The sequence below is a fragment of the Oncorhynchus mykiss genome, chromosome 5 (assembly GCF_057628025.1).
Source record: "Oncorhynchus mykiss isolate SJ-2025 chromosome 5, ASM5762802v1, whole genome shotgun sequence".
Taxonomy (NCBI): Eukaryota; Metazoa; Chordata; class Actinopteri; order Salmoniformes; family Salmonidae; genus Oncorhynchus; species Oncorhynchus mykiss.
The window spans coordinates 61797806-61869402 of record NC_143026.1 but is presented as its reverse complement, the minus strand read 5'-3'; the positions used below and the strand labels follow the sequence as shown (position 1 = coordinate 61869402).

The 71597-nt window shown below is 41.3% G+C and overlaps 2 protein-coding genes and 1 long non-coding RNA gene across 3 annotated transcripts; all 3 read left to right on the top strand.

Moving 5' to 3' along the window:
• Positions 1 to 41: 41 nt before the first annotated feature.
• LOC149983537 (uncharacterized) lies at positions 42 to 6730 on the top strand. Its single transcript, XR_016496200.1, has 2 exons — positions 42 to 502; positions 6028 to 6730. It is a non-coding gene; the product is annotated as an uncharacterized LOC149983537 (long non-coding RNA).
• Positions 6731 to 44659: 37929 nt separating this feature from the next.
• lpl (lipoprotein lipase) lies at positions 44660 to 53130 on the top strand. Its single transcript, NM_001124604.1, has 10 exons — positions 44660 to 44908; positions 46054 to 46235; positions 46544 to 46723; positions 47504 to 47615; positions 47932 to 48165; positions 48512 to 48757; positions 51740 to 51860; positions 52110 to 52292; positions 52546 to 52653; positions 52764 to 53130. The coding sequence occupies exons 1-10, from the start codon at positions 44815 to 44817 to the stop codon at positions 52813 to 52815; spliced, it is 1512 nt and encodes a 503-aa protein (NP_001118076.1). The 5' UTR covers positions 44660 to 44814; the 3' UTR covers positions 52816 to 53130.
• Positions 53131 to 61760: 8630 nt separating this feature from the next.
• On the top strand, positions 61761 to 68804 carry LOC110524209 (lipoprotein lipase). The gene is given in 10 exon segments (XM_021603652.3): positions 61761 to 62025; positions 64512 to 64708; positions 64824 to 65003; positions 65150 to 65261; positions 65401 to 65634; positions 66215 to 66578; positions 66828 to 66997; positions 67000 to 67046; positions 67198 to 67293; positions 67381 to 68804. Coding segments are annotated over 9 exon segments (1419 nt in total). The 5' UTR covers positions 61761 to 61928; the 3' UTR covers positions 67216 to 67293; positions 67381 to 68804.
• The last annotated feature ends 2793 nt before the right edge of the window (positions 68805 to 71597 follow it).

Genomic DNA, 71597 nt, shown 5'->3' with positions numbered 1-71597 from the left:
ATGATTGTATAGTTGTAGTGGGCAGTAAAATTGTTTGGACATACCTACAGTATCCTCCATTAAGCAATCATTGGGTTCTGACTTTTGGGATATTTAGTGAAAAATCTAAACCAGCATGAGAGATAGGAGGAACGCCTTAAAGTATATTAAACCTCTGTTAAGTAAGAGGTCAGGTCAGCTTTGAGTGGTGGGGACAGCACAATCTCACAGAGAACCGTCCAGTTGAGCCACACATACGCTGTGTATATCTCACTTGGTGGGGATTGTGCTCTACTCTGCCTGGAACAGGAAAGAGACCAGAAGTGAACATGTATTTGTGTGTGAGGGAGTGGCACAGTGGAGGAGCCAGGACTTGCCGCTGGAAAGGGAGGGAGAACCAGAGAGAGAGAGGGATGTAAAGGGGGGGGGGGGGGGGGGCAGGTCAAGTCGCCCAGTTGCACAGGCGGAGCGAGGAAAACCCTCCCACAGGAAACCACAGCTCAACTCGGCATGGCCTTTTAAGGTAAAAAACTCCCTAAAAGCTGTTTGCCTGGGGAATAGGAGTAAGATATAGCTGGATTTAAAGCTACAGAGTCACAGGGAAAAAGAGAGCTTAGTGTATTTCTGAAGGACAAAACAGGGATTTAACTCTCACACTACTTTGAACATGTTAGTCTGAATGTTTATTTAGTGTAGATAAGATACCCTTAAGGACAAAAAACAGAAATTGCCAGTTAAATTCTACAAGAACAGATGATACCAATCGGTAAAGCATTAGCTTAAATTCTCTTATTGTCCTTGGTGAAGATACTATACCTAGTTTAAGGCTGTTTGAGGTGGTTCACGTCACCGTCTCTTACACATGGCACATTTTCATAACATTTCACTATCGAGCATTTATGTACAGAGCATTCATGAACCTCAGGCATATCTATATCTTTATTGCATAATATAAGCCAATGAGCCTTGGCTGACGATATGTTGTAAACATTCCTCACTGTGTCGTCCTCTCCAGACGTTTACAGTACTGAATGACTCACATAGTAAGAAATCCTGTTGTTTTTACAGTAACTTACTGGCAGCCAGTTACATGCAAGTTACTGTTTAAAAAAAGGTACAGTAATGTACTGTTAAACCAAAGTTTATTTTATTTTTTTACAAGTAATTGGTTGCCAGCAAGTTATCGTAAAAACAACATGATTTATTTTTACAGTGCAGTTCTTGACCATAGGAAATGTGTCATAAATTAAATTACAAAGGAAACCTAAATAAGAAATGTGTCCATATCCCAGATGAACACTGTGAAAAAACATCAAATATCACATTTCGCCTACATGACCTCTCATGGCCAGAGATTTGCCTCCAGGAGTCTTTCTCATCAATAACATTTACCCTCTGTGCCCTCCCTATGACTAGGATTACACTGTGTGAGCTGTGTTCATGGAGGTCACAACAACACAGATAACTCAAGTCGGACCCTTTCTTTATTGTTCTCTTCATCAGTGGAGCACGTCATCATGTAGGCACCCTACATGGCAGTAAAAGCTATGGGAAAGAGGACAGTCTTTCTCCACACAAAGACTGTATCAGTCTACACTTTACAGCTGAATCATTATATCCTCTCCAGCCGGCACCGTTATCTGCAGTTACATTTGCCTCCTCCTGCTGTTCATTGAGACAGGGAATAAATAAGGATCCAGGGCTTTGAAGGATTGAAGAATATGATGTGAAGCGAAGTGTACTTACAATGCTTATCATTTCATTACATTCATTCATAAATGGCAGCCACAAGTTGCACAAGGGCTGGGCGTTGAAAGGGAAGGAGAGCAAATACAAGACTTTGTCCAAAGGAAAATGAGAGTAATAGCATGGATGAGACATGAGTGAGACCGGGCCAACATAATGTTTGAATGATTGCTAAATATTAATAGGCTCTAATTCAACATTCTGTGAATTGTTTGCCTCTGTCCTGGGATTACCCACTTTCAAAGACCCCACAGGAAAGTGAAACAGTGTCACGGATCCCCTTAGTACTGCTGCTCATTCTGTTCACCAGCTCCAGAGGTCTACGCCACCGGCCTTCTAGGCGTCACTGAACTGGATTCATGACCACAAACCCCGGACTGTCTTGTCTCATTACACACACCTGGTTCCCATTCCCCCTGATTAGTATGTGTATATGAATATGTTCCCTCTGTTCCCCATATGTGCCCTCTGTTCCCCATGTCCATTGGTCGAGTGAGTACCTGTGCAATTGTATCGGCTTCCATGCTACATGTTATTGTGCACTTGTTTTGTGGGTCTCGTCCTGTATATTATTTAGAGGTTTACACATCGCTCTTTGTTTGGGTGGAGAAAATAAGAAACCAGTCCCTCCAGTGCAGTCCCTCCAGTCTGCAGCACCAGTTCTGGCACCAGCCCCCACACCACTACCTGCCTCCGTTCCATCTGAGCCGGTCCACGGAATACCCTTGTCCCTCCTGAAGCACTTTGACGGTGAGCCAGCGGGATGCAAGGGATTCCTTCTGCAATGCGACCTGTACCTCGCTCGCTACGCCAAGGCTGTCTCTGGGAGAGGCAGGGTTGCCACGTCATCTCTGTACTGACCGGATGGGCCCTGGACTGGGGTGCCGCGGTCTTGGAAAGGGGCGGTCCCGAGGTCGAGTCCTACAAGCGCTTCACCCTCCTCTTTTGCCCAGTGTTTGATCATCCTGTGGAGGGTGGAAAGTTGGGGTGAGCGCCTGCGCCGACTACGCCAGGGAGCTAGGACCGCCTCGGAGTTCGCTCTGAAGTTCTGGACCATTGCGGCCTCCACCGGACGGAACGAGTCGGCTCTGGTCACTGTGTTCCGCAGCGGACTGCGGGAGGAGGTATAGATGGAATTAGCCTGCCGTGATGACAACCTGTCACTCGACCAGCTCAGCATCAGCATCAGCATGGCGATTCGTTTGGACAACCTCCTGCGGTCCCGACGAAGACCTGTGTGGAATCCGGAGCCCATGGCTACACCTGCTCCGTGGCCAGAGCCGATGGAGGTGGGCTCTGCACGTTTGCCCGAGGCAGAGCTTAGGAGAAGGAGAAATCTGAGGCTCTGCTCCTATTGTGGAGAAAGGGGTCATTTCTCCCAGACCTGCCCTCGATCCACTAATAGGCGAGGTGACAAGCCAGGGAATTCTCCTTCTCCAACCCAGGTAGGATGCAAGATCTCCCCTCCTTTTCTGTCAACTCAACAAGTGTGTTTTCTCATTAAATTCCCTGAATACCCTAGCCCTTGACTCCAGTTAGCTCTGATTGATTCCGGAGCTGCCTTTGATTCTCCTACAGTCAGCCATTCCGGTTCGAGCCCTGGTTAATCGTCCAATAGGGACAGGGCTCATACATCACATCACTGTTCCCGTTTTTTTGCTGACCCATGACACTCATTTAGAACAGATCACCTGTTTGATTATAGACACCTTCACGCACCCCGTTGTTTTAGGTCTCCTCTGGTTGAGTTGGCCTAACCCTGTTATTTCCTAGTCCGAGGGGAGACTGCTGTATTAGTTGCAGCAGTGTCAGGGGAGGTGTCTTGCTGTGTCTGTCAACACCACTAAGGTGGAAAGTCCGGACCACACACCTCAAGTGGAGTTACTGGAGGAATACCAGGATCTGCATCGGGTTTTCTCTAAGACCCAGGCTACACGCCTGCCTCCTCATCACCCCTGGGACATTGCCATTGACCTGCTGTCTGACGCAGCCCTCCTGAGAGAACACATCTATCCCCTCTCCTATGCGGAGACCCAGGCCATGGAGACCTACATACAGGAGGGCCTCCAGCAGGGTTTTATCCGCCCCTCTATGTCACCAGCCTCCTGAAGATTATTTTTTGTTAAAAAGAAAGATGGGGGACTGCGCCTCTGCATTGATTATCCAACTCTGAATAAAGCCACTGTTAAGTTCAGCTATCCTATACGCCTCATCCCAACCATCATCGAACAAATGCACGGGGCGCAGTACTTCATGAAATTAGACTTGAGGAGCCCCTACAATCTGGTGCACGTTAGTGCAGGTGATGAATGGAAAACTGCCTTTTTCACGACCACGGGCCATTACGACTATCTTGTGATTCCTTTTGGCCTGTCTAATGCTCCTTCAGTCTTCCAGGCCTTTATTAACTAAGTGATTCAGGACATGCTGGGACAGGGCATAGTGGTTTATATAGACAGCATTTGGTCTATTCTGCTTTTGTGCTACCTCATATCCACGGAAAGAATGGAGATGGAGGAGCAATGCGTCAGGTCATGGCCCATCCCCAACTCCGTGAAAGCAGTCCAGTGATTCCTGGGGTTCGCCAACTATTTCCGGAGGTTCATCTGGGGCTTCAGCATGTGGTCGCGCCTCTTACCTCCCTGCTGAGAGGAGGTCATCGGCAGCTTCGTTGGAGGGCGGAGGAGGAGAGGGCATTTGAGACACTGAAGGCACGCTTCACCACTGCTCCCATGCTGGCACATCTTATCCCCTCACTTCCCTTCATTGTCGAGGTGGATGCCTCCGAAGTAGGAGTCGGGGCAGTGCTGTCCCAGCGCACCAGAACCCCTCCAAAGCTGCGGCCCTGCGCCTTTTACTCCAAGCAGATGAGCCTCACCCATCTAGGACGTAGGGGACCGGGAACTTTTGCCGGTCAGGAAGGCTCTGAAGGCATGGAGGCACTGGCTGGAGGGGTCCAAACACCCTTTCGTGGTGTGGACGGACCACCGCAAACTGGATTACATCAGTGCAGCGAAGAGGCTAAAGCTGAGACAGGCCAGGTGGGCTCTATTCTTCACCACGTTCCAATTCACGCTTTCTTATAGGCCAGGCTCGAAGGATGTGAATGCGGACGCCCTGTCTCACCTCTATGACGCAGAGGAGAAGGAGGAAGAGGAGACCCCCATCATCCCTCTGTCCCGTTTCATTGAGCCAGTGGTGTGGGACGTGAACGCCAACATACGGCAGGCCCTGCATACGGAACCCACATTTGCACAGTGCCCGGAGAACAGTGCCTATGTGCCCACCGGTGTGCGTGACCGCCTCCTTACCTGGCTGCACATGGCACCTGTGTCGGGTCATCCTGGAATAGGCTGTACCATCGCCTGCCTGACTGAGAAGTACTGGTGGCGAGGGACTTTCGAGGTTACGTCTCTTCCTGCTCCATCTGTGCCCAGTCTAAGACACCCAGACACCTCCTTTATGGAAAGCTCCTTCCCCTGCGTGTTCCACAATTCACAATTCACCTCTCGGTGGACTTTGTCACTGACCTTCCCCCCTCACAGGGGAACACCACCATTCTCGTCGTTGTGGATCGATTTTCCAAAGCTTGTTGCCTCCTTCCTCTGCCTGGGCTCCTGTCGGCCAAGCAAACCACGGAGGTTCTTTTTACGCACGTCTTCCGGCACTACGGGATCCCGGAGGACATTGTGTGAGATCGTGGCCCTCAGTTCACCTCACGTGTATGGAAAGCGTTCATGGAACGCCTGGGGGTCACGGTTAGTCTCACATTCGTGTACCGCCCTCAAGCTAATGGGAAGGTGGAGAGGGTCAATCAGGAAGTGGGCAGGTTCCTGAGTTGTTACTGTCAGGACCGGCCATGGGAGTTGGTGGATTTTCTACCTTTGGCTGAGTATGCGCAGAATTCCCTTCCCTACTCCTCCGCTAACCTCACTCCTTTCTAGTGCATGTTGGGGTATCAGCCGGCCCTGGTACCTTGGCGTCCGAGCCAGACCGAGGCCCCTGCAGTAGACGAGTGGTTTCAGCGTGCTGAGGAGACCTGGAGCACTGTGCACACTTGTCTCCAGCGCGTTGGCACAAGGAACAGGCCGACCACCACCACAGTGAGGTGCCTGTCTTCTCTCCAGGTGACCGGGTCTGGCTCTCCACCCAGAACCTGCCCCTCCGCCTGCCCTGCCGGAAGTTGAGCCTGCTGTTTGTGGGGCCATTTAATGTCCTGAGGAGGGTTAATGAGGTAACGTACCATTTGCAACTCCCTGCTGATTACCGCATTAACCCAACTTTTCATGTGTCTCTCCTCAGGCCAGTGGTGCCTGGTCCCCTTGCTGAGGCTGGACCCAGTGACGCTTCGCCTCCTCCTCTGGACATTGAGGGAGATCCGGAATATTCAGTCCGTGAAGTCCTGGATTCGAGGCTTCGGGCGGTGTGTCTCCAGTACCTCATCGACTGGGAGGGGTACAGCCCAGAGGAGCAGTGCTGGGTTCCTGCGGTGGACATCCTGGACGCTTCGCTGACCAGGGACTTTCATCGTCAGCGCTCTGACCGACCCGCACCGCTTCCCGAGGCCGGTGTCGCCCCGTTACTGATGCAGCTTGTCAAGGGGGGGTACTGTCACGGATCCCCCCGGTACTGCTGCTCATTCCGTTCACCAGCTCCGGAGGTCTACGTCACCGGCCTTCTAGGTTTCACTGAACTGGATTCATTACCACCAACCCTGGACTGTCTTGTCTCATTACGCACAACTGGTTCCCATTCCCCCTGATTAGTATGTGTGCCCTCTGTTCCCCATTGTCCTTGTTGGTTATTGTTATCATGTACGTTGGTCGTGTGAGTACATGTGCTATTGTATCGGCTTCAGTGCTAAGTGTTATTGTGCACTTGTTTTGCGGGTCTCGTCCGGTGTGTTATTTAGAGGTTTTCTCTTTCGTTTGGGTGGAGAAAGTAAAACCCCCTATTACGTATTCCTACGCCGGTCTCCAATCTTAATACAACATGACAAACAGTACCTCTGCGTTTGTATTGTTTGCATGACACCTTACAATTGATGACCATACTGACTTGACCATTATTCAAAACTCCACACACAAATGGTAGACATATGAGGAAATACATGAATATAAAAATGATTGCGTGGGAACATCTTAACTACAGCTTCATGACCTGGTTACAGAGAAATGTGTAGCAATCTTCACTGCTACATTTTCCATTGTTGAATGTTTCAATTCCACAGTTGATGACATGCATTGTGCTCATCCATAACCAAAAAAAGGATGAACATTTCCATATTTAGCTGGCTTTAACGTTAGAGCTATTTGTGTTCTGCTCCTTCACATTTATTTCTGACACACACAGGGAGTTGTAGTGCTGAGGTTATCTGGGTATTACACTTAAGAGCACAGGAAGAATGCATGATGTAATCGGGCCTAACATTCCACTGATAAGCCGGCAGCAGCCAGCGTAGCCATGCGAAGTGCCCCGCGAGCTGTTGAAAAGTGGGTAGACTGGGTACATGGACACAGGCCACCCTGTCAGCAATCAACATGCCCACTCAAGAATGCAAAGAGCAGTTAGGAGAGGAAAGGCAGACAGAATGAATCACTGTCCTAAGACATGTAATTCAATCAAACATGCAACGTGGAAACATAAACTGTAGGGAAATAATGTTGCTTCTGTCAATGAAGTGAGAAGGCATGTTTTAGGTAAAGTAATCACACATTTTGATTTCTTTGCTAAGGTGAAATTACAATACACTGTAGCTTTCATTTAATTCAGCCCTGATATCATCGTAGGCATTCTGGGAGACCAAAGCAGTAGAAATCAAACTCGCTGTCTGTTTTCTCATTCCATCACATTTTTCTTTGCCTCATTTCCACTCTCTCAGAAGCTAGTTCAGCACAACACAGCTTTGATATTCAGATTAGTTTATCCACCCTGACTGTTTTCTCTGTCCAGCTACAGCCGTTATCTCCAGAGCTGAATAAGATGTCAGTGTCCACTAGAGTCCTGGATGACTCTCCATATAAAAGCACAACACAGGCCACTGTTTCACTCCCCATGGTCAGAAGTGAGACCTTACTGAAGACACACATAGACTAGATCAGTTTCTTTTCATGATTTGTTGGACACTTTAGGCAAACACAAAAGGAGGGTGGTTGGTCGGGGTGGATAGATATATATCATAGACGTTAGCATTTTAGCTAATTAGCAACTTTAGCTAACCATTCTCCTAACCCTAACCTTAACCCTAACCTTTTAAGCTAACTCCTAACCCTAACCTTAACTCCTAGCCCTAACCCCTAGCATAGCTATAATATATGTTAGTGTTAGCCATCTAGCCACCTAGCCACCTTAGCGACAACAAATTGGAATTTGTAACATATCATAGCCATTGTAATTTGTAACATATGTGACTCATTTCAGGAAACTAGGCATATGTCGCGCGTCACTACTTCGCAGGAGAGCCATTTGAACGTAAACTTTTTTTAAATCAAAATTCTGGAACATGTGAACTTTCATGTTCCTTAATAACAACCTTGTATGCCATCTGTAAATACAAATAAAATTGTTAAATTACGAGCCTAGTTGGTTTAGCCACAGAAAAAGGAAGCAACCTTCTTGCTAGCCATAATTGGCTGAGATAATAAGTGGTCTGCCATGTAGCACGTTTCTGTCTATTTGAAATCACACGTGACATAAAGAGTTGGGTGGGGCTAAAGCTTAAGAGGGTGTGAACGATGCTGAATGTGTGTAGACAAAGAAGAGCTCTCCAGTTGGTACCAAAACATTCACAGGCCATTTTATCAAAAGTGAGGATACAAGTTTATCAACTTTCAAAGCAGAATTACTTTCCCATTGTTCCTCAACTGTAGTGTATGATATACCATTTTCTAGCTCTGAGTCTACTTTTATCCAATGTAAAAAACACAATTTCAAATTTTGCTACATCAGACCGAATCGAGCCGTCATATATCATATGAAATGGATGATGGACATCCCAAAATTAATACATAACATACAAAACATAACATATCATACTAAATGGAGTGTCTTGGATGTATGTACAGAATAATACTAAATGCTCTGAGACCAGGTTGTAACCATGACTGTAACAGATCGGAGGATTGTTTGTGTGTGGACGTGTGTGTGTGTGGACATGTTTAACTATTCTTGTGGGGACCAGAAACATTTGACCAACTGGAGACATTTTGTTGGTCTCCACAAGGTCAAATTCTATTTCTAGGGGGTTTAGGGTTAAGGTTAGAATTAGGGTTAGGGTTAGGGTTAGAATTAGGGTTAGGTTTAGGAGATAGGGTTAGTTTTAGGGTTAGGGTTAGGTTTAGGGTTAAGGTTATGTTTTTGGGTTAAGGTTAGGATTATGGTAAGAGTATGGGTTAGGGTTAAGTTTAGGGTAGGGGTTAGGGAAAATAAGATTTTGAATCGGACTGAATTGTGTGTCCCCACAAGGTTAGCTGTACCAAACTGTGTGTGTGTGTCTTAGGGGATAGCCCAGACCGGGATTCCTACGCTATTAGGGAAAAAAGGTGTTATCTAGAACCAAAAAGGTTTCTGCGGCACTAAATAAGTGTCACTTGTCCTCAGCATTCTACATGCACACAAACAAACCACCACATTCTACAGTAGCTAGCTCCAAATCAGACCTTTCCCTTAGGGACAGATCTAGGATCAGCTTACCCTCCCCATCTCTAAACCTTTAGTTTCTTGCAGGAAATTCTTCCTACTCCACCATAATAACCACACTTTGTAGCCATATTACCCACCTCCAGGGCTCATACTGTACCATTCCCCTGGGCAGAGAGAAGGGGGCCCTGCCCTTCCTGTAACACACCCTGGCTGGCATGGCTCCCCTGCCCACTGCCCACTACCCACTACTAATTACTCCAGGGAAAAGGCATGTGGTTGGTTCCACATATTGGGGTCCTTTTTCTATTGGTCCCTCCTTCTTTCACACAGCACAAATTAAAGTGATTCAATGTGAAGAGTTACAAGTGTTACCAGTTGGATACTGTTAGTTTTATACCTAGAGTTTTGAAAATTCACCGTATACTTGTGAAAATAGTACCAAAGCGATAAAAAAACTAATTATGGCAGAACTTCAGTAAAGAAAACACCCATCTTTCCATGTATTTATGTCTTTCAAACTAAACTACATTACAGTGTAGTACTAGGTTCATCGACATAGGTTCCACCACCATAGGCATGTGAGACAGCAAAAAGGCTATATCAGTGAAAGGCTATATTGAAAAGCAACTGCGTCCGAAAGACGAAAGATTCATTTTTGTGCAAAACCTTTTTCTGTTGCAAAATTTTTGCTACAGTTTGCTAAGTATGCATGCACTGAATACACCCCTGATCTTGGGGATAGTTCCGCCGCCTACAAAATCTAAAAGAGTGTGCAATAGAACTGCTCATAAGAGCAGAGACTGAAAGGTGTGTTTATTTTAACACGATCAGTTGGCCACTTCTCTCATAATTGAACATTCAAATTACCTGAGACCCTGGGTATGACAGGCTTCCTTCACAGGCTCTGGGCATAAGCGACATAAGTGGCCACTTAGGGCCCCCCCCCCACACAAAAAAATCTTAAATAATAATATATATACACTGAGTGTACAAAACATTAGGAACAGTTTTCCGGATGTATCAAGAATGGTCCACATCCCAAAGGATGTGCAGGCAACTTGACACAACAGTTGGAAGCATTGGAGTCAACATGGGCCAGCATCCCTGTGGAACGCTTTCAACACATTGCAGTCCATGCCCAGACGAATTGAGGCTGTTCTGAGGGCAAAAGGGGGTGCAACTCAATGTTAGGAAGGTGTTCCTAATGTTTTGTACACTCAGAGTATGTCTCCGACAGTCTGGAGATAAAAGCTATGACAATTTACTGAGAAGTAAACTTTTTACATCATGCAGGTTTCTTCGATCAAATAGCCTAACCTAAATGGCACCCAATCAAATATAAAATGTGCTGACATGTTAACAAACAGCATATCCTAAAAACTGGACAGGTCAATGTAAAATTGTCTAAATTGTCATGATCAGTGTTTTCAATTTTCTATTAGAAAATGTTTTATGAGCGGATCATGGCGAAAAAGAAAATACTTCTTCTGCATTTCCCACTGTGTAAACACATTGCAAATCGCTTCAGGATAACTCTGATATTCACAGCTGAAATTGATTAGTCACAGGAATCAGGACTAATAAAACCAATGCCTGTTTACAAGTGGTGGGCCTACCACATGGTAGGCTACACCCCAGTAAGTACGGACTGACGCCGGACGTCTTTTTTCGGTCCTATTTGGACTGGAAGTCTTTTTTGTTGTTGTGCTTTACAAAATGTAATTTCAAGCAACACTGTAGGCCAGTTATGGGAAACTCCAGTCCTCTGGGGCCTGGTTGGTGTCACACTTTTGCCCAAGTCCCAGCTAACACATCTGACTCCAATAGTCAACAAATCATGATCTTCAGTTCAGAATGCAATTAGTTTAATCAACTGTGTTGACTAGGGATGGGGAAAAAGTGTTACACCACTCCGGTCCTGAGGGCTGGAGTTGCCCACCCCTGCTGTAGGCTATAACTCCGTTAGCATGGACCAACGCTAATGCCTTTTAGATGTCTTTTTTTAGTCCTGTCAGGACTGAACTTTATTTTTTTTGTGCAGTCCGGTCCGTACTAGATTTCTTTATCCATGGATGTTGGTTTTTGGTCCAGTCCAAATCATAGATTTCTATGGTTGGTTCAGATTTTGTCCGATCTAGACCAGTCTTGATTTGGCCCGAACATAGATATCTATATAGATTTAGATAGATATCTACATTTATATGTCTATAAATTGCATATTTTCAACTTCATTCAGAACCAAAAATGAACTTGATTTCCACATCCAGAAAATACCTATTTTCACCTTTCATTTAGAACCTAAATTGAACATTTAAAATATGTATAGTAAATGTATTTTTAACGTAATTTTGCTTACTGGGACTACTCTTGTAGGGGCAGCAATTTTTCCCCCCGCCTTGGGCGGCAAAACAGCCAGGACCGGCCCTGTATCTGAGGGGATAGCCCAGACCTTGATTCCTAGAGTTCCCTAAGGTAAATTAGATTTCCTGGCCAATGGTCGCAATTGTCTGTCTCTGCATCACTGAGATTCTGTAAAAATTATGGCCCCACTTAACCCCCTAAGGTAGATGTCTGCGCCCTCTCTGAAATCGAATTAGCATAATAAAAATATCCCCATACAAATCTGTACATTTAAAGTAGAGATATCTGCATTGGATGCGTCTCAATCTCCCACAATCTCCGAAATTCTGTATTTTCACAAAATCATCTGTAGCATCCAAACTGTTTGGCCAACAAACTATTATGGAATGAGAAGACTTTCACTAACATGATGGTGTTCTCTGTTTTGTGCTTTGGATGCCCACAGGCCTCACAAGACTCGCCTGAAGGTCCCCGGTACCAGAGGAAAAAATCAAAGGAAGTATATATGGAAACTGTTTAATGCCAAAAATAAGCGATTAAATACATGTAAAAAAACAACAACTATTTGTTCAATGTAGTGAAGCTGTTATTCAATGCAATTGTATGGGCTAATAGCAGTAAGTCCAAAAATCATTTTTCAGCAAATATTTTTTTATAATATTTTTTAAATATTTCAAGTGGTCTTAAAATTCTAAATAAAATAGTTAAATGATCAATGATCATTAAAACAATTCCATATGGCTGAGACAGGGTTTAGACTGAGGGGCGACTGTTGTAACAGCAGTAAATAGGTGTCACTTGTACTCAGCATTCCACACGCACACAAGCAAACATTGTACAATAGCTAGCTCCAAATCAGACCTTTCCCTTAGGTACAGATCAAGGATCAGCTTACCCTCCCCAAAACTTTAGTTTCTAGCAGGAAATGCGTCCTTCTCCACCATAATAACCACCACACTTTTTAGCCATACCACCCACCTCCAGGGCTCATAATGTACCATTCCCCTGGGCAGAGAGAAGGGGGCCCTGCCCTTCCTGTAACACACCCTGGCCTGCATGGCTCTCCTGCTCACTGCCCACTGCTAACTGTTCCAGGGCAAAGGCATGTGGTTGGTTCCAAATATTGGGGTCTCCTCCTTTTTCTTTGGGTCCTTCCTATCACACAGCACAAATTAAAGTGATTCAATGTGTGGAGTTGTGTGTGTTTGTACTTCCCTTCTACTGCAGTGATTCCCAACCAGGGGTACTAGGACCTCTGGGGGTACTTGGTCTATCCACAGGGAACTTGGGAAGACTCATGAGTCCATAGGCCTACTGGTAAAATGCACACGAGGGGGTACTTTGGGAAGAGTAAAAAAATGTTGGGGGTATAGTAAGCAAAAAAGGTTGGAATCCACTGCTCTACTGGGGACATCTGTGGAGTGTATTACTATGTCTAATGACTCTGCTCTTAAAGTGGAGTTCATGTCTGTGTCATGGTATATAATAATGTGTTACCCTCTAGTGGTCAATATTCAGAGGAACCGTTTTTTTATTGATTAAGTATAACACACAAAATCGCAGTCACTTTTCACATAACTTAATCAGTGTTTCATCTAGAAATACATGTTTCACATTGCAATACATGTTCATATGAAGTAATTGCCTTTCACAATGCAATGCTCACATTTAATTTCATATGATTCTCTTCTCTTTTGTTAAAATACATCTTATTATTACTTAATTTGATTGCTCTTAATTTATGATTTTACATGTAAACTGGTTTCTCTACCACAGATTTTGAGAACTACATAATGAAAATGAATGTCTGTAAAGTACAAATGTACTTATGTAATGTAGTGGTCTATCAGAGATTTTGTTTTTGTATGTATTAGGGATCCCCATTAGCTGCTGCCAAGGCAGCAGCTACTCTTCCTGGGGTCCACATTAAGGCAAATACACTACATACAAAACAAACGATAAAATCATATAATCATATAATCATATAACATTCTTATACCACTACATATCTACAATGAAAAATGTATACAGTGCATTCGGAAAGTATTCAGACCCCTTGACTTTTCCCACATTTTGTTACATTACAGCCTTTTTCAAAAATTGATTACATTGTTTTTTCCCCCTCATCAATCTACACACGATACTTCATAATGACAAAGTGAAAACTGCCCCTGAGCAAGACAGTTAACCCACTGTTCCCCGGGTGCCAAAGATGTGGTGTCGATTAAGGCAGCCCTCCGCACCTCTCTGATTCACCCTCCCCATCTCCTGGCTGTCTCTGCCTGGCCAGTTCCTCTCTCTCCACTGGGATTCTCTGCCTCTAAGTCTATTACAGGGGCTGAGTCACTGGCTTACTGGTGCTCTTCCATGCCGTCCCTAAGAGGGGTGCGTCACTTAAGTGGGTTGAGTCGCTGACGTGGTCTTCCTGTCTGGGTTGGTGCCCCCCCCTAGGGTTGTGCAGTGGCGGAGATCTTTGTGGGCTGTACTCGGCCTTGTCTCAGGATGGTAAGTTGGTGGTTGAAATATCCCTCTAGTGGTGTGGGGGCTGTGCTTTGGCAAAGTGGGTGGGGTTATATCCTGCCTGTTTGGCCCTGTCCGGTGGTATCATCGGATGGGGCCACAATGTCTCCTGACCCCTCCTGTCTCAGCCTCCAGTATTTATGCTGCAGTAGTTTATGTGTCGGGGGGCAAGCGTCAGTCTGTTAAATCTGGAGTATTTCTCCTGTCTTATCCGGTGTCCTGTGTGAATTTAAGTATGCTCTCTCTAATTGTCTCTTTCTTTCTCTCTTTCTCTCTTTCTCTCTCTCTGAGGACCTGAGCCCTAGGACCATGCCTCAGGACTACCTGGCATGATGACTCCTTGCTGTCCACAGTCCACCTGGCCGTGCTGCTGCTCCAGTTTCAACTGTTCTGCCTGCGGCTATGGAATCCTGACCTGTTCACCGGACGTGCTACCTGTCCCAGACCTGCTGTTTTCAACTCTCTAGAGACAGCAGGAGCGGTAGAGATACTCTCAATGATCGGCTATGAAAAGCCAACTGACATTTACTCCTGAGGTGCTGACTTGTTGCACCCTCGACAACTACTGTGATTATTATTATTTGACCATGCTGGTCATTTATGAACATTTGAACATCTTGACCATGTTCTGTTATAATCTCCACCCGGCACAGCCAGAAGAGGCCACCCCTCATAGCCTGGTTCCTCTCTAGGTTTCTTCCTAGGTTTTGGCCTTTCTAGGGAGTTTTTCCTAGCCACCGTGCCTCTACACCTGCATTGCTTTCTGTTTGGGGTTTTAGGCTGGGTTTCTGTACAGCACTTTGAGATATCAGCTGATGTAAGTAAATTTGATTTTAAATTTGATTTGATTCAGAGGGGTTGGGTTAAATGCGGAAGACACATTTCTGTTGAAGGCATGCAGTTGTACAACTGACTAGGTATCCCCTTTCCTCATTTTAATCATTGCATGCTATGCTTTTCAAAAGGCTGGGAGTACATTCAGATTTGTATCACCTAAAACCATGTAACATATGCATGAACTCAGCTAGTGCATGCATCGCGTGCATGAAAATAGAGTGCATTCAGAAAGTATTCAGACCCCTTCCCTTTTTCCAAGTTTTGTTACGTTACAGCCCTGTTTTAAAATTAATTAAATTATATTTTTCCTCATCAATCTACACACAATACCCCATAATGACAAAGCAAAAACTGCTTTTTGGACATTTTTTGCTGATTCTTTTTTAAATACCTTATTTACATAAGTATTCAAAAAGAGCTCAGGTGCATCCTGTTTCATTGATCATCCTTGAAATGTTTCTACAGCTTGATTGGAGTCCACCTGTGGTAAATTCAATTGATTAGACATGATTTGGAAAGGCACACACTTGTCTATATAAGGTCCCACAGTTGTCAGAGCAAAAACCAAGCCATGAGGTCGAAGGAATTGTCCGTAGAGCTCAGAGAAAGGATTGTGTTGAGGCACAGATCTGGGGAAGGGTACCCACAAATTTCTGCAGCATTGAAGGTCCCCAAGAACACAGTGGCCTACATCATTCTCAAATGGAAGAAGTTCTGAACCACCAAGACTCATCCTAGAGCTGGCCGCCTGGCCAAACTGAGCAATTGGGGGAGAAAGGCCTTGGTCAGGGAAGTGATCAAGAACCCAATAGTCCCTCTGCGGAGATGGGATAACCTTCCAGAAGGACAACCATCTCTGCAGCACTCCACCAATCAGGACTTTATGGTACAGTGGACAGGTGAAAGCCACTTCTCAGTAAAAGGCACATGACAACCCACTTGGAGTTTTCCAAAAAGCACCTAAAGACACTCAGAACATGAGAAACAAGGTTCTCTGGTCTGATGAAACCAATATTGAACTTTTTGGCCTGAATGCCAAGCGTCACGTCTGGAGGAAACGTGGCACCATCCCTACGGTGAAGTATGGTGGTGGCAGCATCATGCTGTGGGGATGTTTTTCAGCGGCAGTGACTCGGAGACTAGTCAGGATCGAGGGAAAGATCAAAGTACAGAGTGATCCTTGGTGAACACCTGCTCCAGAGCTCTCAGGACCTCAGACTTGGGCGAAGGTTCCCCTCCCAACAGGACAACTGTCACACCCTGATCTGTTTCAACTGTATTTGTGATTGTATCCACCCACCTCCAGGTGTCACCTGTTTTCCCATTAGTCCCTGGGTACTTATTCCTGTCTTTCCTGTATGTCTATTGCCAGTTCGTCTTGTTTTGTAAAGTCAACCAGCATGTTGTTCCGTGTTCTGCTCCTGCTTTTTCATTTTCTCTGTTTTTGCTAGTCCTCCCGGTTTTGACCCTTGCCTGGCTTGACTCTGAACCCGCCTGCCTGACCCTTCTGCCTGCCCTGACCTCGAGCCTGCCTGCCACTCAGTACTTCCTGGACTCTGACCTTGTTATGATCTTTTGCCTGTCCACGACCATGCTCTTGCCTGCTCTTGGATTATAATAAATATCAGAGGCTCAAACCATCTGTCTCCCGTGAATCTGTATGTTTATTGTACACATATTATTGTACACATATTAGCAGATGTTACAGCAGGTGCAGTGAAATGTTTGTGTTTCTAGCTCCTACAGTGTAGTAATTCAATACAAATACAATACTAATACGCAAATAAGCAAGAAATGCATAAACGTGTTCAAAATTCAGTTGCTGGGGTCTTTTTGATTGTACAATACTATAAAATACAATACACGATTACAATACAGGTGGAAGATGTATGATTGCCATCCCTATAAGCGTACCACCCATGGCAGGGATTTCAGTCCAGACCTATGTCAGGCTTGGATTCGCCATGCCAAAAGGTTTTTCCCCAGGTGCATGAACAATGAGGATATTTACTGCAATTTGGATGAGAACCAAATGCTCAAGACAGGCTTGATGCAAACTAGTGACAACTTATAATTGTTTCATTTCTTTCCTTTGATTGCATTGTGAAATATGTCTTCAGTGACCACACCTTTGCTCACACATGGGATAGAAATGATGGAAATGTGATGTTCAGTCAATTTTAATTGAGTAGTGCAAGTGTATTGCCAAATGTGAAAACAGTGTAATGTACTGTAATGTACAGTACTGTAGTATACTACATTCAAAAGGGCAATTTTTTAAACATCTATCTTACATTTCTTGCTATTGGATTAATGGGTTTTTAAAATAACTAAATGAAGAAGATATCCTTATGTTGTGCTTTGATGATTAAACTAATGTACTCATAACACAGTATTTCGCAGTAAACTTGTATTTTCAATCAAAGGTTGTGTGATGAAAGATGTCTACAAACAGAATGAATGCACAATTAAAAGTTTTGAATGTAACGCGTAACAAGTGTTACTAGTTTGCAGTTTTGTACTAAGAGTTTTGAAAATTCATCACGTGAAAATACTAACAAAGCAATAATACCTTTTTTTTTACAAAATGAGTGGCTAATTATGGCAGAACTTATGGAAAGAAAACACTCTTCTTTACATTTATTGATGGCTTTCAAAAGAAACTACATTACAATGTAGTACTAGGTTCTCTGACAAAGTTCCACCACATTAAGAATGTGAAAGGCTATATTGAAAAGCAACTGGGTCCGGAATAAGAAATGTTAATTTTCATTGCAAAACTTTTTGCTACGGTTTGCTCAGTATGCATGCATTGAATACAACCCTGATCTTTTGGATAATTGCACCACCTACAAAATCCATCAGAGGGTGCAATAGTACTGCTCATAAAAGCAGAGACTGAATGGTGGCCCAGGGCATAAGTGACATGAGAGCTTGCTTAGGTCCCCGGCCGCTAGGGGAGCCCTGAACCACATACATATATATATATATATATATATATATATATATATATATATATATATATATATATATATATATATATACATATATATACATATATACATATATACATATATACATACATACATACATACATACATACATACATACATACATACATATATATATATATATATATATATATATATATATATATATATATATATATATATATATATATGCAGTACCTGTCAAAAGTTTGGACACACCTACTCATTAAAGTGTTTTTCTTTATTTTTAATATTTTCTACATTGTAGAATAATAGAAGACATAACTATGAAATAACACACATAGAATCATGTCGTAACCAAAAAAGTGTTAAAAAGTAGCCACCCTTTGCCTTGATGACAGATTCGCACACTCTTGGAATTCTCTTAACCAGATTCACCTGGAATGCTTTTCCAACAGTCTTGAAGTAGTTCCCACATATGCTGAGCACTTGTTGGATGCTTTTCCGCCAATCTGTGGTCCACCTCATCCCAAATCATCTCAATTGGGTTGAGGTTGGGTGATTGTGGAGGCCAGGTCATCTGATGCAGCACTCCATCACTCTCCTTCTTGGTCAAATAGCCCTTACACAGCTTGGAGTGTTGTTGGGTCATTGTCCTGTTGAAAAACAAATGATAGTCCCTCTAAGCACAAACTAGATGGGATGGTGTATCACTGCAGAATGCTGTGGTAGCCATCCTGGTTAAGTGTGCCTTGAATTCTAAATAAATCACCAACAATTTCACCAGCACCCCCACACCATCACACCTCCTCCTCCATGCTTCACGGTGGGAACCACACATGCGGAGATCATCCGTACACCTACTCTGCGTCTCACGAAGAAACAGCGGTTGGAACCAAAAATCTAAAATTTGGACTCATTAGACCAAAGAACAGATTTCCACCAGTCTAATGTCCATTGCACGTGCTTCTTGGATCAAACAAGTCTCTTCTTAATATTGGAGTCCTTTAGTAGTGGTTTCTTTGCAGCAATTCAACCATGAAGGCCTGATTTACGTAGTCTCCTCTGAACAGTTGATAATGACATGTCTATTGCTAGAACTCTGAAGCATTTATTTGGCCTGCAATTTCTGAAGCTGGTAACTCTAATGTGCTTATCCTCTGCAGCAGAGGTAACTCTGGGTCTTCCTTTCCTGTGGAGGTCCTCATGAGAGTTTCATCATAGCGCTTGATGGTTTTTGCGACTGCACTTGAAGATACTTTGAACCAAAGCGTCCGTTGCTATGCTGGTTGCTTGGCTATATTTGACCTTGTAGCGTCTCCAGGACTCCTAGGACTGTTTTTGTGTGACAACCTGCTGACTACCTATTGCTTCAGAAGAGCGAAAAGACTGGAAAGAGAAATCTATTTTTATTTATATTGTTAAATAAGAATAAATTATTTAAGCTGTTTTTAGATTGACAGCTACTTCAATGGCATCCCTCGAGGGAGATTTTTCTTTCCAACCAGGCATAGTACTTTTAACGCACCACTGATCTGGACATGAGGTGCAAGAGGGCAGAAAAATTCACAATTTAGGGTAACATTAAATCAAATCAAACTTTATTTGTCATATGTGCCGAATACAACTAGTGTAGACCTTACCATGAAATGCTTACTTACAAGCCCTTAACGAACAGTGCTGTTCAAGAAGAGTTAAGAAAATATTTACCAAATTAACTAAAGTAAAGAAAGTTAAATAATAAAATAATAATAATAAAAAGTAACACAATAACATAACAATAACGAGAATATATACAGGGGGTAACATTAGATGAGGTAATTTATACATGTACGTAGGGGTGAAGTGACTATGTATAGATAAAAAACAGCGAGTGCCAGCAGTGTACAAAACAAATGGAATCGGGGAGGGATGTCAATGTAAATAGTCCAGTGGCCATTTGATTAATTGTTCAGCAGTCTTATGGCTTGGGGGTAGAGCCTTTTGGTCCTAGACTTGGCGCTCCGGTACCGCTTGCAGAGCGGTAGCAGAGAGAACAGTCTATGACTTGGGTGACTGGAGTCTTTGACAATTTTTAGGGCCTTCCTCTGACACCACCTATTATATCGATCCTGGATGGTAGGAAGCTTGGACCCAGTGATGTACTGGGCCGTACGCACTACCCTCTGTAGCGCCTTACGGTCAGATGCCGAGCAGTTGCCACACCAGGCGGTGATGCAACCGGTCAGGATGCTCTCGATGGTGCAGCTGTAGAACGTTTTGAGGATCTGGGGACCCATGCCAAATCTTTTCAGTCTACTGAGGGGGAAAAGTTTTTTTGTTGGTGTGTTTGGACCATGATAGTTTGTTGGTGATGTGGTCACCGAGGAACTTGAAACTCTCGACCCGCTCCACTACAGCCCCATTGATGTTAATGGGGGCATGTTCGGCCCATGGATTCGGAAAGTATTCAGACCCTTTGACTTTTTCCACATTTTGTTACATCCTTCTTCTAATATGTATTAAATCCTAATTTATCCTCAACAATCAATCCTCAGGTAAAAAAATGAAATATTTTATTTACAAAAGTATTAAGGACCCTTTACTATGAGACTCGAAATTGAGCTCAGGTGCATCCTGTTTCCATTGATTATCCTTGAGAAGCTTCTACAACTTGATTGGAGTCCACCTGTGGTAAATTCAATTGATTGGTTATGATTTGGAAAGGCACACACTTGTCTATATAAGGTCCCACAGTTGACAGTGCATGTTAGAGCAAAAATCAAGCCATGAGGTCTAAGGACTTGTCCTTAGAGCTCCGAGACAGGATCCTGTCGAGGCAGAGATCTGGGGAAGAGTACCAAAAAATCTGCAGCATTGAAGGTCCCCAAGAACACAGTGGCCTCCATAATTCTTAAATAGAAGATGTTGGGAACCACTAAGACTCTTCCTAGAGCTGACCGCCCGGCCAAACTGAGCAATCTGGGGAGAAGGGCCTTGGTCACGGACGTAACCAAGAACCCGATGGTCACTCTGACAGAGCTCCAGAGTTCATATGTGGAGATGGGAGAACCTTCTAGAAGGACAACCATCTCTGCAGCACTCCACCAATCAGGCCTTCATGGTAGAGTGGCAAGACGAAAGCCATTCTTCAGTAAAAGGCACATGCCTGCCTACTTGAAGTTGCCAAAAGTAACCTAAAGGACTCTCAGATCATGAGACACAAGATTCTCTGGTCTGATGTAACCAAAATTGGACAGAATAACAAGCGTCACGTCTGGAGGAAACCAGGCACCTCATCACCTGGCCAATACCATCCGTACGGCGAAGCATGGTGGTGGCAGCATCATGATGTGGGGATGTTTTTCAGCAGCAGGGACTGGGAGACTAGTCAGGATCAAGGAAAATATTAACAGGGCAAAGTACCAAGAGATCCTTGATGAAAACGTGCTTTATAGTGCCCAGGACCTCAGACTGGGATGAAGGTTCATCTTCCAACAGGATAATGACCCTAAGTACACAGCCAAGACAACACAAAACCAATACAACGCAGGAGTGACTTTTGGACAAGTCTTTGAATGTCCTTAAGCGGCCCAGCCAGAGCCCGGACTTGAACCCAATCGAACATCTCTTGAGAGACCTTAAAATAGCTGTGCAGCAACACTCCCCATCCAACCTGACAGAACTTGAGAGGATCTGCAGAGAAGAATGGGACAAACTCCCCAAATACAGGTGTGCCAAGCTTGTAGCGTTATACCCAATAAGACTCAAGGCTGTAATTGCTTTCAATGTTAGTTTGTTTTTATACATTTTCAAAAAATTCTAAAAACTGTTTTTGCTTTGTCATTATGGGATATTGTGTGTAGATTAATGGGGAACAAAGGGAAACAAATGTTTAATCCATTTTAGAATAAAAAATGTGGAAAAAGACAAGGGGTCAGAATACTTTCCCGAATGCACAGAATACTTTTTACAAATACATTTCTTACATATGCCTTGGAGGGCCAGAAAATAAAATAACGGACAATCATTTTTACCTTGTCAAAAATCTCCACATCCTTCTCAGCCCGTGCCTGAAGGTGGTCCTCGAAGGCATTCTGATCTGGTTTGACAACTTCCACCACATCAGGTGGAGTTTCAGTGATCTGAAAGTACGTTATACAAAAATAGCAATAGACAACCATCAACACTAAGTCAATCACACATTTTAAATACTACAGTATATTCAATAATTGTATAATAATTGTATAAACTGGCCAAGAACTTTGTCCTATATTTTTACATACAGTACCTGATGTACCTGTAACCTGTGTGTTTGCTTATTTACGTCTCAGTCTCCTCCCCTCTTCCATTTAACTCTGCTCCTGTTCTCCAGAACCTAGGGGATCTGTCTAGCACCCAGACGTGGATCCACCTGATGTCCTCCATCCACCCTCCAACTTTTCATTACCTCATCTACAGCTACTGTTATTGTCTTGTTGGCATTATCTGCTAAGAAAGTTTTCATCCTCTACTGGGCACATAAAATGTGAGATACACAAATTAAAAACATTAGCACTGCAAACACTCAGAACAAAGAGAGCAGCAGACCCTGGACTTTGCAGTGTCCCTCTTCGAGTCCCCCTTCTGAGACTGGCTGACTGTTGTGAACAAGTCACAGGCAGAACCACGCACCCACCTCTCTATTCCACACAGTATAACAGTCTATGATCGCCATCTGTGTACAACAAAAAAAATCTGTGATAATAAATTAATGACACACCTGTACCAAAAAAAAAGATCAAGGATTATACATTTAATTCGGAAATATTTCCAGGTTAGTTTTCACAGCTGTTTTACAAGTTGTTTATTGTTGTAAATTGTAAGGTATCCCTTGATGGTATTTGTTAGTTCAACATCATTAATTGTTGTATCCTAGGACCTACAATAGATACTTATACTGTGTATTCAGCCACAATGGTGTACTAATAAACTATGAGAGATGGATTTTTTTTGGACTCATAAACTATTATTATTTCAGTGTATAAAAGCGAAGGGCAGCTTCAAATGAAAACATGCCAACCAGACAAGCCAGTGTATGAGTCAAATGTATTTGCATATGAATGGAATGGAAATTAGCTGGCTTCGTGATCTGTAAGGTAATTAGCATTGTGTCAAGCAGATTTTCTTTGCTAATTCCAAAACATAGCAAGGTTTAAGACATGTGTTAACAATGTACCCAAAAGTAGATTGAAGTAATGTTTTCATCTTATTAGCTAAACAAAACTAGTTTAAACGGGGAGGGGGGAGGGGCACATTTTGTCAAAGGGACACTATTTGGGATGATAGGGCCCCTATCATAAACCGTAAAACTAGGTCACTTTGAATACAAGTCTGCTAAATTACTTAATGTAAATGTAGGCTGGGCATCAGAAACTTTAGTTTATCTCTTAATTTCCGTGAGTGAACATTCCCATTTGTCTCATTTTACCGTGGTTAAAGTTCAGAAACTGAACTTAAAACAGACTCACAGAAACAGCTCCCAAACTAAACTGTGCAGTTTTTCTTTTACTAAGTCACGAACTAATTTCCTCCAGGACCATCTGAGCCCTGATGACTCCCTGTGTAAAAAACAACATTTGTACCCATCATCTGTGTATTTGCATCTTTCCTTCACCCCATCTCCACCCTTTCCATGTCTGAACCTGTTCAGCCATGACCATCTCCTTGGCCCCTCATGTGTACAGCAAGACTGGAGCTCTCATCTACTTCCTTTACCTCCTCCCCTGTGCAACTATCATCACAAAAGGCTCTCCAGATGTAGGGCAACTGAAGTCTAAAGTCAACACAACCACACCAATACAGTCTAAGGGGAGAGCGTGGAAGCACACGTAGGCCTGGCGACAGACAACCACCCCCAGTCAGAGACCTTGGTCTGTACACACAATGCAGCCCTGTCATCCACCTACAGAGCAACATCCCTTCACTCATCCATATTAAATGGCTTTGTTTGTTTCTGTTGATGAGTGGTTTGGGCCTGAACTCACACACGCTAGGCCAACAAGACCTGCACATGAAGGCACCGAGGACACTGGTTACACTCTCCAAGACATCACTCTTCTGACCTGCTACAGCTAGCCCCAAGGAACCAGCATGAAGGAGTCACTAGGCTCTTCCCAGAACTATCCTCCATCCCCACTCTAAGGTTTAAGAGAAAGTATGACAACATCCACGCTAGCGTTCATATTATTATTTTTGGCTATCCATTTTTCAATTGACATTTTACACAGCGTTCATAGCATTATGGCCGCAGGTACCCGAGCCCCACCTGATCCCACTTTGTGTGAGATGCGTGCGATGGATACATCGGCACAACATGGGGGAAGTTCCTGAAAACAGAAAGTGTAAGTGGGACGTGCTCATTTATAACATCATCCATATGTTTCTGGGCCCTAAAAGTGTTATGCTACCATTAGGGCCCAGAGTTGTTCCTGGTTAGTTCAGGAACAACTCCTGGCCCTAATTATGATTGGTCCAAACTGAGGTGGGAGGCACATGCGTATTGCCATAGGTCCTTCCCTGAACAGAAGTAAAGTTGTGAAAACATCCTTATCATTTCATGGAATTCAAGCTCAGCTAAGTAACTGGTGCTCCAGGGAGGCAGCCTTCAGGCTATATGTCAAACAGAACAATAAATAAGACTGTTTCTGTAGTACATCAAGAAAAGGAGGCGAGAAAGAGAGGTCATAGAATTGACCAACAAGGCTGATCGCCAAGAATAATACACATGCATATAGATTCACACGTACACAGACATGTCGTATATACTAACCAGCATGCCTGTACTCTGATTCTGTACTATGCACAATCACAAATGCATTCAATTCAATTAAATTTTATTGGCATGAGAAACGCATTCACACTCACTGTTCATGGAAGCACGCAGAAATACACTGGATCTTCCTGAAATTATATCCATAAAAAGTCCTTTGTGGAAAAGATGTTTGGCATAAATATGTTTTAAAACAGGTCTAAAAATGAACAAATCAAAAGGGAATACTTCTGAGATATTTAAGATACATATATATATATATATATTTCTCTATCCATTCATGTAAATCAATTGTAACCTTAATCTAACCACTAATCATGTCAGAAAACACAGTAATGTTTCAGATGACACCAACACATGCTATGTATCATCTAGCAACTCATTGAAGTGTCTGAAAGAAGGCCAGGATAAGGTCAAAATGTCACAAATGTCACAACTTTAATGAGTTATTCCTCAATAATTATTTTGGATACAGATTTCAAAAGTACGCCAAACATCCTACCCCCAAATGATCGTTTGATGGATTTCGTTTCAGGAAATACAGAATATCATAAATGGGCCATAATGGCATGGAGTTGCGCCGTTGTGAAATGGGTAGGCTGAGTGCAGGACTAGCAAGACTGTCTCCTGAGCCTGGGTGGAGGGGTAGATGTGATGAGTTGTGAAATGCTGTTACACAGTGGAGGCTGGCTGACGGTTGTGCATGGGGCCTGCTGGCGCTGGGATGGATCCCATGGTCAGTCAGCTCCTGGGTGAACACAAGATACATTATCCTGTTGGGCCATTCTGCATTCCTCACATAACTGACTGACAGCAATTCCTCATACACACAGGCAAGCACACAAACGTATTAGTACACAATAAGACATTAGCACGTTCAATCCTAAACTGAGTTAAGCAACTAACCCAGCTAACAAACAATCCAACAAATGTTCCCTAAAGAGTCATTAGGTCATTCACTAATGTTTTCATGGGAATTTTCCCGTGATGTGCAAGGAATGTTTCCAAGAGACGATTCCCTTAATGTCAAATAGAACTTAAGACAGAAAGTGGCTACTATGTTCTCAGAACTTGTTCTAGACAACTCATGGGAACGTTGCAAGACATGAGTCCAGTTCTCTGTGGGTTAGGAGAATATTCCATCAGCATCCCACCAAGCATACACAGAACACGGTTGCCATGTTCTCAGAATATAAGATAAAGTTCTAGATACATTATATAAGAATTTTGCAAGTACATTCATGTTGAATCAAATACAATTTGTCGCTTGCTTCGTAAACAACCGGTGTAGACAGTGATAGGCTTACTTACGGGTCCTTAACCAATAATGAAGAGTTAAATATAAAAAAATAGAAATAGCGACACGAGGAATAAATACACAGTGAATAACGAGTAAAAAATTAAATGGCTATATACTGTGCAGGGAGTACCAGTATTGAGTCGATGTGCAGGGGTACAAGGTAGCTTTGTACATAAGGGTAAAGTGACAACAGGATAGATGCCGAGCTGAAGCAGCAGCAGCATGTGGAGCAGTAGTAGTGATGTGGTGTATGTGTATGTGGGCATATGTAGTTTGTCAGTGTAAGGATGTGTGAGGGTGTGGGTAGAGTCCAGAGTGGGGGGGTCAATGCAGGAAGTCCAGGTCTTATTGCTTGGGGGTAGGAGTTATTCATGATCCTGTTGGTTCCACAAACAATCACATGGCATGTTTTTGCTGTAATAGCTACTGTAAATCAGACAGTGTAGTTAGATTAACAAGAATTTAAGCTTTCAACCGATATAAGACTTATATGTACCTAAATGTTTAATATCCATAATTTTTCTGATTATTTATTTGAATTGCGAGCCCTCCAGTTTCACAGGAAGTTGTCCCACTAGCGGGATGCCTAGGCTTATTAAGACATTTTGATTGTTTATGGAAATGTCATTAGAACACTGCATCTTTATTTCCCCTTTCACACATCTGGAACTTTGGCTACCAACTTCGTGCCCTTTTTTCCACCAACTCCAGATGCCTTTTCAGGTTTTTTGGATGAAAAAAAGAAAATCAATGCTGCCTTTGAATTTGACTAAAATTGTATTTCTCAATTAACTCAAGGGAAAAGGTTAAGTGCGGCAACACAGCTGCCAACTTTCAGCTTTACGATAGCGTATTGGAAACGGTTTAGCCTACAGCATGGCTTTAAGGAACATGTAATAGATTGAGGCAGTCTGGGAAGCCTGTCAGTCAACCAGGGTGTCCATTTTAAATAAATGACAGCCACTCGGATTTCCTTTTAGAAGAACATGGTCAAATCATTCCAAACAATAGCAAAATAACTTTAACGTTATCTACCCACAAAATTAACCCCATAACCAACAATTCTGATGATATAGTACTCTAAAGACTCCTAAGTGTTCATTGAGGTCATTTTGACCATCGTCCAGCAACTACAAGAAAAAATGGTGGAATTTGTAAGAGCCACCAAACGCACACAGCTAAGGAATAAGTATTTGTTTCTATAGTGCAGTGGTCCTCAATTCTGGTCCTGGGGATCCAAAGGGGTGCACATTTTTCTTTTTGCCCTAGCACTACACACCTGATTCAAATCATCCAAGCCTTTTGTTGAGTTGATCATTTGAATCAGCTGTGTAGTGCGATAGCAGAAACAAAAATGTGCAGCCCTTTGGGTCCCCAGGACCAGCATTGAGAACCAGTGCTATAGTGCCGTCGCAGTTTGTCCATTTCCCCCCGGCGGTCATTTCCAATATGGCCACTGGAAAATAGGCTAAGAAACCCAAATTGGTAACTGGTTGGTTGGATGTCACCAGGGGGTACGCCAATCAGGTCAGAGAGCAAACAGACAGAGCCAGCACCAAAGTTCCCATATTTAAGGACTTATGGTTGGACATGGTAAACTTGAATTCATGTGGTTCTGCAACTAAGGAGAGACATAAGCAGGTTGCATAAGGATGAATCTATTAAACCAATATATCTCAAATAAGGATAAGGAAGTTAGTGTCTTCAGAAACAATCACACCACTTGACTTTTTCCACATTTTGTTACAGCCTGAACTTAAAATTGATTAAATTGACATTGTGTCACTGACCTACACACAATACCCCATAATGTCAAAGTGGAATTATGTTTACATTTTTTCAAATTAATAAAATAAAAAGCTGAAATGTCTTCCTTATAGCAAGCCTAAATTTCAGGAGCAAAAATGTGCTTAACAGATCACAATGTGGCGTGAACTCACTGTGTGCAATAGTGTTTAAAACAATATATTGACTATTTAATCTCTGTACCCCACACATACAATTATCTGTAAGGTCCCTCAGTCAAACAGTGAATTATAAACAGATGAAACCACGAAGACCAGGGAATGGAATAGAGAATGGAACACAGGCAAAATCCTAGAGGAAAACCTGGTTCAGTCTGCTTTCCAACAGACACTGGGAGATGAATTCACCTTTCAGCAGGACAATAACCTATATCACACTGGAGTTGCTTACCAAGACAACATTGCACGTTTCTGAGTGGCTTAATCACAGTTGACTTAAAATCAGCTTGAACATCTATAACAAGATTTGAATGGCTGTCTAGCAATAAACGACAATCAACCGCCAACTTTGCACACCTGTACAATCCAGGTGTGCAAAGCTCTTAGAGACTGAACCAGAAAGACTCACAGCTGTAATAGCTCCCAACAGTGATTAACATTGACTCAGGGGTGAATACTTTAAATGAGATTTCTGCTTTTCATTTTTAATAAATATGACAAATCAAATCAAATCAAATCAAATTTTATTTGTCACATACACATGGTTAGCAGATGTTAATGCGAGTGTAGCGAAATGCTTGTGCTTCTAGTTCCGACAATGCAGTAATAACAAGTAATCTAACTAACAATTCCAAAACTACTGTCTTGTACACAGTGTAAGGGGATAAAGAATATGTACATTAGGATATATGAATGAGTGATGGTACAGAGCAGCATAGGCAAGATACAGTAGATGGTATCGAGTACAGTATATACATATGAGATGAGTATGTAAACAAAGTGGCATAGTTAAAGTGGCTAGTGATACATGTATTACATAAGAATACAGTCGATGATATAGAGTACAGTATATACGTATGCATATGAGATGAATAATGTAGGGTAAGTAACATTATATAAGGTAGCATTGTTTAAAGTGGCTAGTGATATATTTACATCATTTCCCATCAATTCCCATTATTAAAGTGGCTGGAGTTGAGTCAGTGTCAGTGTGTTGGCAGCAGCCACTCAATGTTAGTGGTGGCTGTTTAACAGTCTGATGGCCTTGAGATAGAAGCTGTTTTTCAGTCTCTCGGTCCCAGCTTTGATGCACCTGTACTGACCTCGCCTTCTGGATGATAGCGGGGTGAACAGGCAGTGGCTCGGGTGGTTGATGTCCTTGATGATCTTTATGGCCTTCCTGTGACATCGGGTGGTGTAGGTGTCCTGGAGGGCAGGTAGTTTGCCCCCGGTGATGCGTTGTGCAGACCTCACTACCCTCTGGAGAGCCTTACGGTTGAGGGCGGAGCAGTTGCCGTACCAGGCGGTGATACAGCCCGACTGGATGCTCTCGATTGTGCATCTGTAGAAGTTTGTGAGTGCTTTTGGTGACAAGCCGAATTTCTTCAGCCTCCTGAGGTTGAAGAGGCGCTGCTGCGCCTTCTTCACAATGCTGTCTGTGTGAGTGGACCAATTCAGTTTGTCTGTGATGTGTATGCCGAGGAACTTAAAACTTAAAACGTGTGGGCCATTGTGTGGGCCATTTTGTGCGTAGATGGGTGATCTGTAATCCATCTTAATTCAGGCTGTAACAATAAAACATAGAAGTTGAGGTATGAATACTTTCTGTACATGACATCTTAACGTTCAAATAAAATTGTATTTGTCACATGCGCCGAATACAACACGCGTAGACCTCACCGTGAAATGCTTACTGACAAGCCCTTAAACAATGCAGTCCAAGAGATAGCGTTAAGAAAATATTCAATAACGAGAAACAGCGAGTAACAGCAGTGTAAAAACAATGGAGGGTGGGGTCAATGTAAATAGTGCAAGTGGCCATTTGATGAATTATTCAGCAAGCGTATGGGCTTGGGAGTAGAAGCTGTTGAAGAGCCTTTTGGACCTAGATTTGGGGCTCTGGTACCGCTTGCCATGCGGTAACAGAGAACAGTCTGACTTGGGTGACTGGAGTCTTTGACAATTTTATGACTTAACTATAATATACAGTACATGGAAAATAATACAAACTTACAGTACGCTTAACTTGAATCCACACAAGTGGAGAAAAATAACAGAGAAATGGCTTGAAAGGACTTAAGTACAAACTAAAGGTGTGAATGAGCCTATCAGGGCAGTCCTGATAATTAATGACAGGTGTGTGGCATTGAGAGAGAGTCAACAAGTGAAATCAACTTGGTTGATCAAGTTCATCTCAGCAGTGTGCTGCTCCACTCTGAGGGTTTTTGTACATCCGCCAACCAGCTGCATGGAGCCGTACTGGACACTATTCTCATGGCCACATATCCATAAAGAATTGGTACATACAGCCCAATGATGGCTTAAAATGTTTGAGGGCGTATGGAAAACACAATAAAATGCCCCAAAAAGTGTCATATATACATATCTTTAAAATGTTTCGTAAGAAAGTGGTGAAAACATGTGCCAACTTACTGTTTTTTGTAAATGTTTTCATGGCTAGTTCCAATAGTTTGCAAGTAAACACTCTAAAAACGTATATGGGTGTTCCCTGAAGTCTACTGATTGAAATGATATATAATGTGATATTCTGTCTTGTGTCACTTTTAAGAAATGTGACAGGAAACCTGCCTTGTACATGTCACTTTAGGTAAAATCCCATGGGAATGTATTATGTCCTGTAGAGAGACATTAAATTACAACATAACAATGTCTAGCGATAGTGCTATTGCAGATTTAATAACCTATTATACTCTAAAAGACCCGTTTTCCAAAATGACTGCCAACCAGCTACATTGGCTCTAATAGGACAGCATTCACATGGCCATATCTCCATAAATAATTGGTACAATGATGGCTTTAATGTTTGAGGTGGTGTGGAGAACACAATACAATGACCCAAGTATGCCTTATGTATGTGTCTTTTAATCTTTATGCAGAAATGTGGTGGAAATGTCCCCTAAAATTACTGTTCTGTAATTTGAATTCGCCATAACGTCATTAGTAAGTAGCATATTAAGCCTAATGATGGCTTACAATGCGCATGGAAAATACAATCAAATAGATCATGTATGTTTTTTGTTGATGTTTTCAAAAATAGTACTAAAATATTTGTATCCCTCAAATGAGAGGATCGAATATCAGCATGCTGGTAATGATGAAAAAATATTGTGTGATATCTGTGGATTAGAATGATATTTAACATGTACCAAAACAGTACTTGCATAATAAGTAATTAGTATCATGTACCATACATTCAATTCAATAAGGTAGAGTTCTATTGGAATGGCTTCATGTCCTTGGTTCCATTTTCAACATTCTAAGTACAGGGAATTAAATACAGGGAAAGTTTCTTGTCATATTTCTTGAAATTGACAAAATACAGAATAGCATATTTTATGTCATTGTAATAAGTAGACTTTAGGGAACACCCATTTGACAGTTTCAGACAAAAGACTGAAAATGAGAACGAAAGTATGTTAAAGAATCAGTCATTTTGGTAGATTGTTGGATACTTTTTCACCTTTCACTTTTGTGAAAAATATTTAGCAGTCAAAAGTTTGGACAAGTTGTGACAAGGTAGAGGTGGTATACAAAAGATAACCCTATTTGGTAAAAAACATATATAAAACATATATCCATATTATGGCAAGAACAGCTCAAATATGCAAAGAGAAACGACAGTCCATAATTACTTTAAGACATGAAGGTTAGTCAATGAGGAACATTTCAAGAACTTTAAAAGTTTCTTCAAGTGCAGTCGCAAAGACCATCAAGCGCTATGATTAAATTGGCTCTCATGAGGACCGCCACAAAAAGGGAAGACCCAGAGTTACCTTTGCTGCAGAGGATAAATTCATTAGAGTTAACTGTACCTCAGAAATTGCAGCCCAAATAAATGCTTCACAGAGTTCAAGTAACAGACACATCTCAACATCAACTGCTCAGAGGAAACTGGATGAATCAGGCCTTCATGGTCAAATTGCTGCAAAGAAACCACTACTAAAGGACACCAATAAGAAGAAGAGACTTGCTTGGGTCAAGATACACGCGCAATGGACATTAGACCAATGGAAATCTGTCCTTTGGTCTGATGAGTCCAAATTTGAGATTTTTGGTTCCAACCCAAAATTTACTGGTACTGGATATATAATTTTTCCTTATCAATCTACACAAACAGTGTTTAGAAAATGTTCCAGTCTCTGCCACTGAAAATCATCCCCACAGCATGATGCTGCCACCGCCATGCTTTACCGTAGGGCACCTTCAATGCTGCACAAATTTGTGGGTACCCTTCCCCAGATCTGGGCATCTACACAATCATGTCTCGGCGCTCTACTGACAATTCCTTCGACCTCCTGGCTTGGTTTTTGCTCTGACATGCACTGTCAGACCTTATATAGACAGGTTTGTGACTTTCCAAATCATGTCCAATAAATTGAATTTACCACAGGTGGACTCCAATCAAGTTGTAAAAACATCTCAAGGATGATCAATGGAACAGGATGCACCTGAGCTCAATTTTGAGTCTCATAGCAAAGAGTCTGAATATTTGAAATATATTTGCAAAAAAATTCTAAAAACCTGTTTTCCCTTTATCATTATGAGGTATTGTGTGTAGATTGATGATGGAAAAAATGATTTAATCAATTTTAGAATAAGGCTGTAATGTAATGTCAATTATGGCCCTATCAGGTGGTTGGGGGTCATCTTTGAAAACTAAGTATAGCTTTGTGTGTAGTGCTGCCGGAGCGCACTGGAGAGGCTAATCAATGTCTCGTAAGATCACTTAATTAATGATGAGTTAGTATTCTGCATAGCAGCCTGAATATAATAGCATACTATAACGTTACTGTAAGACCAAAAACACCACATCATTTCTTACGCGATTTAAGGAGAAATGTGCTCTGAAGAAAACAACACTGGTGGGCTAGTCCGTTTGTTAGTATCGTGTGCTCTGAACTCAACTCAAAGAATATTTACTCACATCACGAAAGAAGATCTAAATGCATATTTTCATGAAACTGAGAGAGATCACATGGTTAGGGTTGGCATTCAGATGCAGCTTGGACGTTTCATTTGTAAAATGAGAAGGATTATCATTCATGATTGACAGTGATGATGACTTATTTTGAAATTAGGTAGGCCTAATTTGGTGTTTGAGGCTATTAAAAATACAAACATTTATTCAAGGCAATGTGTGTAGGCGTAGGCAGACATTACATTTGGATGATTTGTTATATGCATATAAAATTATATTATTCAACAGGCTACGTTGATTGAGAAACATAAACATAATTTCCTTATTTTTGTTCTCTGGCAGCAAAAGAATTGCACTGCACCAACCACTGAGTATAATAAATGACTTATTTTGTGTAAAGTCTGGAAGGACTCATCATAAAAGTATTTTGTTAAAATGGGTAACCTGTCATTCTGCTGTACATTCCTATGGGATTTTACCAAAAGTGACATGTACAGGGCAGGAAACACCCAAAATATATTACTTTTTTGAGTGTTCACGTGTAATCTATTGTAACTAGTCATGAAAACATTTACAAAAAAACAGTAATTTGGCACGTGTTTTTACACATTTTTAAAGTTGAAAGGATATGGCATCTTTAGGTCATTTTAATGTGTTTTCCAGACCCCCTAAAACATTTTAAGCCATCATTGGGCTGTATGTACCAATTATTTATGGATATGTGGCCAAGTGAATCTTGTCCAATATGGACTCATGCAGATGGTTGGTGGCCATATTAGAAATTATAATATAGCCATACTTCTTTATAAATACGGCAGCTGTGTGTAAAATTTGGTGGCTCTGTCACAAAGTCAATATTTGGATTATGGACAGTATGACCCTCATGAAGGTCTTAAGAGTATTTTATGATCAGAATGACTGTCTATATTATCTGTGGGGTGTATTTAGTGGGTAGATAACATTACAAAGTAAGATATTGTTTGGAATGATTTTATTCTAACAGGATATCCAAATGGTAGCCATTTTATTGAAATGGTCGCCCTGGTTGACTGACATGCTTCCCAGACTGCTTGCAATCCTTAAAATGTTCCTTAAGGTATCTAGTATCAGTGTACCAAGTTTGATACTTGTATCATATAGTGAAACGATCTCGGGTAAAGTGTATTTGGTTCTTATCCACTGGACTACACCACTGATCCCAAGTGATTCTGTTGCAATTTGTCAATTTGTCCACATTAAAACTTGGAGATGGAACTCTGTGTTGTGTATGGCTTTGGTAGAACTGGCATCATCATTGCTTAATTGGCAAATGTGAGAAAGTACAGACATGCTACTGTAAATATACACATTTATGATATTCTGAGAATTATGGCAACCATGTTCTACGTATATTTCTATCAGAAGCAACACCACTACCTGGGCCATGTTTCGGCAACACATTAGTAACGTTACAGATAGAAATGCAGTGACAAGAGCTGATGTGTTTCATCATCAGAGACACGTTTGTTCGACATGGTGCTGTGAATTTCAAAAATACAAAAGAGAGTTCTCTTTGAGATGCTCAGCTATCTAGAATTCTACTGAGAATTTTGTATTAGGTCAGATAGGTGTGTTGTAACTGTTGCCAAATAATGACATTAACATACCTGTATATTGCTAAAAATGTGAGAGTAGGGTGACTCCGCTAGTGGTTCTCAAACCCATGTCACCAGCATCAATGACGAACACCCTAAGCACTAACCCAATAAGGGATATATCTAGGGCATGTTCTTTTGGGCCAGTATAGTTAGGCCCTTATCACACACAAAAAAACTCACCTTTCCTCCCTAGGCACTTGTGTGAATCTGAAACAGCTCCGTAGATGTAAGGATTACGGTGAATGCACTTTGAAGTAAATCTCAGCTCTGTTAAAAGTACACTCAAGAAAAACATATATTGACCAGCTTGATTCAGGAATATTATTTAAACAGGTTAATATTCCCCACCAACATTAGACAACTATGCTCAAACAATGCTCATTGACACAGACATGGTGGCGTAGCAGGAAGATCTGAATGCTGTGAACCAAGAGTTTGGGAGTTCAAATCCCAGGTGAGGACATAATTACTATAAATCCCAGGTAAGTAATAATTACTATATAAATGTACAATGTAATCATGTGTGTCAAATATGCAAGTTGAAAACACTGTATGTTAAAAGAATGTGTAATTTTCCCTTGCCAACAGAATACACTGAATGTTATCAAAAATCTTCTGAGAGCTGGTTTTGGTGTTAAAGTTACAAGAATATTCCCTTAATGTCAAGCAGAACTTATCTAGAATGTGGTTACAATGTTCTCAGAATATAAGATATCTTATATTCTAGACACATTTCATGGGAACATTGCAAGTACATGTCATTGTATCAGTTGTGAGGACATCGCCTGATGGTCCCAAAGAAACATAAAAAAAATCATATTTTCCCATCAAGTCTTGTTAAAGTTGCCAAGTCCATCAAGACCTTGATTGGTGAACCACTGATCGATCCACAGTATGAAGATCCCTTGACTTTTTCCCACATTTTGTTACATTACAGCCTAATTAAAAAATGGATTACTTTTCTCATCAATCGACACACAATACCCCATAATGACTAAGCAAAAACATTTTTTTTAAACATTTTTGCAAATTTACAGAAATGTACATAAATATTCAGAACCTTTACTCAGTACTTTTTTGAAGCACCTTTGACAGCGATTACAGACTTGAGTCTTCTTTGGAGTGGTGCAGCGGTCTAAGGCACTGCATCTCAGTGCTTAAGGCATCACTACAGACACCCTGGTTCGTATCCAGGTTGTATCACACCTGGCCGTGATTGGGAGTATCACAACTGACCGTGAAGCCACTCATGCGTTGTCTTGGCTGTGTACTTAGGGTCATTGTCCTGTTGGAAGGTGAACCTTCACCCCAGTCTAAGGTCCTGATGACTTCCAGTCCCTGCTTCTGAAAAACATCCCCACCACCGTGCTTCCCCGTACCAGATGGTACCAGATTTCCTCCAGTGAGGTTGACGCTTGGCAGTCAGGCCAAAGAGTTCAATCTTGATTTCACCAGAACAAAGGATCTTGCTTCCCATAAACTCAGAAAAAAATTAACGTCCTCTCACTGTCAACTGCGTTTATTTTCAGCAAACTTATCATGTGTAAATATTTGTATGAACACAACAGGATTCAACAACTAAGACATAAACTGAACAAGTTCCACAGACTTGACTAACAGAAATTGAATAATGTGTCCCTGAACAAAGGGGGGGTCAAAATCAAAAGTAACAGTCAGTATCTGGTGTGGCCACCCGCTGCATTAAGTACTGCAGTGCTTCTCCTCTTCATGGACTACACCAGATTTGCCAGTTCTTTCTGTGAGATGTTACCCCACTCTTCCACCAAGGAACCTGCAAGTTCCCAGACATTTCTGGTGGGAATGGCCCTAGCCCTCACCCTCCGATCCAACAGGTCCCAGATGTGCTCAATGGGATTGAGATCCGGGCTCTTCGCTGGCCATGGCAGAACACTGACATTCCTGTCTCGCACAAAATCACTCACAGAACGAGCAGTATGGCTGGTGGCATTGTCATGCCCGAAACCATCATGTCAGATGAACCTGTAAGAAGGGTACCACATGAGGGAGGAGGATGTCTTCCCTGTAACACACAGCGTTGAGATTGCCTGCAATGACAACAAGCTCAGTCCGATGATGCTATAACACACCGCCCCAGACCATGACGGACCATCCACCTCCAAATCGATCCCACTCCAGAGTACAGGCCTCGGTGTAACGCTCATTCCTTCGACGATAAACACAAATCCGACCCCTGGTGAGACAAAACCATAACTCCTCGGTGAAGAGCACTTTTTGCTTTTCGACAAAGGTCGAAAGCCATGCATCCTCCGAAACACAACCCAACCAAGCCACACTGCTTCTTAACACAGCCCGCATCCAACCCGGAAGCCAGCCGCACCAATGTGTTGGAGGAAACACCATGCACCTGGCGACCTGGTTAGCGTGCACTGCGCCCGGCCCGCCACAGGAGTCGCTAGTGCTTCGATGACACAAGGATTTGCCTACCGGCCAAACCCTCCCTAACCCGGACGACGCTAGGCCAATTTTACATCGCCCCATGGACCTGGGCTCGAACCCAGAGTCTCTGGTGGCACAGTTAGCACTGCGATGCAGTGCCCGAAACCACTGTGCCACCCGGGAGGCCAGACATTGTAATTTATTGCCCTGGCCACATCTGCAGTCCTCATGCCTCCTTGCAACGTGCCTAAGGCACATTCACATAGATGAGCAGGGATCCTGGACATCTTTCTTTTGGTGGTTTTCAGAGTCAGTAGAAAGTTAGTCCTAAGTTTTCATAACTGTGAGCTTAATTGCCTACCATCTGTAATCTGTTAGTTTCTTAACGACCGTTCCACAGGTGCATGTTCATTCATTGTTTATGGTACACTGAACATCATTTCTAAAAACGTGTTTTCACTTTGTCATTATGGGGTATGGTGTGTAGATTGATGCAGAAGAAAATGTATTTAATCCATTTTAGAATAAGGCCGTAACATAAAAAAAAATTGTCAAAAGTAAAGGGGCAAATACAATGTAGGACCTGATCTTGATGCTCGTAGATGTGTGGGACGGGACCTGGGATCTGTAGATTTGAGAAAAGCATTAGTAAAAGGACATGGAGTACCCTTGCCTTCATCAAGTCCCTCTTTGTTTTATACCAGTTACGAAGGCAAGTCTCCTACATAGAGGGGCATCATGTGGAAAAACATGTGGTATTCAGCATATACGTTTCCCATTTCTAAGAATGTGTGTGATGTGAATGTGTGTGTGAATATGCATGATGTACATTACCTTCAGAAAGTATTCACGCACCTTGCCTTTTTCCACATTGCCTTTTTCTGTTGTGTGACAGCCTGAATTGATAATGTATTACAATGAGATGTTTTGACACTGATCTACACACAATACTCCATCATGTCAAAGTGGAATTGTGTTTTTCGAAATGTTTACAAATGTATTCAAAATAAGAAGCTGAAATGTCTTAAGTATTCAACCCCTTCGTTATGGCAGGCCTAAATAAGTTCAGGAGTAAGAATGTGTTTAACAAGTCACAAAATCTCACTCTATGTTCAATAATAGTGTTTAACATGATTTTTTGAAGGACTACATATTCTCTGTACCCCACACATACTAACTCAGTTGCCGGAGAGGAAAGACTTGCCTATTTAAATAAAGGTTCAATTTAAACATTTAAAAAGGAGGCCAATGGTGACTTTAAAACAATTACAGAGTTTAATGGCTGTGATAGGAGAAAAACTGAGTATAGATCAACAACATTGTAGTTTCTCCACAATACTAACCTAATTGATAAAGTGACAAGAAGGAAGCCTGTACAGAATAAAAATATATTCCAAAACATGCATCCTTTTTGCAACAATGCACTAAAGTAAATCTGCAAAAGAAATGTGCCAAAGAAATTCACTTTTTGTCCTGAATAGATGTTATGGGGAAAATCCAAAACAACACATTACTCAGTGACATTCTCCATATTAACAAGCATAATCAAATCAAATCAAATCCAAGTTTATTTGTCAGGTGTAGACCTTACAGTGAAATGCTTACTCACAGGCTCTAACCAATAGTGCAAAAAAGGTGTTAGGTGAACAATAGGTAAGTAAAGAAATAAATGGTGGCTGCATCATGTTATGGGTATGCTTGTAATCCTTAAGGACTGGGGAGTTTTTCAGGATAAAAAAGAAACAGAATGGAGCTAAGCACAGGCAAAATCCTTGAGGAAAACCTGGTTCAGTTTGCTTTCCACCAGACACTGGGAGATGAATTCATCTTTCAACAGGACAATAATCTAAAACACAAGGACAAATCTACACTGAAATTGCTTACCAAAAAGAGAGTGAATGTTCTTGATTGACCAAGTTACAGTTTTGATTCAAATCTGCTTGAAAATCTATGGTAAGAGCTAAAAATGGTTGTCTAAGCAATGATCAACAACCATATGACAGAGCTTGAAGAATTCTGAAAATTGTCATGTTTAAATGTTGCACAATCCCAGAGTGGAAAGCTCTTTGAGACGTACCCAGAAAGACTTACAGCTGTAATCGCTGCCAAAGATGATTCTAACATGTATTGACTCATAGGGTTGAATACTTATCTTATCAAGATATATTAGTGTTTTATTTTCATGAATTGTGAAAGGGGGGGGGGGGGGGTACATACACTGACACAGCACACCTATGAGTGGGGGAGGTACAGTAGCGGACATCGTCATGTATAATATAGAATAAGGTTTCACCATATATAACTGTAGCTGTACTGCAGCTGTCTAATCAGTCATAACTAAACCCCTAAGGATTGTTCATTCAGGTCAGAGTGGACTGAACACACCACTGGTTTAGATAGATGGGAATGTCTCCAAATATGATTGTGTAAGTGGAATGAGGAGGAGGAGTGGACTTACAACAGTCTGATTCTTATTAGAGGCCAAACTGGTTCTCCCCTGCAAGGCTCCATGTCCCTGTGCTTTTAAGGTCCAATGCAGCCGTTTCCATCTCAATATCAAATCATTTCTGGGTAACAATTAAGTACCTCACTGTGGTTGTTGTCAATTAAAATAGTCAAAAATAATCAAAAATGGCTTCTTAGCCAAGAGCAATTTCTCAAGCAAGAATTTTGCTAGGACTGTCTGGTAGTGATCTGAGTGAAACTAGCTGTTATTGGCAGAGAGGTATGGCAGAGAGGTATGGAACTGTCTTTCTTATTGGTCTATTAACTCATTTCACCAGGCAGGTGAAATGAGTTAATTGACTAATTTGCTCTTAGCTCTTACACACACATACACACACACACACACACACACACGCACACACACACACACACACACACACACACACACACACACACACACACACACACACACACACACACACACACACACACACACACACACACACACACATTGTGTCATTCAGCCTCCATACAGCTCACAGCCTGAGGACAGAACAAGGTCACTTCCTTCATGTCACGTCAGGACGGAGGGATGAAGCAGGAGAGGGTTTTCTTTCTTTCTCTCTCCAGTGTTTCTCCATTACTTTTTGACTCTGGGCTTTTTACTGTAATGAGGAGTCGTAAAACTCAACCCTTTCTGGGTTCATTCTTTCCAATTTACTGCCCCAAACATCCACCGCCTCTCATGGTGAATTATTTAATGGGACTTACAAATATGGAGACAACATCTTGTGTGTTGTCACAAATTATTGCTTTCTTTAGCTCTTAAATGTCCCACTGAAATAAGCCATGTGGGTTGTTTTAATGGTTTTAATGGCTAAATGTGTGTTTTTTACATTTCAGCTCGGCTGAGCTGGCCTCGAGGCCTTTAGCAGCACCTTGGTCTTCTCTAGTTGTGTCTAGGACATGACGATAGGGGGAACGACTGGAAATACAACAAATCCCCTTTCAGATAAAGAGCTTGGTATGCAAAACAACAGTGCTATGTGACCTTTTTCAATCAACAATAAATTCTACAGTTTCTAGGAGAGTTGCTCCCTCCCTCCCTCCCTCCCTCCCTCCCTCCCTCCCTCCCTCCCTCCCTCCCTCCCTCCCTCCCTCCCTCCCTCCCTCCCCAAGCACAAGGTCCAGGGCAGAGGGTCAACATGTGCGTGCTAGGACAGGCCGGCAGGGGTCCTTGACATAGATGGAGATATAGGTTTGGGGCTAGGCTGAGGTAGCGAGTTTACTGTAGGTGTCGGAAAAGGCACAGCTGTAGACAGCATTACCAAAGGCCTCTGGGAACAGTCTCCCAGCTGAGCAAAAGAGGAGAGTAGGATTAGATGAGGGGAGGAGAGGAGAGGAGGTTCTATGATAGACAGTGTTTCCCAAATGATGAGCTGAGACCCACTGGACGATTGCAACTGAAGACAGGATCCTATCTAGAAACATTTGTTTTGTGTTGACTTGGTATGTCACAAGCGAAACACTTTTGGTGGATTATAGTGAAAAAGTGCTGAACCCACTGCAGTACATCACATACAGTATACACAGACAATATACTCATTACACACCGCAAGACCAAAGGGCATGGACGTCCAGCTTGGCCTACAGCTAAAGCAAAGAACACACACTCCCCTGAATGAGGAAACCACAAGCCAAAGTCCTGCAGACATACAGCACTGTACACATGGATTCACCGCTGGCTTCCTCATGAAACATATATAAGTTAAGATTATGCTCGTTTACAGTTTTCCGACAGCGTTTCCACTCTGTGAGTAATCAAATGGGGGTTTGGAGTGAGAACACTGGGGACCTTGGCAGTGTGGTTGTTTGATGCAGATATGGGCCCTTTTGAAGAGGGTTGAAGAGTTCTAATAAACAATGGACTGACTGCAGACTCAGCTAGAGGACCTGTGTGAGTTTGTGTGATGCAGAGAGAGTGAGGAGACCAGCTGGAGTAGTATTTACTACATATGCATGTTTATAATTAAGTATACTGAACAAAAATATAAATGCAACATGTAAGGTGTGAACTGAAATAAAACATCCCAGAAATGTTCCATATGCACATAAAGCGCTTTTCTCTCAAATTTTGTGCACAAATTTGTTTACATCCCTGTTAGTGAGCATTTCTCCTTTGCCAAGATAATCCAGCCACCTGACAGGTAAACGGCATGATCATTACACAGGTGCACCTTGTGCTGGGGACAAGAAAAGGACCTCCACATCTGGCTTCTTCACCTGCAGGGATCGTCTGAGACCAGCCAACCGGACAGCTGATGAAACTGAGGAGTATTTCTGTCAGTAATAAAGCCCCTTTGTGGGGAAAAACTAATTCTGATTGGCTGGGCCTGGCTCCCCAGTGGGTGGGCCTATGCTCTCCTAGCCCCACCCATGTCTGCACCCTGCCCTGTCATGTGGAATCTATAATTAGGGCCTAATGAATTTATTCAATTGACTGATTTCCTTATATGAACTGTAACTCAGTAAAATTGTTGAAATTGTTGCATGTTGCGTTTATACTTTTGTTCAGTATATTTATTACTCATGTAAACGTTAGTAATTCATGCTCACAGGGCTCGTTGACCTCCTAGACAGAGCTGCAGGTTTTTAGACTGGAGTTTGCAAAATGGCAATAATGTCACGGTGCATCTTTTGATGGATGATCATGTTTGTTGTATGTCACGCATGCTGTTTTCACGCATGTAAAGATAACTGTCTGTCTTTTTGAAAGCTATGTCCGTCTGTCCGTCTGCCTGTCTGTCTGTCGTCTCGCTGTCTTTCTCTCTGTGTCTCGGTCTCTGTCATCCTATGCATGTCCAGCTGTCTCCGCATGGTGTGACTACCGTTCTTTAAATCTCCTCTCTTAAGTTGTTGTTGGGAAACGTGGGTCTGTGGTTCTGTTTATTAATAAACCATACCAATTGAAGAGTCAAGTAGACTTTTCCTCAGTGTTGTCAGGAAAGCCCACAGGTGTGTATTGTGGATTGCAGAATCAGGCTTACATTTCTTCTACCATAATGGTTCCCCCTTGGGCCAAATATGTCAACCTCATTGGATAGTCTGTCTGAGATAAGGGAGATACAGCGGGAGCGCAGCCAATAGGCATCTTTCTTATTAATTAGAATGTGCCTTCAGTGGTTTAGATATCACAGACCAAGGTTAGGTGTCATTACCATCTGAAATCCCGGGTTGTCACTTTGGTCTTGCTAAGCATCAATTCCTTTAGTTTTATGGACATCACTGGAAAACATTCAAAAACAAAATGCTATATTAGGAATGGGAAAGCTTAGTTGAATGATTACCAAACATTTTTTTTGTTTTTATTTGGCCAACAATGCTGCATCTGCACTCGGAAAAGATACAGAGTTGTAATTTCTCCACAAATCTCAGGTTTACGGTGACCTGCATAAGTTACTGTACATATTAGATACACAGAAACTTTTAAACATCAACTCAGATCTGTGGGTCATTTCTTAGCGAGGGCAAAGAACAAGTCCTCCCTGACAAATAACACTAAGTTGTTACATGCTCCCCTGACCTCGGTTTTTGCTTATTTTGGAGAGTTTGTTTTCTACAGATGATGAGATTTAGTGAAACAATATTACTGCAGTGTAAGATATATGTTTGGAATGTTCTATATTGTCAGAGGACAGGCTATTTACTAAAGATCCATCACAGGAGTTAGTCAGAAATGTGGAGATGCATTATGCTTATAGACCAATGATATTCTATCCTCAATCAAACAGTACATGTTATTGCTCTCTCATCAAGCTATGTCATGTTGACCTTCAGGTTACTATATGTTTTGCCCGAAGTAGAAGACAAACGTGGAGGGGAAAACAAGCCCATGTCTCAGACTAAGATATTGGAATGCATCACTCTCTGTCAAGACATGAGTCAGTGTTATACTTCACTGTTCATAAAACCAGTGATATGGTCACACTCATTTCACACCCACACAACTCCCTCTCCACCAGTGTAACTTAAATTATAAAAATATATATTTTGCACTATTTGCAAGAGAGATTCAAGTTAACAGAACCTTAAAACGGTTTAGCTGCCAGCATACTATATGAATTGTGTTTTAAACATCTGGTTTTCATAGTCTCATTAAATGATTCATTTATTTGAGTATGCCAAGAGACTGTTTGTGCAGTTCAGTACTGCACATGTTAACATAACACATTCAAATATGTCCTTCTGAATTTCAACAGAGAACAATCATCTGTGAGTCAATCGAGCTCAGTCATTTCCAAATTCAGCTGAAAGTAATTGTTCAGCAAAGATCGAGCTATGAGAGAAGGGGCTTACTCAACACACCCATTGCTCCTCTCCCTCATGGGTGACATTACGCAAGTTGATTCAAAATTAAATCGACACATTTTATTGAATAAATATTATTAGCCTGTAGGATAGTTCTTTCAGCACCAATAGTGGCCATGCATTTAGCAGAATATGACGCAAAAACGTGCACGTTTCGCTTTGTGGACATATATTTGGATAGACATAGGCCTATATTAAGATTCCTAAATATAGAACACGTGTAACTAGTGTTACTTAACACTAGTTTTCGAATTACATTTATCAAGCCACATATCTTATAAAACGCTCCAGTTATACAGCATGGTAAATCACAGAAGAGCCAAAACTGGAGCATGAGGTTTGTACAGACTACATAACTCAAACACCTATATAGAAGCCCATTTCGAAGAAAAGTTTTTTTTTAACGAGGATATAACTTGAATAATTTTTTTTTTTTAACATTTGGCTATATCATTTAAACTCTAAATAGCAAGTAAACCGAATGGTGAACATCTTACATATTTTTTTTACCAAGACAAGATATTCTGAATTGAATAAACAAATAAGGTATCACTATAAAGGAAAGCTAAAACAGCTAAATCGTATAACATGTCTTTTTGTGAAGCACAGCGGTGAAGGGGCAGAGACAGTTGTGAATGATTTTTGGTCAATTTTGCATTTGGAACCAGTTCAAGCCCAGCCCACTCACTTCCGACCAATGGAGTTTGTTTATTCAAATGAGCCACTCATAAAGACAACTTGGAGCGGCAATTGTGGCAGACTTCATAAGAAACTCCACTCTTATCACAAATCAGATTTACTTTTAGACCAGAGCAGTGGTCCTACTGACCTATACAATTGGATCTACCACTCCTAAACCAACATACAAGAACATTTTCATTCGGGACTTGACGGAGAAACCTCTGGATCAACAATAATATGGGAAAAGAAAATACCTTTTTGGTCACCGTTTGGATAATTCTGGCAAATATCTGTGTATCTTTTTCAAGTACACCAGAACAAACACTTTTTGGTAAGTAAGGGATATTTAACCTAGCTGTTTGTAGAGCTGACTTTGGCTTTGTTAGAGATAGGTTAAATAAACACATTCTTTGACTCAATGTTGATTCTCTCCCATAAAATATACACTAGAGCCAACGGGAGGCAGTAAAATTGATGCAGCCTCCTCCAAGTGACCGAGAGTAACCTCAGTTCAGTCAGACGTACCCCACTCGGGTGCATTTTGTCAGGGAGCGCACCTCTCTCATGAATAATCTTTTCAATCATTACAAAAATATATATAATTAATCTGATCAACAGAATTCCAATTATGCATTTTAAGGACACAACATTATTTGCATGTTCAAGTGCACTTAAAATAATATTTTGAAAACGAAAATGTGATATTTGTTCTATTTTTAATTGATGTATAATAACAATTTTCCCGTTGTTTTACAAGTAATGCATAATGCATATGCATGATATATTATCATTATTATTGACATTATATTCGATATTTAATGTGGCCTATTTGTGTATGTTTGTGATATCACAAAAAAAAACTTTATTTAAAAAGGCTTATAATGTTACTACTACAATGTTTGTTTGGTAGAATTTCAAAAGATGCAAAAGGGGGCGACATTGGACCGGTAAAACTATCGATATCTTTTTGTCATGCTGGTAATTGGATTAGATTACACCAACTGATAAACTGATAGATTCTGCAGATTGTGGCTTTGTAATTACTTTCTTCCAAAATAGATAGTGTTTGAAGATTTAAAAAAAAAAGAAGCTGAATTGCCAATGATGTAATGATAAATACAGCAATTGGTTTCTTTGTAAACAACTTTTAGATGCTTGTCATGCAAATAAGGAGATACATTTTGGTTGTGGTAAAGTGTTTGAAATGCTAGTGACCTCCTTGTACAATCATGATAATGAAAAAAAGTCTGAAATAATCGGACATCTAGACTAGGTTTTAATATGTATCTGGTTAAAAATGTAAACAATAGTGTAATGAATAAGGCAGATTCCTATAGACTCCCCTGCATTGTGCACAATGGTAACCTGTATGCCATGAGAGCTGTTCAAAGTGCTTACATGCGGGATCATGGACTAGTAGGTGAGTGACGACATGACTGATGAAGCCAGTTTAACATCATCACTGTGTCTGTGCAGGTAACAGCAACTCCACTGAATGGCTTGAGGACTACACAGACATTGTATCCAAGTTCTCCCTGAGAACTGCTGAGATACCGGATGATGACTTGTGCTACATCGTTCCCGGCCAGCCCTCAACCATCCCAAAGTGTGAATTCAACCCTGGGTATAAGACGTTCGTGGTCATTCATGGATGGACGGTAAAAAGCTTCGACACTGTCATGATTACCGCAAAAGCAGAAGTTGTTGATCATCATTTCAATGAGGCTTGTCGAGCATAATTAGGGAAATAACTCAGCAATGTTGATCCTAAAAATATATTCAGCATTGATAACTAGATGCATGATGAGAAGCCCCCTGCTGTCCCTAGGCATAATGTTGTAGTGCTCATTCATGTGTAAAAGTGCTGACACTTGGCTCGTCTTCAATCAGTGCTGTGAGTAAACAATGAGGGCTAGGGTCACAGTGAGTCAGGCCAGCCACTGACCCCGAAAATGTGTTTGTCCAGGTCACGGGGCTGTTTGAGAGCTGGGTCCCTAAGCTGGTGACAGCGCTGTACAAGAGGGAGCCCAAGGCCAACGTGATTGTGGTGGACTGGCTGACACGGGCGCAGCAGCACTACCTCACCTCCGCTGCCAACACCAAGCTGGTGGGCAAAGACGTGGCCAAGTTTGTTAATTGGCTGCAGGTGGGTGATCTCCAGGACACTGGGTAGATAGGAACATGGCCACAGGAAGTAGGGGTGCTGAGGGTGCTACAGCACCACCTAAAAAATCAGAATTAAAACAAATATTAATATATATATATATATATATATATATATATATATATATATATATATATATATATATATATATATATATATATATATATATATATATATATATATATATATATATATATATATATTTATTTTTACAAAAGTAGTGCACTGGGCCTTTACTAGTCCTGTATTAATGGACAGATACAGCCGTCTGTCGCATGGGCTAAAAAATTATTTCAGCACCGCCGAAACATAATAGAATGCATGGTTCACACAAGAACAGACTTTCATGTTGACAATGCAGAAACGTATTTGAAATAAGCAATATGTGACTGGTGATGATACAATCATTTCGAAGTCAATGCTGTGGTTGTATTTTACTCCTGGCTATGATTTAGTACACCTAAAAGCTTTTTACAGCCATGTTGTTGATCCACATCAACCACTCATTACACAGCTCATTATTGATAGAAGCAGCAGGTGGAGCTAGTGAAGCATATCCTCTGCTAGAAAAGAGGGCTAGGAGACATTGGTATGATAAACTACCTGAAATGATTACATGTGTAAGTGTACAGTATAACTGACAGAACAGAATATACTTGAGAGGGTGTTAGGATGGCATAACAAGTTTTACAGCCAATACTTTACACAGTCACAAGAATGGAAAATAGAAATAAAACCATGTCTGCTTTCCCCTGTTGTCAGAAAACACTCGACTATCCCTGGGAGAAGATACATCTGCTGGGCTACAGTCTGGGTGCTCATGTAGCTGGCATCGCTGGTCTCCTCACCAACCACAAAGTCAGCAGGATCACAGGTGAGCAGACAGCCTTTCTCTGCTGAAGAGGTTTTAATGTTTATCTATCAGTCTGTCGCTATGTAGATACATGTGCAAGTTCTATCTCAATGCATTTAGCCTCAGTAGCCCTCCCATTTGTCTCCATAAAGTTTACCCAACTATTACATCTCGAGGCCATTGAAAACCATAATCAAATCATCACTAAAGCACATTGTGGGCTTCTACCCCTCTCTCTTATCCTCTCTCTCTCTCTCTATATATATATATATATCTCTATCTCTATCTATCTATCTATCTATCTATCTATCTATCTATCTATCCATCTGTCTCCCAGGTTTGGACCCGGCCGGCCCGACCTTTGAGTTTGCTGACGCCCAGAGCACCCTGTCCCCCGACGATGCTCTCTTTGTGGACGTCCTGCACACCAACACCCGGGGCTCCCCAGACCGCAGCATCGGCATCCAGAGACCCGTGGGCCACGTGGACATCTACCCCAACGGAGGAACCTTCCAGCCAGGCTGTGATCTGCAGAACACCATGATGATGATCGCCACCACCGGCATCCGTAGTACGTACTGTAACTAGACACTGTACTGTAGAATGCCTTCTACTATTCTAGCTTCTCCATATTTCTGCTGTCTGACATATAGTAGAGCATAGTGGAACATCAAAGTCTGTTATTATACTGTAGTAAATCTTCACGAGGAGTGTTTCTTGAAGTTTAAACACCTGCAACAAGTACTTTGACAAGGCCTCAGTTTTCTAACCATAACACTAAAAGCCATACGTCATAAGCCAGAATAAGCACATTTCACAGACACAGTCACATTGTTAGTCTGGTGTATATTAGAGAATCAGCCATTGATTCAGACTTCATGGACCTAATGGTCTTGTTTTACGCCTGTCCTATGCAGATATGGACCAGCTTGTGAAGTGCTCCCATGAGCGCTCCATCCACCTGTTTATCGACTCACTGGTGAACGCAGCAGAGCATCAGACCATGGCCTACCGCTGCAGCTCCAAGGAGGCCTTCATGAAGGGCATGTGCCTCAACTGCCGTAAGAACCGCTGCAACAAGGTGGGCTACGGTGTCAACAAGGTCCGCCTGCCCCGGAACACCAAGATGTACCTCAAGACCCGTGAGATGATGCCCTTCAAACGTAAGGATGAGAGAGGAATTGTTTTAAGACAAGAATGCATGCATGCACAAAGCAACACTCTTCTTCACAACAGGAAGTTAATTTCCTGGCACTAAAATAGATTTAGTTAAGAGTTACCTGACGTACATTAATTGCCAAATCCTCAATGTATCGGTCCGGATGGCTGAATGTAGTTATTGTAGTGGTAGCTAGGAGCTGGCTCAAGCTGGCCTTGAGAACTTTAAAAACTTATTTGGGATCGGTGTTCCTCCACAGGACGGTTGAGCTAACGTAGGCTAATGCGATTAGCATGAGGTTGTAAGTAACAATAACATTTCCCGGGACATAAACATATCTGATATTGGCAGAAAACTTAAAATCTTGTTCATCTAACTGCACTGTCCAAATTACAGAAGCTACGACAGTGAAATAATACAGTGATATTGTTTGAGGAGAGTGCACAGTTTTGAACATGAAAAGTTATTAATAAACAAATTGGGCACATTTGAGCAGTCTTGATACAACATTTTGAACAGAAATGCAATTGTTCATTGGATCAGTCTAAAACGTTGCACATACGCTGCTGCCATCTTTGTATTATCTTTTACCAGCGCTATTGAGTTATATTCTCCTACATTCCTTTCACATTTCCACAAACGTCAAAATGTTTCCTTTCAAATGATACCAAGAATATGCATATCCTTGCTTCAGGGCCTGAGCTACAGGCAGTTAGATTTGGGTATGTCATTTTAAACGAAAATTGAAAAAAAGGGGCGGATCCTGAACACTGAGTCTCTTTACCATCCTGTGCATGTTACATTAGTACAACGGGCCCCAACTGTGTACATACTGTATTGATACTGTACCACCCTGAGAGAACAACTACTGTAGTCTACACAAGTTCCTCCCTTATTAGTCACCTGACCCACTATCCATAAAAGATTCTATAACATCCGCCCAGCCTGCGTCCATTTTCCCCCCTCCTCACCCCACTACTCTAGGATTGGCACAGTCTGACATCTGATAAGGTAGTGGCGTCAGGGACAAACAAAAACAAGCAAGGGGAATAAAACAAGGTTCATGGCGCAAGCCATGAAGGTCACATGAGTAGCGGCTTTGGTTTGGTAACTGGAAACCACTGCACGTGAATTCTTACGATGGAAAGTTAGAGGAAACTTTCCACACCAATTGGCACTGGCTTTGAATTTAGGCACACAATAACATCTCTGTAGTACACTGTAAAACTATGAAGCAAGTGACACTTTTATAACCTAAACGTCAGTGTTTAAAACTTAAACATTAGGCATTTAGATTAGCCAATAAGGGTTCTCATCTTAAAGACAGGTGTTTAGAATGCAAGATTAAACAAGATAGCCAGCTTTTCCAGTCAGTTTCTAACCAAGAGAACACCTATATCTCCTAAGTGTTCAGATTTGAAACACTAGTGTTTACTTTCCCATCGTCATGTTTGGTGTGCATTTAGTCATTCAAAAATGTATGTGACTTTCCATGCCTTTTATTCAGATCAGTGTTAGGAATGTCTGTCACCTTACTTACATTTCAGCACAACTGAACAGGACATTTATTTTCAATTGCTTGATGTTGTTGTTACTCAACTGTCTTGAGTCCATTTCTCTCTGAGTGAAAAATATGTGGGAGGGGCCTCATCATATTTCCCAGCATGCTTTGTTGCAGGTTGTTTTTTAGAATAGTTTGTTTTAAAATCTTTGTTTCCTCATTCACATTGATTTATTGAGCTCACAGTATACACATATAAATAACTTACATGTTTCTAAACTAATCCAATCTGTAGGGGTTGGACTTTTTGCACCCGTTACTGAGTCGGTTGTTCTAGTTTAGATGGTTTAGGTAGTCTAGGTTGTTAAGTTCTCCACCATAGCAGACATTCTGAGTGCAGGTTGTGGGTGATAAAATAGTCTGATTTGTTGGCTATACTCCCTCTGGCTGGATTCTGATAGGAATTGCTAATCACTTCATAAACCAGTGTATTGTGACTTGCAGGTCTGATGAGCCAGGATGTTCAGACCACAATGTAGGCCATAACTAAAGGCCTTAGGAAATGTGTAATATGTGGTCATAAAGGGTTGTATTTTAATGGAAACACATTCACTTAGGCAGTCACTTGCTGAAGGCTTCAGGAATAGAAGTTATTCAATGCAACAACAATGTCTCTGTTACAAACACAGACATGGGTGGGTATCCCTCACAATCACGCGAAAGGCATGCTGGGGAATATACAAATATGGCTTTACACCCTACAGTGTTAAAATAACACCCCCAGTGTTTAGTGTTCAAAACCTAAAAACCTTGCGCTGAATAAATATGTCAATGTTTGTTAAAAGTGTTACAGCGAATAAACATGTTCTGGTGTTTACAATCTAAACACTGTGACACATTTTCATTTTGAATTCTAAATGCCTTGACGCATTTAAAAAGTGTTACAGAAAGGTGTTAAGTTATGCGTTCAGATCCTACACACTTGGTTTTACAGTGGAAGGTTGGACAATTTAATCTGAAGCTGAACACTGCATTTTATTTCCTTTATTCACACAAAGGCAGTAAGTGGATCAATAATATGGTTATGTAAAGACAGGTCTTAAGCACTGAGATACTACAATAGTGTGTGAGTGGGGATCTTTAGCTCAAACTGTGGGCATCAGTGATGAGATGATGTCCACATGCCACAAACACTTCAAACAGTCGGAGAATGTGTCTTAACTGGGCAGACTGCAGTTGATTCCATAAGAGAAAACAGACTCAGGGTTTCAGAGGGCAAAACCTTCTCTGTGACACTCATCTGTATGTGGCATGGTTCTAAATGAAGGTCTCTGTCATTCTTTCCACAGTTTTCTCTGTGACACTCATCTGTATGTGGCATGGTTCTAAATGAAGGTCTCTGTCATTCTTTCCACAGTTTTCTCTGTGACACTCGTCTGTATGTGGCATGGTTCTAAATGAAGGTCTCTGTCATTCTTTCCACAGTTTTCCATTACCAAGTGAAGGTGCATTTCTTCAGCAGTGAGAAACTGGCCTACACTGAGCAGCCCATGAAAATCTCTCTGTACGGAACCCATGATGAGAAGATTGACATACCTTACACCATGTATGTATGGTTTGATATTAAATAAAATAAGGAAATTATAGGAAATACAAAAACATTTTGCGCAATACTTAGTTGTCCAGAAATGCTTGATATAATATTTAAACAAGTCCAAACTTACGAATATCAAACACTGACATTGTAGCTCATAATTAACCCGGTCACCTCACCACCCCACCTCAGCTGGGTACTATATACAGTACAGAAGATGAACTGATCCACTCACCTTTGATCTGTGTGTGACCCCCTCAGGCCCTTCCTGAACACCAACAGCACTGTGTCATTCCTGCTGACCACTGACGTGGACGTTGGGGAGCTGCTTATGGTCAAGCTGCGCTGGGAGAAAGATGCCTATTTCAGCTGGTCTGACATTTGGGGAAACAAAAACTTCCACATCCGCAAAATGCGTGTCAAGGCCGGGGAGACTCAATCCAGGTAAGTTATGATAGTAATGATGAGCTGTTTATCTAGATGTAGAAGGGGTATTCAAATTCACAGACCTTAAGGTCAGCAGCATTGCTGGTTTCACTCTAAGGCCAATTAATTACATGAATTAAACCCCAGTACTGTGGACAGTATTTGAATACCTTTGACACAGCACATCGCCTTTCACATTGCCAGTCTTTGGGGTTATAATGCCAAAGGCGTCAAGAAGGCTTTATTGATAGTCTTGACTGTCTGACTCCAGGGTGATCTTCAGCGCTAAAGATGGAGAGTATGCCTACCTCATCAGAGGAAAAGACGACGTAGTCTTTGTCAAATCAAAAGAGGACAACATGAGCCGGAAAGAGAAAACGTAAGAAAACTTTGTGAAACTTTGGTCATTTGAATGTAGAAAAATCAATCATAACCAAAGATGGGATTCAAAACGTATTTCCTCATGTTCTTCTTTTGATTTATCTTCAGGATGCACAGACTCAAGATGCAGGGAAGCCACTTCAAGAATAACATTGCATGAAGCAACACTTGAGTAGAGTGCACACTGAACCACACAGCCAAAGCTTGATGGAGCCTGGGAGAATACACTGGAGAGGAGATAGGGGATGTTAGTCTCTGACCTGTGCTGTATGTTCTGCCTCCCAACCTGTGTCATCTCATCTCCACCCGCAATCACTTCATCCCACTGTGCTGGGTGTCGGCTAACGTGCTTTTTCTTCTATTAACCTTCATCATGGAGAGTATTACAATTGCTTTTTTTTTAATGATTTTGACTTGGTCTTACGTTGCTACATTATCTTTTTAATCCTTTCATCTCAACTGTGTTTATGTATACCTACTAAATCAAATAAATTAATTCCTAACGCCATACTAGGTAGTTCCGATTCAAAGAGATTGACATAGCTTCCACTTATTTTTTGCCACATTCAGTGTGCACACTATAATAATCATGTCACTAATGTCATGCCTAAACCACTAATTGCCGCCATCACAGGGACCAAAGATGGTGACATTGTTCACTGAATTGAATATTGCAGTGACCCGTGTAAATAGCTTTTCAATCACTATTGTATATATATATATATATATATATATATATATATATATATGCGTTATCATTGTAGATGAATTCCCTGCTTGTTCTTTGTGTGCATTTGGTTATTGTGTTTGGCACTGGTCACTTTAAGGCCGTTAGTCCAGTCAATTCGATCATTCATCAACTAGTTGAAATGGATTATGTTCGGATCATTCTTTAATTGGCCACTGGACTTCTGAAGAATAGAGGTCACAAGGAGTAGTTAGTATGGCCTTAGTACTTCTATTACTTCCTTTATAGGTCAAAAATCACGTAGAAACAATTACCTTAACCCTATTGGTCAAGCATGCCCTCTAAAACATTCAATTTTCTTTAAAAAGATCAAACAAAATGCTACACTAAATGTATAACATATATGTGAGACTTTGCCAACATGGGTGGGTAGCCCTACATAATAACCATAAACATCCCAAGAATGTTTAATATTATATTTATTGAATGTACCTGTATATATTTGTATATTTAAGCTGTAATATATTTGGGCAGATTTCCATAGATGTCGCTGTTTTTCTAGATGAAGCGGTGTGATTTTATGTGAGTGGCTTTGGACAGACTGATCAAATTGGTCTCCATGCCGGCTGATGAGCGCATTTATTTTTCTGAACTGAAATGCAGTGTGCTCTATGAAGACAGAATGTGATACTTTAATAAAGTGAAAACATGATATATTTTGGTATTCTTGGATTTTTTTTACTACCCTGAGCTACATATTGTGTTCTTGAATTCCTTAGATATTATTCTAACCCTAGTACAGGTATTCACAAACCAGGGGTACGCGCAGTGCCGTCAGGGGTATTCTATTGTTTTATTTAACTGTTTTCTTTCATTTTTGTAAAAAAAGAAAATCTTCACATTTTGAAAGAGTCCATTTATATTTTCCAATGGGGCTATACATTTGGATGAGTTTTTTTTTCTCTCACCTGAGTAGCCTCGTTTCACTGCCAAAAATCTAATGAAACCATCTAGTGTTCAGCAAAATAACAACACAATGTCAAATACAGGTAGCCTAGTCAAATAATTAACATCCAATCACATTAACCGTTACTCTGTCACGGGAATTCCACTAACGGTCTGTATGTAGCCAAATGTAGCTGCTGCTCATGTTGTATCTGTACTGATGGAGCAAAAGCCATGACAGGGAGACACAGTGGAGTGGTAACGCGAGTCCAAGCAGTTGCTCCCGACGCCACTTGGGTAAACTGCAGCATCCACTGAGAGGCTCTTGCTGCCAAGGGAATGCCTGACAGCTTGAAAGGTGTTTTGGACACTACAGTGAAAATGGTTAACTTTGCTAAAACAAGGCCCCTGAACTCTCGTGTATTTTCTGCACTTTGCAATGATATGGGCAGTGACCATGTAACGCTTTTACAACATACAGAAGTGCGCAGGTTATCAAGGGGCAAAATATTGACACGTTTTTTTGAATTGAGAGACGAGCTTAAAGTTGTCTTTACTGACCATCATTTTCACTTGTCTGACCGCTTGCATGATGACGAGTTTCTCACACGACTGGCCTATCTGGGTGATGTTTTTCCTCACCTGAATGATCTGAATCTAGGATTACAGGGACTCTCCGCAACTATATTCAATGTGCATATATGTAAGAGTGGATTCTCGGCCCTCACTAGCATGAAAACTAAATACATGCACAGACTGTGTGGAATGTGATTTAAGACTGAGACTCTCCAATACAATCCAACATTGCAGAGTTATGTGCATCCTTTCAATCACACCCTTCTCATTAACCTGTGGTGAGTTATTCACAATTTCCGATTAACAAATAAGGTTTTATATGTACGATGGTTAAATAAAGAGCAAAATTATTGATTATTATATTATGGCCCTGGTTTTGGGCCCTGGTTCTATAAGAGCTCTTTGTCACTTTCCACGAGCCAGCTTGTGATAAAAACTCGCACTCATTCTTAAGTTTAATAAATGTATCGTATAGTGTGTGTGTGGCAGGTTTACAATAATGGCAAAAAAAAAACATTTGAGAGTGTGCTGACCCTGGTGCTGACCCTGGTACGCAGCTGGAGGTTGAATGTTTGAAGGGGTAGGGGACTATAAATTCAGCTCCCCTGATTGAGATGTTAGCTCCCCTAAATGCAACAAAAGTCTAACTTTAAGGGGTCTCTAAATAATGCTAATTCAACCAAATATGTTTTACAGTGGTAAATATGAAAATAAAATCTTCCAATGAAACGAACACCCCCACCTCTCTGTCATGGTTGAACCCATTTATTTCTATGTGGTAGTGCTGTCCACCCAGTAGTGTTGAATTATGGCCTCCGATGAGCTCCTTTATGCATAGATTTTCCTTGGCACTTCCTAATTTTTGCCACTTGTTTGTCATGCGTCCTTGATAAAAACAGCCTTTATTCCAATGCATTAGATTTATCCGTTGATTTATCATTGTTTGCTTTTGTCAGTCAGTTGTTTGTGCAGGTACGGGAGTTCTCTGTGCCAAAAGTAGTAGACTATTTATTTATTATTTTCTCAATAGTTGATCCAATGTTATGTAGGTGTAGTTACACAAGGTCCATGATTCTACAGGGTTTAAGTTCAATGTTCTATTTCGATTGTTAAATGCTTACTAATTAAGTGATAATGCCCGAGAAGCCGGTGTTTGGAGGATATATTGACACAGATGTTGTTATATACAGTATCCTCCAAACACCGGCTTCGAGGGCATTATCACTTTTATACAATGGGTTACCAACATATTCAAATAATGATTGACATATTTTCATTACAAAATATATTTTGGTGAATTTATTCATACTATTTCATCCTTCCACAATATATATTCCCGACACAAATTTAGGGTTGCTACCCAAGCCGGCTGGACATTCATTCTATTGGTTTGGTTGCCAGAGACTCGACCCAGTCGTTCAGTCTTTTTGTTCTGTATCTATGGACCCAGTCGTTCGTTTTAAATGTTCTATTGCCAGACTGTCTGGCAACGTTCTTATCCCTTGCTTGCTAGCTAGTCAACTATGACTAACGCAAAGTCACGTCAAACAATACAGCCAGAACAGTAGCTGCATTTGCATTTGTTTAAGCTGTTTTTAAGTGACATTTATTTGGAGCTAATGATGCTCGATTTAACCTGGCATAGAAAATGTGCTTTCTCGTCAGGACACTGTTGTTTAGAGGAGCTACCCAACCACAGAGCTAACACAATCACTTCAAACTGAAGCTGGAAAGACTGCAAACTAGTTGCCCTTCGTTTATTTCTGTTTTCTTTTTCAATTGACAAACATGCCTACTTTTGAAATGACTTGTTCGACAATCAGATGAAAATATGACCGGTTGGGTTCATGCCACATTAACAGGTAATACGTTGTTACCGTTTAAATTACGTCTTTATTATTAAGCCTATTTTATTTTTACAGATCCCTCAGAATGTCTCCGTGTAATTCGCACTCTGTTCAATAGTGTATATAATCGTTGGAAATAGTCCTACATCTCTTTGACAACCATAACCATATGACCTCATACTTTGCAACATGCCATCAATACAGAGACAGTTGTCATGTGAAAGAGACACATACTGTAACACTAATATAGTTTGACATGAATGTGCTGTTCTGCCCCTGACTGGTGAATTGCTGGCATAGCTCATAACATTATTATTCCTGCTGTGCTTTACACACAGTGGTCTCATTGTTCCTAATCTGACACCTGTGGCTCTTTAAACCTTATCTGACTCATGCTAGTAGCACAACATCCACATTAGAGCCTATCATCACCAAGCCCAGTACACTAGCATACCAAAACAAGTTGTGTAACACACAATGGCAATACACGAAGATAACAAATAGCTTTGGATCCCAAATTATCTTAGTTGGAAACACATGGAATAATCCCATAGATTGTAAAAAAAACTGTGGGGTTATTGAGTCATTCTTGGAATTTGGAGCGTCAAAACAAGAGTAAGGAAACATAACAGGAAAGGTATTTTTTCCTATTACTCACTATTGTAATCACAGGATCATTTCTGTACAAAAATACATGAGATACATAACACATTTTGTCAACATTAATTCAAGTTGGTCAACTTTAATTCATTCATTTATAAATATTTTTCATTGATTAATAACATATATCTTAAAAGTATTAGGGAAAAACAAGAAAACTATCTGTCATCCCCATTCAGCAAGTTACAGTCAATCAGGTAATGTGAGGAATGAGGAAATACACTGTGTTTCAGCAATTCGGTCCTCAATTTCCTGTAACTTGCTGAATGGGGATGATAGATTTTTAACTTAGACCAGGGGTGATGGGTCTAAGTAAGTTCTGGACAGATATATGTTGGGTGTGTTGGTGGGGTGAGTGTTGCCTGACAGTGAAAGGGTAATGAACTTGCTGGTGAACTTCTCCCCTCCCTTTAGGTCATGGAAATACTCCCTTATTGTGTTGGTGGACGACAGATGACCCCACAAAGATAACCTTTAAAACTGTACTGTTCACTGGCCCAATTGACCCAAACCTGATGTCCCCAGAATGCCTCTCTAAGATGTTGTAATTTTCCATAAGAAATCACATGGAAAGCTCACAAAACAAAACAAACAACATGAGATGAATTTGGCAGTGAGCATAGAATAGTTCAGAATAATTACATTATGTTCCTAATAGGAGAAAGCTCCACTTCCTGGTAAAGTTCACGTAGTAAGAAGTTCCTGAAACCTTCAGAACCACGCATGTTTTTCTTAGAAAGAACTCTAAAAAGAAGCCTGGGAAACCCATGGAAAAAAACATTCCAGAACAATTTGTCACCTTCAAAACATTGGGGAACAGCTGTTGTTAAGTTGGCTTCCAAACTAAACCACTGGCTCTTGCAAATCTCTACAGCACAACTTTAAAGTTTCTCTTATCAAAGCAAACTGCCTCAAAATCCCACTTATTGAGATGCTTCCCTTCAGAAGCGATTCAGTTTCCCTTACAAAAGCAAAGAGAATGGCAGCACCGTAGCGATGCATCTGTTTATCTAATACTACTGTTCCTGCTTTACAGGGAAACTCTGTTATGTTCCTAGGAAAGCAACATTAAATTCGAAGCCAACTGGACCGCTACAAGAGTTGCTTCAGGGACATGCAGCAGGAGGGATGTGTGGGTTGAATCTGGCAACAGTACAATAAGACAACTTCTGCTATGCCCCCCCCCCCCCCCCCCCCCCCCCCCCCTTGTGTTCCACCTGTCACATAACAACAGCGACAAATACCAGCATTGGAGCCAAACTTTGTTTCCATCTCATTCCGAGCAACCAGGGGTACCAGAGGCCTCTGATAGGTTGACGTTTGACAACAATAGTCAACCATAAAGGCTAGACACACTTGACATGTGCACATTCCTGAAGGAAAGCATGTGACCATAGCAGGTGACATTATTCTTAGTCCTTCACACACAATGGCGCACTGCTTAGATAATGGAAACACAGGTTTGGTCCAACAAACTGGTCCAACAAATCTGGTCCGACAATTCTCTGTGGCTGACCAATCACAACTCACGCAAACTCCAGATTCCTACTGACTGATACAGTGTGTCCGGTGTGGCTCAGTTTGAAGAGTATGCTTACAATGCCACTTACAATGCCAGGGTTCCGGGTTTGATATGAAAATATATGCATTCACCACTGTAAGCTTCTCTGGATAAAGGGTCTGTTAAATGACAAAAAAAACTATATATTTTTTTATATGTAATTGTTGGGAAAATCAATGATCTTAAGTGAGGAAGAGGGTAAACTAGACCTATTCCTCCCTCAGTAGTAATACTAATGGATCAGTGGAGGCTCCTCAGAGGAGGAAGGGGAGGACAATCCTCCTCAGTGAATTTCAGAAAAGAAAAATCATTCTTAGATAAAACTACACTAAATATATTCACGTCACCAAATAATTGATTATAACACATTGTTTTGCAAAGAAGGTCTACAGTAGCCTCAACAGCACTCTGTAGGGCAGCACCATGGTGTAGCCGGAGGACAACTAGCTTCCGTCCTCCTCTGGGTACATTGACTTCAATACAAAACTTACTGTAGGAGGCTCGTGTTTCTCACCCCCTTCCATGAACTTACACAGTAATTAGGACAACTTCTGGAGGATGTCCTCCAACCTATCAGAGCTCTTGCAGCATGAACTGACATTTTGTCCACCCAATCAAAGGATCCAAATGAATCTAGTACTGAAAGCATACACTACAGCTAGCTAGCACTGCAGTGGTGTGGTCACATGTGGTGAGTAGTTGACTCAAAGAGAGAGAAAGACAATAGTTTTTAAATGGAAGCAAATGAAACGGAGATAAACATACCTGAATTTGTTCAATAGAAACTCTGGTTTGCAGCTATTGGACTAATGATTACACCCTATATCAGTTAGATGCAGGCAGGATTGGACAAGGCGGTGTTGAATGTGTCGATGTCTGTCACCCTGATTACTCAAATTCCTCTCAACCTGTGCACCTACGTTGTAAACTTTCATTCATAGGCTAGGTTATCGCAACCTCATGATGGGTATGGTGAAAATGTGAGTATCATGTAGTAGCCTAAACCTATCCATGTTACATTGAGCTGGATGAATGGAATATGAATGACAGTCATCCAATATGCTGTAATATTAATAAGGCCATGCTCATAAAACAGAAAAGTGTCCTCACTTATCTTAAACGGCACCGGCCGCCACTGCAATGGAAGTCCCAGTGCAAAGAGTCAAGCAACAACAAACTTAAAGCATGCATTTATTATTCACGTGCACCCACAGAGATCACAGGATGGGTACATCGCTCAATGTACCTAAACAAAAGATCAAACTAGATTTACATTTGACATTTTATTCATTTAACAGACCCGCTATTCCAGAATGACTGGCAATTAGTGCATTTATCATCAGATAGCTAGGTGGTACAACAACACATCACTATTGTATCACGTACATTTTCCCTCAACAAAGTATTTATCAGCAAAGTCAGTGCTGGTAGAACAAGACAAATGCTAAAAATCCAGTTCATATTTGCATTGCTACAGAAAGCAAGGTTGGATCAGGTTAAATACAGCTTTTCTTAGAAAACTGGGGAGAAATGTTATTGATAAAATCTTGCATAATTGCTAGACCACAATCTCTCTCTAGGTCTAGGGGGAAGGGTATATGGATGCATAGAGTGGTGAATGGTGGCTAGAGGAAGGGGCTTGGGAAAGGGGGTAGAGGGGTGGTTGGTTAGGATTTGGACTATGATTTATACTGGCCCATCTGGCCACCTCCACTCAGGGCAGTCTTCTAGAACTAAAGCCAGTAACGTTGATGACATTACAGGTTCGTACGCAGCTGCTCATAACATCATGTTCCACTCTAGTTGTACTCCTAAACTCCAGAAGGTTACTTAAAGCAAATGTGAAAGTAAGGTGGTTAGTTGGGGTCAATGGGTAGGCGTATAAAGCAAATATTTAATTGTAATTCATAACATGTCATACAAAATGGATGATGGACATCCACAAATTAATACATGCCATACGAAACATAACATATAAATGGAAGGAGACAGATGTAAGTTTTCTATGTTACGTATACCCCTGAGTCCAGGTTGAATTTGAGGGCAGATTCAATCAGATCCGCTTCAGCTGAAATCCACATAGTTTTCATGGAGTCAGAGGTGGAACGGTGTTGTCAAATTCCAGGGGCACAACTTTGAAGTGGGGGGACATAATTTTTTCTAACATATCTTTTCGGATAAACACTCCAAACAACCTACCAACCACTTGGAATCGCCCGCATGGTCCTAAAGCACACCGGTGCATCGTTTTGTATCACATTCCAATGATAAAACTGGGGGGGGGGGGGGGGACAAAAATGCAATTTCACAATGTGGGAGGGACTTGTCCCCCATCTCCAGTGAAAGTTGCGCCCCTGTCTAATTCACAAGCAGCTCCCTGAATCAATGTACACAGCAACAAAATCATAAAACCCACCTATTTCTACAATTTATCTTCTTAAAATGTGATTTTATACCTAACCTTTATACCTTTCTCATTCTGAACTTCTAATGCGAGTGGGATGGGTGTGGCTTCAAGACAATGATCACAGGAGCAGCTGCTCACCGATTTGACAGCTCCAATGCAGTTCCACCTCCGACTGACAAAACATCAGCTTTGCAGGTATCGGTTACGCTCTTGATCTGATTGAATCCAGGCCTGAGTGTTCCATCTCACACACTGTAAACAAATAACACTAATAACTTGAATACAACTATTATTATTAAAACGTCATTGCCAGTTATCAACGTGATTTTGTATTATAATTTACTATACCCCCCCTTCCTCCTGAGGAGAGGGAAAAGCAACCAATGGGTTTGCAACAGAGGGAGAGGTACTATTTAAGAACTGGGCAGTTCAAGGTTCAGATATCAACACTACGCGCCAGAGATCGCACGGGAAATATTCTAACCGGTGGAAAATTGTCACGGTTTTATGTTACATTTTTTCCCCCGTGCTGAGATTGCAGACTTTAACATACATTTCCCCAAAATACGAATTATTAGGCTGCAAAGAAATGAAAGGGTTGCAAGTGCATTGTCTTTACTTTCTTATGTTAAATGCAGTATTTTATGTGGCGTCTTTGGAAGAGGGTGACTCCATTTCTACACTTGGTGAGTAGCCAATATTGAGGAACAATATGTTTCAACCTTGTTTTGCAGTCCTGCTAAAAGATCATTTAATTTGTGCTGCTTAAGTGAAATATTATTTGAAGAATTTAATCTCTTATAACTAATTCATGTTATTGACAGCCTACAGATACTGTCACTTATAAGTGACAGTATCTGTAGGCTGTCAATAACATGAATTAATTATAAGAGATTAAATTCTTCAAATAATATAAGGCTACTATATTCATTATCAGGAGGTGCTATAATATACTACTAATGAGTTTGATGACTTAGAATAAATCGTTTATAGGACATGATGACAAGTATAAGGCTGAACACCCATTCATACACTGAGTAATGTTACCATAGGGATTGAAAAAACGTTGTTCTAGTGTTGATACATAAGAATATACAGAATTGATAGGCTACATAATCTCAAATATACAGTACCAGTCAAAGTTTGGACACACCTACTTATTCAAGGGTTTTTCTTTATTTTTTTTTTTTTTTACATTGTAGACCTCAACTATGAAATAACACATATGGAATCATGTGTTAAACAAATCAACATACAGTTTAGATTCTAGCAACCCTTTGCATTGATGACAGCTTTGCACACTCTTGGCATTCTCTCAACCAGCTTCACCTGGAATGATTTTCCAACAGTCTTGAAGGAGTTCCCACATATGCTGAGCAGTTGTTGGCTGCTTTTCCTTCACTCTGTAGTCATACTCATCCCAAACCACCTCAATTGGGTTGAGGTTGGGTGATTGTGGAAGCCAGGTCATCTGATGCAGCATTCCGTCACTCTCCTTCTTGGTCAAATAGCCCTTACACAGCCTGGAGGTGTGTTGGGTCATTGTCCTGTTGAAAAACAAATGATAGTCCCACTAAGCACAAACTAGATGGGATGGTGTATCGCTGCAGAATGCTGTGGTAGCCATGCTGGTTAAGTGTGCCTTGAATTCTAAATAAATCACTGACAATGTCACCAGCAAAGCACCATCACACCTCCATGCTTCACTGTGGGAACCACACATCAGAGATCATCTGTTCACCTACTCTGTGTCTCACGAAGAGATGGCGGTTGGAACCAAAAATCAAACAATTAGACAAAAGGACAGATTTCCACTGGTCTAATGTCCATTGCTCATGTTTCTTGGCTCAAGCAAGTATCTTCTTATTATTGGTGTCTGTTAGAATTTTTTTTCTGTTGCAGCAATTTGACCACGAAGGCCTGATTCACGTAGTCTCCTCTGAACAGTTGATAATGAGATGTCTGTTACTTGAACTCTGAAGCATTTATTTGGCCTGCAATTTCTGAGGCTGGTAACTCTAATGTGCTTATCCTCTGCAGCAGAGGTAACTCTGGGTCTTCCTTTCCTGTGGCGGTCCTCATGAGAGCCAGTTTCATCATAGCGCTTGATGGTTTTTGCGACTGCACTTGAGGAAACTTTGAAAGTTCTTAATTTTCTGCATTGACTGACCTTCATGTCTTAAAGTAATGATGGACTGTTTCTCTTTGCTTATTTGCGCTGTTCTTGCTGTAATATGGACTTGGTCTTTTACCAAATAGAGATATCTTGTCACAACACAACTGATTGGCTCAAACGCGTTAAGAGGGAAATCAATTCCACAACTTTTAACAAGGCACACCTGTTAATTGAAATGCATTCCAGGTGACTACCTCATGAAGCTGGTTGAGAGAATGCCAAGAGTGTGCAAAGCTGTCATCAAGGCAAAGTGTGGCTACTTTGAATAATCTCAAATATAAATGATAGTTTAAAAAAATGTTGGTTACTGCATAATTTCCTTTTATCATCATTGTCTTCCACTATTATTCTACAATGTAGAGAATAGTTAAAAAAAATAAAGAACCTTGAATGAGTAGCTGTCCAAACGTTTGACTGGTACTGTACATTTCTTCCCCTTAAAAATAAAAAATTATAGGTTGTCTTCGGCGATGCTGAAGTAGGACGTAGATATAGTCAGTTGATGCAAATGAACACTTAGTATATTGTTTATTTTCATTATTAGAAATATAATGTATTTATTGTGTCTGGAATATGCAATCTCCAATCAGTGCAGTAGCCTTGGCTGAGGAGTCAGCTGACCCACTGGGAACACAGCTACTTTGAAACCCTTTGGGAATTTTCAGAGCTAGAGGGACAAAGCTGTGGTTTCTATAGGGTCTGTCTGACCGACTGAACCCTAGTAGCCAGGGCCTGATTAATACAGGGGCTGAAACCCCGGGGCCCATGTCCCGGAAATGTATATGATTTGTTAATCTGGCCTTGCTAGTAGCCAACCAGGCACTGAGGGGCCTGTGCAGTCAGAAGTTCCCACCAATGTAGTTAAAGATTAGAAACAGCATAGATGGCTCTAAAGCTTCCATTCTCTTTACTGCAATGGAATCTTCAAACATTTAGGAATGACTTTTCCAAATTGTCTTAAGCAGATGTTTTGTGTTTACATGACATTATTCTCAGATAATTTCATGGACAACTTCAAGGACTTGATCCGAAACAACGATGCCACCCCTCATGCCTACGCCAAATTCTCCCTCCGGAAGCCTTTGATGCCGGAAGATGACATCTGCTATATCATCCCCGGCAACCCGGAATCTCTCAAAGAATGCACTTTCAATAGCACATCCAAAACCTTCCTGGTGATCCACGGCTGGACAGTAAGCCCCTCCAATCTGTAGCAGCATGTCTGTGACATTAAATCCTTAACTATTGCTCATGGACTTGGATTACCCCGTCAATAACACCATTCGTTCTTTCCATCTGCCTCAACAGGTGAGCGGCTTGTTTGAGAGCTGGGTGGCCAAGCTGGTTTCGGCGCTGTACAAAAGAGAGCAGGAAGCCAATGTGATCGTGGTGGACTGGCTGTACACAGCCCAGAACCACTATCCAGTAGCTGCCCAGAACACCAAGATGGTGGGACAAGAGATTGCTCGCTTCATTGACTGGCTGGAGGTTTGTACGATGACTCAACATCTAAGACACTGCCCTGTTTCTCAGATAAATCATGAATAACATATTCTAAACAAAAGGTATAAAGAGTTATTGTACATTGTTTCCATGGCAATGAACTTGACACTTTACTGCAATGTGTTTCCAAGGAGGCAACAAACATCCCTCTTGAAAACCTCCATCTCATTGGCTACAGTCTGGGTGCTCATGTTGCAGGATTCGCTGGGAGCCACGCCTCCAATAAAGTGGGCAGAATAACTGGTAAATATGTCTTCTAGAGAAACATAGACAGGATGAATGCACTGTTGCTAATCATTGATTGGCTCTGGCCTGTTCCAACTTTAATTAATTGGTCTTTGGCTTGTTCCACTCCTTACTGATTGCTCCCTTCTCTTTACAGGTCTTGACCCAGCTGGTCCAGACTTCGAGGGGGAGCACGCTCACCGCCGCCTGTCCCCAGATGATGCCCACTTTGTGGATGTTCTCCACACGTTCACGCGGGGCTCTCTGGGCTTAAGCATCGGCATCCAGCAGCCTGTAGGCCATGTGGACATCTACCCCAATGGAGGCAGCTACCAGCCAGGCTGCAATCTGCAAAGCCCTCTGGAAACAATATCCAAACTTGGCCTCTTTGGTGAGAATCACATCTTGATATTTTAGTGTCATTCTATACAATTGGTCAAATATTCGACATATAACATTCACAATCACTTTCCACACAATCTGGTTACTGCGTTATCATTGGCTAAATCAGACATGTAATTGTCAGCTTGTAACTTATTGGAAGATGGTAAGGCTTGTGAACAAGGAACAATAGGGTGGCGAAGTCAGTACAACCTGACGTACATCATGACATTAGCTGCACAGTTACTGCAACTGGTCACTAATCTGTCTTTACGACTAACATTGTCACCATCAGCCTGACAAAGGCCTATTCATGCCTGTTAAAAACAGAGGACCGCAAACATCAAGACTAGCAAAAATCCCTTCAGAAGGTTACCAACAACATCACTCCTATTGTAGCTCCCCAAAATGAAGGTTGATATAACTCTATCTACAATGGTAATGTTAGGGAATGGCACTTTCTCAGGATTAGTGATATACTACCAGATGCATCTACTTGTTATCATTTGATTGCCTGTCCTCCAATTGAGAATCTCAACTCAGGTTTTTAATGTGGACCAGTGATGCAACTATCCCCTTTATGTTCCTAGCTATCAATGATGTTCCCAGGTGTTCCCACGAGCGCTCCATCCACCTGTTCATCGACTCCCTGGTCAACGAGCAGGAGGCCAGCATGGCGTACCGCTGCGGGAGCAACGATATGTTCGACCGCGGAATGTGCCTCCGCTGCCGCAAGAACCACTGTAACACCGTGGGCTACGATATCAGCAAGGTTCGCAAGACCCGTAGCGTCAAACTGTACACCAAGACCAGGGCCTCCATGCCGTTCAGAGTCTATCACTACCAGGTGAAGATCCACTTCTTCAGCAAGGTGAACAGGTCTGAGATGGAGCCTTCACTGACAGTCTCCCTGATTGGAACCAAAGGAGAGGTTGAAGACCTCAAACTGACACTGTGAGTACCTGGTCCAACAAGCGGTTAAACCATAGAACAGAGCACATGCTAGTACATCAACATGATAAGACACCTGACACCATTTCTCACGTTTACGATAACATTAATCTTTATGGTCTATAGTTAAAGTTCTAGTGCTACTGTGGTCTGTGCTTAGACATGACACCTTCACTCAAAGGTCAATTATTTGTTCTTGTGAAGTGAGTTGACAATAATCAGTTGAGCCTCTATGCTCTTTCTCATTGGCAGAAAGGAGAAGATGACATCCAATAAGACCCATTCCTTCCTGCTGGTAGCAGAGAAAGACATTGGTGACCTCCTGATGGTGAAGTTCAAGTGGGAGGAGTCTACTAGCTGGTCTCCCTCGTTCATGCTCAACATGGTGTCTTCCTGGTGGTCAGGTGACTCTGCGAAGTCTGAAGTGGAGGTCCACAAAATACGCTTCAGAGTCGGAGAGACGCAAAAGAAGTTAGTTTAAAGAGGCCTAATTTCTTTAAGATCATGAAATGGAGACAATTTTCATCCATACAAACATCAGAAATATAATAGTTTTGAAAGGGTGCAAAACTATTTTTTAGTTTTTTTTAAAATGTGCTATTCTTGTTTGACCCTTTTCCAGGATGGTATTCTGCATTAAAGATCCTCATGCTCTGAGCTTACAACAGGAAGTTACGTTTGTAAAATGCAAAGACGAATGGAGGAAAACTTCAAAAAGGTATTTTCTTTTGATCTAATCAAATTTTTTTCCTGAATTATTGCCCGTCCATTGATTAGACAAATATTAACCCTGTTTGTTTTACAGAGTGAACCTGGGGAAGCACTGAATGTACGGAGCAACAGACTACTGTCCTCCTTCCTCAGCTCTTAGAGAAATTATTTATACAGCTGTAATTTATTTTGTCTTTCAAACTATACAAAGACATTATCACATTGTGTCCAGAACTAGAACTGTGTGTTATTTAAAAATGTATGTGAAGTATTTTTTTGTAAGCACTGCTTTTGTGGTGCATCAACTACGGTGTGGTGCTGAAAGATAGTAAATGCCATCATCTTTGCTGATTTTCTGGCAACCCCAAAGAGATGGCTCTTATACAAAGTATTTAGTGCCTCTGATTGAGAGAGACCCATTGACCAGCTGAGTAGAGGCCTCGAGGTACCTGCAGTTCAAACCCCATGTGTTTCCTTAATTTATGCTTAAAGCATTCACCATTGTCGTCCTCAATACTATGTGATTGTAGGATCGGACTAAGTGTGCCTTAAAATAACTTGTCTTAACCTACTGTATGTATTTTTTGTTATGGTGTACTTTAATTTTATTTTATTTTTACCTCTAGTGAGTTGTTCCTTTTATCTGGTATTTGAGACAGTAATATTCATGAGGTCTGAAATGTACATTATTCTGAGAACTTTGAATTTAGTCAAGCACTTGAGCAATAATGCAATGGCTGCTATTTTTATACAGTATATTCATTTGAAACCAGCAATAGTGAGTCCTTTGCAGCAAAATACGGTACATATCAGTGAGAACCAGTATTTTTGTAGTTATTACAATGTTATACAATTATAGCTTTTTTTTTCATATTTTTTTTTTTCAATGATTCATATGGAACTATTACCTCTAGCACGTGCTTACGTGACGTATTTTGACTAGCATATCCATGGTTGCTGCTAAACTATGACACATATAATACTCATTTGTGTATGCCATATAGTTGTGACCAGGTAACTAAACTCAAAGAAGTCAATGAGTGGTTATTGTGAAGTGCGCTGACATCAGCAATAGAAACAGGACAGCCTTCCTCGGTAGACTGTGCACAGTGGACTCTGCATCATAGTTCAAGTTACAGTTAAGAATTGGCTAGTAATAATATCTCATTGTCAGACTATATTTTTTTAACACCACTGAGTAGGCTATTTATAAGTAATATTATACATTTAGAGACTGGTATTGTAATCATTGTGACTTATTTAATTTCTGCCTGTTCCATTGAGCCTGTAGTGGTGGTGGTATAAAGCTTTTGCACTGAAAACCAGAGGAAAGGGTTACTAAACCAGTTACTTACTAAGTGCACCATGTGTAAATATCATGTTAGCATGTGATTCTATGGTAAAATATGACTAGATATATTTTTTACCGTCTTAACTTTTTAAATTATATCTGTATACTGTATATACCTGTAAATATGTGACCATATACATACTTTAATAAATTGGAACTGCTATTTTTGAAGTTGGCGTGTGTTTTAATGGAAACAAGGTTGTAAAATTGTCCAGGATCATGCTTAGATATACTATAAAATCTAAACCCATCCACACATCCAAGAAGAGACCAACTCAGCAATGTATTATCTACATTCCATTTTAGAACAGTGCCTTCAAAGTATTCACACCACTTAACTTTTTTTTAACCATTTTGTTGTGCTACAGCCTGAATTTAAATGGATTCCATTTAGATTTGTGTCACTGGCCTACACACACTACCCCATAATGTCAAATTGGAATTATGTTTTTAGAACATCGTCAAAATAAATTACAAATGAGAAGCCTTAATGTCTTGAGTCAAGAAGTATTCAACCCTTTTGTTGTGGCAAGCCCAAATAAGTTCAGGAGTAAAAATGTGCTTAACAAGCCACAATAAGTTGACTGGACACGCTGTACAATAATAGTGGTTAACTTGATTTTTGAATGACCACATCTCTGTAAGGGCCCTCAGTTGAGCAGTGAATTTCAAACACAGATTCAACAAAAACTAGGGAGGGTTTCCAATGCTTTGCAAAGGACAGACATTAAATATCCCTTTGAGCGTGGTGAAGTTATTAATTACACTTTGGATGGTGTATCAATACACCCAGCCACTACAAAGATACAGGTATCCTTCCTAATATGAGGCCAATGGTGACTTTAAAACAGAGTTTTTAATGGCTGTGATAGGAGAAAAATGATGATGGATCAACAACATACTCCACAATACTAACCTAAATGACAGATTGAATAGAAGGAAGACTGCACAGAATAAAAATATTCCAAAACATGTATCCTGTTTGCAATAAGGCACTAAGTAAAACTGCAAAAAAATGTGGCAAAGAAATTAACTTTTTGTCTTGAATCAGGGATGCAACTTTGGCTTTAGAAGTGGGGGGATATATATACATTGGGGCAAAAAAGTATTTAGTCAGCCACCAATTGTGCAAGCAAACATCCCAGAACCACACAGGGGGACCTAGTGAATGACCTGCAGAGAGCTGGGACCAAAGTAACAAAGCCTACCATCAGTAACACACTACGCCGGCAGGGACTCAAATCCTGCAGTGCCAGACGTGTCCCCCTGCTTAAGCAACGAAGGAGTGGCTTCGTAAGAAGCATTTCAAGGTCCTGGAGCGGCCTAGCCAGTCTCCAGATCTCAACCCCATAGAAAATCTGTCATTGCAAACAAAGGGTATATAACACTGTATTGAGATAAACTTTTGTTATTGACCAAATACTTATTTTCCACCATAATTTGCAAATAAATTCATAAAAAATCCTACAATGTATCCTACAATTTTCTTTCTCATTTTGTCTGTCACAGTTGAAGTGTACCTATGATGAAAATTACAGGCCTCTCTCATCTTTTTAAGTGGGAGAACTTGCACAATTGGTGGCTGACTAAATACTTTTTTGCCCCACTGTATAATTAATTTTTTTGTCGGATAAACACTCCAAACAGTCGGAGGTGTCCGCATGGTCCTAAAGCACACAGTTGCCTCGTTTTGTAACACATTCCAATGATAAAACTGGTGGGGACATGTCCCCCCCATCCCCAGCAAAAGTTGTGCCCCTGTCCTGAATAGAAAGCATTATGTTCGGGGAAAATCCAACACAACACATCACTGAGTACCACTCTTCATATTTTCAAGCATGCTGGTGGCTGCATCATGTTATGGGTATGCTTGTCACCAGCAAGGAATAGGGAGTTTTTTTGGGATACAAATAAGTGGAATAGAGCTAAGCCAGTCTAAATCCTAGAGGAAAACCTGGTTCAGTCTCCTTTCCAACAGAAACTAGGAGACAAATTCACCTTTCAGCAGGACAACAACCTAAAACACAATGCCAAATATACACTGGTGTTGCTTACCAAGACGACATTGAATGTTCCTGAATGGCCTAGTTACAGTTTTGACTTAAATCGGCATGGAAATCTATGGCAAGACTTGAAAATTGATGCTTAGCAATGATCATCAACCACATTTTTTTAATACAATAATAATATGAAAATATTGTGCAATCCAGGTGCACAAAGTTCTTACAGACCTATCCAGAAAGATTCACAGCTGTAATCTTTGTCAAAAGGGATTCTAATACGTATTGACTCAGGGGTGTGAATATTGATTTAAATGAGATATTTTTGTATTTAATTTTCAATAAATGTGCAAAAATTTCACTTTGTCATTATGGGGTGTTGTGTGTAAATGGGTGAGCAACCAAATGTATTTAATGCATTTTAAATTCAGGTTGTAAGACAACAAAATGTGGCATAAGTCAAGGGGAATGAATACTGTCCTGTCCCTTAGATTCTGATGCCTTTCCATTTGGCTGACCCACCAATATCATTTGGTCTCTTGTTTTTCAGTGGCACTCTCTTTTCAAGCTCCAGTACAATGGCTGATGAACAGCAACAGTTCTGAGTAAAACTGGACTATTCTGCCTGGTGTACCATGTCTGTCTACACAGCTTATTTTAGTCCTCACCTCATCTAGTTACCTCAGTACTCCAGTGGACAGACATACACAATACAGGTGACTAGAGGTAATCCTCGTGTCCTTCAAACTGGTTCAAGCTGGTCCATTGTGTCAAATGAGACAATGTCACTACGGTGGAAAACTGGAGGATTGTCAAGGATCAAATTAGCCTTCAGGTTCAAATTGCTAAGCGAAGGACACTGATGGAAGGCCATGGACGGAAGGAACAATGGTACATTAAGTGCATGAATGGACAGGTGGATGTAAAAAAGAACATCCCACTCGTAGATCAGTGAGGGCA

What these genes read in the sequence shown, in the direction of transcription:
- lpl (NM_001124604.1), top strand. Translation starts at nt 44,815, where the DNA reads ATGGGAAAAGAAAATACCTTTTTGGTCACCGTTTGGATAATTCTGGCA. An exon ending in TGGTCATTCATGGATGGACG is followed by an intron (nt 46,236 to 46,543) that starts GTAAAAAGCTTC and finishes GTGTTTGTCCAG; the next exon opens with GTCACGGGGCTGTTTGAGAG. An exon ending in AGTTTGTTAATTGGCTGCAG is followed by an intron (nt 46,724 to 47,503) that starts GTGGGTGATCTC and finishes CCCTGTTGTCAG; the next exon opens with AAAACACTCGACTATCCCTG.